This window comes from Lolium perenne, chromosome 7, assembly GCF_019359855.2.
Source record: "Lolium perenne isolate Kyuss_39 chromosome 7, Kyuss_2.0, whole genome shotgun sequence".
NCBI classification, from domain to species: domain Eukaryota; kingdom Viridiplantae; phylum Streptophyta; class Magnoliopsida; order Poales; family Poaceae; genus Lolium; species Lolium perenne.
The window spans coordinates 6,715,029-6,786,031 of record NC_067250.2 but is presented as its reverse complement, the minus strand read 5'-3'; the positions used below and the strand labels follow the sequence as shown (position 1 = coordinate 6,786,031).

The window sequence follows — 71,003 nt, the reverse complement described above, 5'->3', positions numbered from 1 at the left end:
CTCAAAGAGCCGATCGCCCCATGGTTCCATATTTGGATTTGCAATGACATGGGGATCCTGCTTGATCAAAACAAAGCTAAACCAATCTACGACAGTTTAGGGTTTTCACCGCATAACCGGAACATCCTACGCGTAGTTGGGCCTAGCAGATACGAAAGATGATGCAAACTACCCCTAGAAGAGGCCTAAAAACCAACATTACGTCAATTCCCGGAACATCCCTTATAGGAACGGTAAACAACATCTAACGCACTACCGGATCGTCCAACCCCAGCATAAGGCCTAATCATACAGATATTAAACTAATTCTTGAAGAATAAGGAACAACTATAACAGATCGGATCTACTAAGCCACGAACAAGCAAGATGCTGCCCTTACGCCCAGATAGGCGTAAGGGCAGCTAGGTGTCAAGGGACGGCATTGCTAAGCAGATATGCATAAGAAAAGCATCAATGCAAGCCCCAAAACACCTAAGATAGGTAGTGCTACTCGCCATCAACAACGCTTCAGCACGAGTAGCACAAGGTAGACGAATAAACGTGTACTGCCTAGATCGCAAGATGCGATCTAGGCAGCATGATGCTTACCCGGAAGGAAACCCTCGAAAGAAGGGGTGGCGATGCGCCTGGTTTGTGTTTGTTGTGAACGTGATTATTGTTTATTTCATAAACCCTAGATACATATTTATAGTCCGGGGGACTTTCTAATTCAGGCGTGCACACAACCGTGCACGGGCCAAACTCTACCTTTTAATTCTAAACACGATCTAATAAAATACAGATACACGGGCAATTTAGCCCAAACTCTCGTGCAAGGCCGCTTCAGAGATCCTCTACGCGTATATCCTTCAAGCCCATCTCACTTACGGCCTATCTCCTGATTTGGCCAAAATCTGGTGATAACACATGCCCCCTGGTTTTGGTAATGATAATTTCAAAACCACTCTGTCTTTCCTTCGAAGGGTCATGTCGTGGCAGAGCAGAACCGTCGTAGTATTCTTCATCATGACGCCTCGCCCCCTCAGCTTCTCCGCGTGCATTGACAGATTTGGCATCATGTCCTCGAGAACCGTCATGTCATTAAATCTCCACTACAACCCCTTTATTTATCTGTGCCGAACGGTTCGCCACTTCATCCCCTTGCTCTGTTATGTCCACCAGCACCCAAAAAACCCTCTTCCCCTGTAGCAATGTCTTCCTCTTCTTCTACCTCCTCAGGCCTCTCCCTCCAATCTTTGCCGAAGAGCAAAAGTGAAGACGACCTCCACTCCGGGGCGAACCCCATCTCCTCCGACAAGGAGGAGAACGAAGAAGAAGTAGAGAAGAAAGAGGCCCCCTCCTCCGCCAGGTGCCCGCCGACGAAGCGCTCCCGCATGTGGGCGGACAGCGAGGACGATGATGATGACGAGGAAGGAGAAGAAGAGGAGGAGGATGATTCCTCCTCTTCCGCTGGGTATCCGCCGACGAAGCGCTTCCGCACTTGGGCGGACAGCGAGGATGATGATGATGACGAGGAAGAAGAAGCTCCGGCCGAAGGCTGGGGCAGCAGCGACGAGGACTTCTCCGGAAGTAGCACCGACGGCAACTCCGATGCCGATGATGATGCTAGCGAGGATTAGCAATGTAGGATTAGTAGTCCCTGAGCAATCGGCTCTTCTTTTGTTCTTCCTTTCTTGAGCAATCGGCTTTTCATTGTAAAAATCCTCCCTTATTAATGAAGAAGACATTTCTCAGCCGATTCTGTCCCTTTTCACACTTTGCCGATTAAAGCGAGTCGACACATTAAGAGCCGATGGCAGAGCATCGACCCTTGCCATAAAACGCGAGCAAGGCCAACTCTATCGTCTCTCAAATGGTGACCTGCAACCTATCTGAAGGAGCAAAACTCCGATCCCCAAATCACCGTTTGAACAAATCCAGCCCACGGCCATATGATCCTCAGGTGTCGATCGTGCAGGTTTGCAACTGCAGCGGTCCCAAGGGCAATATCACCTAATGCCCATGCTATGGTCCCTTTCCAACAACTCTGGTGATCTTCTCCTGCAACAGCCCACCACTTCCGCAGAAACTTATGATGCAGGGTCAGCCGATGACACTCCGATCGGCTTCCCAAGACAGAGTGCCTACCAAATCAGCTGCCCCCCGAGCCTCAGCCAAGGCGAGAACGGCGGTGAGGACATACAATTCAGACCAATGGACCTGAACCTGAGCAAATCTGAGCAAACCTGCTACCCCCAATCACCTTTTCTTCCGTTGAAAGCCGATATTGAAGGTGAAACACCAATGGCACCTGAGCAAATCTGAGCAAACCTGCTACCCCCAATCACCTTTTCTTCCGTTGAAAGCCGATATTGAAGGTGAAACACCAATGGCTTAACTGACAAATGGTTGGGAGTCCCCGAAGAGAAGGTTCTGGTCACCAAATCGGCTCATTGTCGCTGAGGAAGCTCTCACTGTTTATTCCCTCCAGGAAACAGAAAGTCATAATTGTACTAGAGTCGATGCGCAAACATCGGCTGTGCTTAAAAAAATTCAATTTTTTACGGCCGATTTATGCATCGGCCCCCACACTTCAATACCCATCATCATCAAAGAATATATCTTGGGCTGCTGGGCATTGGACAGCCACTTCAAACTTCGTATCCTCGTGTCTTATCCATCTAAGTGCCCCCCGAGCCGATTCTTTCAAGTAATTGAGGGTATCGGCTCTTCAGGCATTCCTTGCTAGATCAATGCTGAACCCAGGCAAATACGTATGTCGAGGATAATTTTGGCCGATTGCTGGAATCGGCCTCCTTCTTCATTTGCAATGCTTAGTGAAGCTTTACCACGTCTTGATCTCTTACTGTAGCTACGTGACATGCTTGAGATGAAATTTTTGCTTTCCATTTTTTGGGGCCGATCGCTGGGATCGGCCTCGCCACGTACGTCCATTATCTTGGACCTTGCTACTCTGTCAGGCCGGTAGATAAGACCAGCCTCACCCCATTTTTAGAAGCTTCGATGCGCTCACAGCCTTCCAAACTGATTCCAGAGAGCGGCTCTTGGTCATCTGCCTCCCAAATATTCATGGCAGCTAGTGATATCTCGATCGAGTCATCTGCCTGAACGACCTCCACTTCATCTCCATCCCACTGTATGATGCATTGGTGCATTGTGGATGGAATGCAACAGTTAGCGTGAATCCAATCCCTTCCTAGTAGGACAGCGTAATTGCTTTTACTGTCGACGATGAAGAACGTGGTAGGTATGGTTTTCCGGCCTACAGTAAGATCTACATTCAGAACACCTTTTGCTTCTGATGCTTGGCCGTTGAAATCGCTTAATGTGACGTTGGTCTTGATCAGATCATCACTGGAGTGTCCCAAACGTCGTAGCATGGAATACGGCATTATGTTGACTGCCGCTCCGGTGTCAACCAACATCTTGCTGACAGGCTGCCCATTGATATAACCTCTCAGGTATAGGGCCTTCAGATGCCTGTAGCTTCTATCTCGTGGCTTCTCGAAGACAATTGGTCGTGGACCGCAGTCGAATTGAGCCACTGATACTTCCTCGTCGTTTGGAGCGCGAAACTCTGACGGGAGTATGAACACCATGTTTGTATCAGCCGATGCCTCTGCGTCGGCTTTTGTCTGTTTAGGGCGCCACACTTTCTTCAGTGGGCGCGCCTCCGTTTCCAATGTTTGCTGAATTTTCACGGCCAGATCGGGCCGTGCTTTCCTCAACGTGTACAGGTACTGTGCCTCGGCTTCCTCCAGGTTTCGTAGCCGTTGCACCCTACGCTTCTGAGAATGGCTGAGTCCGTCAGGGCACCACCTTGGCCGGTGACACCTATCTTCTTCACCTTCTGACTCCTCAAAGTCTTCCTCTTGAGATGACCCAGCTCGTTTGTCCTGAGGTGGGACAGGCCCTAGACGCTTGAACACTGAAACCTCTTTTGTCCTCTTCCTTTGCTGTCTGCATTCTGGGCAGTTCTCGATTGTTGGCAATCGGCTCATTCCTGAGTCCCAGCAATGTTTAAAGAAAGGACAGTCCCAATGCCTATCCATGTCATCTTGCTCCCTTGACCTCCCTCTAGCGTGACGCTCGTACCCGTTGTTGTTTTTATCACGTCGACGGTACCTCCTGTCCTCTACATCAGACCGACGATATCTCTCATCATCTACGTCGTAGCGCCGACGTCGGTCATACTGCTGTCCATATTTGTTAAGGAGATGCGCGGAGAGTGGACGTTGATACCGCACGCTTCTCACTTCCTCCTCGGTTAGGTACCGTCTATCATCATCATGGGGCCGGTCGCGTGGATCGGCCTCCTCTTTATCCTTGCCATGGGAGTGGCTGCTCTCTGCTTTCTCTTTGCCATGGCGATTCACAAGCCCTGCCATGTTGACATCAAAAGAAAACTCTGGCTCGCGCCCGATGGAGTGGCTAAGATCCACCATGTTGACGCCAGGAAACGGACGTGTGTCAACCTTCATGGCAAATTGTCCGAAAGTTAATCGGCCTGATTCTATCGCCATTTGAATCTGTGCGCGCAATACTTTGCAGTCGTTGGTGGCGTGAGTGAACGTGTGATGCCATTTGCAGTATGGCCTACCGTTCATCTCTTGTGACGTAGGGATTTTGTGGCCTTCGGGTAACTTCAACTGTTTCTCCTTCAGCAGCAAATCAAAAATCTGCTCAGCTTTGCTCAAATCAAAGTCAAACCCTCTTGGCGGCCCTGGTTGATTCACCCATTTGCAGGACACAGGTACTGCCGTCCGAGCCCATTCAGCCACCGCGACTTCCTGATCTTCCGAAGAATCTTCATCCTCATTAGCATCGACCAGGCCTATCGTGCGCTTGTACTTGTCTTGGTACAATTCTGGGTGGCGTTGTTCATACAAAGTTAGTCTCTGGACCATGTGCGCCAACGAATTGTACTCCACTTGGAACGTCAGATCCTTGAGTGGCGCTGCGAGGCCTGCCACGGCCAGCTCGACTGCTTCTTTCTCAGACAAATGAACCGAATAACATCGGTTCTTGACAGTTCTGAAACGCTGAATGTATTCAGACACTGTCTCTCCTCGCCTTTGCTGAACCTGGGTCAGATCGGCAATGCCAGCTTCAGTGGCTTCTGAATGATATTGCGTGTGAAACTGCTCTTCCAGCTGCTTCCATGATCGAACTGAATTTGGCTGCAACGAGGTGTACCACCCAAAAGCTGGACCGGTGAGAGATTGCGCGAAAAACCTCACCCGCAGCTGATCCGATGCTGAAACCATGCCTAGCTGGGCCAAGTATCGGCTCACGTGCTCGATGGAGCTAGATCCTTCTGATCCACTGAATTTTGTGAAGTCAGGGAGCCGATACTTAGGTGGCAGCGGGATCAGGTCAAACTCGTTGGGGTACGGCTTGGAATAGCCGATTATTTTCTTCTTCGGCAGAATGCCGAACTGGTCTCTCAAGACTGCACTGATCTGGTCCACGGTGGAAGCTGTAGCAGTTGAGCTTTCATGACTTGGTGCAGTGGCGTATTTAGCTAGCCACGCTTGTTTCTCAGCGTCTGCTCCCACAGTCCCTGCTGCTGCAGCCATCCCTCCTGCCGTAACAATTGCTCCTGCTCCGGCAATCCCTCCTGTTGGAGTCTGGATCGCTTGCGTCCAGTTATTGCAGTCCGGCACGTATGTGCACACGTATCCATGTGGGATCTCCTTGGGCGGCTCATATAAGAATTGATAGTCGCCAGGATCACCTCCAACCTTGTAGACAACGTATGCTGGTGAACCTTGTTGCTGTGGAGCTGCCATCGCGTACGGCAATGGTGGCCTGGTGTGGAGTTGCATCTCTCCCTGGTGAGTCCCTAGCACCGGCCCTGAGGGGGAGTACTGATGCTTCATGATTTCTTGGACCACATGAAGCGCGATGCGCTCCAAAGTGTTCACCAGGCTCTCGGAATGCCGATGCAGCGAATGAGCTACAACGTAGTTGATTTCCTGACGCAGGGCTCTGGTACGTTCCTCCGAAGGGAGAGACAGATCCAAACCATCAAGTATGCCTTGGGGAGTGAATCCTTTAAACCTGATGCCGTGCGACCGGGTCTTCTCAAAGGAGCCGATGAGTTCGGCTTCACAGATGGCCTTCAGCTCATCGTATTTCTTCTTGTGCTCCGCAGGGAGATCCTCGTACTTGATCGGTTCGTCCGCCATCTCGGACGCAGGTGTCGACGTGGATGTTGTCGAAGATTGTCCCACCGGGCGTGCCAGAATGTGTTGCCTGCCAAAACTCACCGGCGAGCAGTGGTTAAGCAACACGAAGAGCCGGGAGGCTCCCAAGGCCGCTTAGTGGACCCTGGCACCTCGCGTCGTCCCGCAAGTTTCCTGCACACGTCCTGGCGGTTGCAAGGGCGTGCCACCTGACCTAGACCCGATCAGGAAGGTGTTAGATTGCTTCGATTGTTCCTGCATGGTAGACACGTAAACATTAAATACGAGCCCTATCGGCTCTCAGGTTGCCCTGTGGATCGGCTCAAAGAGCCGATCGCCCCATGGTTCACGCTGGATTTGCAATGACATGGGGATCCTGCTTGATCAAAACAAAGCTAAACCAATCTACGACAGTTTAGGGTTTTCACCGCATAACCGGAACATCCTACGCGTAGTTGGGCCTAGCAGATACGAAAGATGATGCAAACTACCCCTAGAAGAGGCCTAAAAACCAACATTACGTCAATTCCCGGAACATCCCTTATAGGAACGGTAAACAACATCTAACGCACTACCGGATCGTCCAACCCCAGCATAAGGCCTAATCATACAGATATTAAACTAATCCTTGAAGAACAAGGAACAACTATAACAGATCGGATCTACTAAGCCACGAACAAGCAAGATGCTGCCCTTACGCCCAGATAGGCGTAAGGGCAGCTAGGTGTCAAGGGACGGCATTGCTAAGCAGATATGCATAAGAAAAGCATCAATGCAAGCCCCAAAACACCTAAGATAGGTAGTGCTACTCGCCATCAACAACGCTTCAGCACGAGTAGCACAAGGTAGACGAATAAACGTGTACTGCCTAGATCGCAAGATGCGATCTAGGCAGCATGATGCTTACCCGGAAGGAAACCCTCGAAAGAAGGGGTGGCGATGCGCCTGGTTTGTGTTTGTTGTGAACGTGATTGTTGTTTATTTCATAAACCCTAGATACATATTTATAGTCCGGGGGACTTTCTAATTCAGGCGTGCACACAACTGTGCACGGGCCAAACTCTACCTTTTAATTCTAAACACGATCTAATAAAATACAAATACACGGGCAATTTAGCCCAAACTCTCGTGCAAGGCCGCTTCAGAGATCCTCTACGCGTATATCCTTCAAGCCCATCTCACTTACGGCCTATCTCCTGATTTGGCCAAAATCTGGTGATAACAATAAGACATCCTATAAGTTGCAAGCCTCATGCATAGAATACCAATAGTGCCCGCACCTTGTCCTAAATAGCTTGGATTTACATGGATTATCATTGCATAACATATGTTTCAACCAAGTGTCACAAAGGGGTACCTCTATGCCGCCTGTACAGAGGTCTAAGGACAAAGTTCGCATTGGATTTCTCGCTTTTGATTACTCTCAACTTAGACATCCATACCGGGACAACATAGACAACAGATAATGGACTCCTCTTTAATGCATAAGCATTCAACAACAGATAATATTCTCATAAGAGATTGAGGTTTGATGTCCAAACTAAAACTTCCACCATGATACATGGCTTTAGTTAGCGGCCCAATGTTCTTCTCTAACAATATGCATACTCAAACCATTTGATCATGATAAATCGCCTTTGCTTCAGACAAGACGAACATGCATAGCAACTCACATGATATTCAACAAAGAAATAGTTGATGGCGTCCCCAGAAACATGGTTACCGCTCAACAAGCAACTTAATAAGAAATAAGACACATAGCAACATATTCAATACCACAATAGTTTTTAGGCTATCTTTTCCCATGAGCTATATATTGCAAAGACAAAGAATGAAATTTTAAAGGTAGCACTCAAGTAATTTACTTTGGAATGGCAGAGAAATACCATGTGGTAGGTAGTTATGGTGGACACAAATGACATAGTTTTTGGCTCAAGGTTTTGGATGCACGAGAAGCATTCCCTCTCAGTACAAGGCTTTGGCTAGCAAGGTTGTTTGAAGCAAACACAAGTATGAACCGGTACAGCAAAACTTACATAAAAACATATTGCAAGCATTATAAGACTCTACACTGTCCTCCTTGTTGTTCAAATACCTCACCAGAAAATATCTAGACTTAGAGAGACCAATCATGCAAACCAAATTTTAACAAGCTCTATGGTAGTTCTTCATTAATAGGTGCAAAGTACATGATACAAGAGCTTAAACATGATCTATATGAGCACAACAATTGCTAAGTATCAAATTATTCAAGACCATATACCAATTACCACATCTAGCATTTTCTGTTTCCAACCATATAACAATTAACGAAGCAGTTTCAACCTTCGCCATGAACATTAAGAGTAAAGCTAAGAACACATGTGTTCATATGCAACAGCGGAGCGTGTCTCTCTCCCAAACAAGTATGAATTTATTCAAACAAAAACAAAAACAAACAGACGCTCCAAGTAAAGCACACAAGTTTCCCTTAAATGGATCACCCAAGGTTTATCGAACTCAGGGAGGAAGAGGTCAAAGATATCCCTCTCAAGCAACCCTGCAATCACGATACAAGAAGTCTCTTGTGTCCCCAACACACCTAATACACTTGTCAGATGTATAGGTGCACTAGTTCGGCGAAGAGATAGTGAAATACAAGTGGTATGAATGAATATGAGCAGTAGTAAAGGCGCCAGAAAAGTGCTTGGTTGCGTGCAGTTGATGGTAGTAATATTGCGGGAAGTAAAGATGCAGTAAAACAGTAAATAAGCGATGATTGCAGTATTTGAAAACAAGGCCTAGGGATCATACTTTCACTAGTGGACACTCTCAAAATTGATCACATAATAAAACCACTCTACACTCTCTTGTTGGATTATGAACACCACTAATTGTGTAGGGCTACAAGAGCACCTCAATGCCGGAGTTAACAAGCTCCACAACATTCGATGTTCATATTTAAATAACATTAGAGTGCAAGATAAACCAATGCAATTATACCGAGTACTAACATAGCATGCACACTGTCACCATCATACTATGAAAGGGGGAATAGATCGCATCAATACTATCATAGTAATAGTTAACTTCATAATCTACAAGAGATCACAATCATAACCTATACCAAGTACTTCATGATGCACACACTGTCAACATTACATCATGGAGGAGGAATAGACTACTTTAATAACATCACCAGAGTAACACATAGATGATATTCAGATCACAAAGAGAGAGATGAACCACATAGCTACGGTAGAGCCCTCAGCCTCGGGGGAGAATTACTCCCTCCCCATCATAGGAGACAGCAGCGGTGATGGAGATGGCGGTGGTGTCGATGGAGATGCCTTCCGGGGGCAATTCCCCGTCCCGGCGGCGTGCCGGAACAGAGACTTCTGTCCCCCGAATCTTGGCTTCGCGATGGCGGCGGCTCTGGAACTTTTCTCATATCGTGGCTTTTCCGTGTAGGGTTTTCGCGACGGAGGCTTTAAGTAGGCGGAAGGGTAAGGTCGGTGGAGGCATTGATACGTCTCCGACGTATCGATAATTTCTTATGTTCCATGCCACATTATTGATGATATCTACATGTTTTATGCATACTTTATGTCATATTTATGCGTTTTCCGAAACTAACCTATTGACGAGATGCCGAAGTGCCAGTTCCTATTTTCTGCTGTTTTTGGTTCCAGAAATCCTAGTAAGGAAATATTCTCGGAATTGAACGAAATCAACGCCCAGGGTCCTATTTTTCCACGAAGCTTCCAGAAGTCCGAAGGGGAAACGAACTGGGGCCACGAGGTGGGGACACAGTAGGGCGGCGCGGCCCAAGCCCTGGCCGCGCCGGCCTAGTGTGTGGTCCCACCAGGACCCCTCCGAGGCTGCCCTTCCGCCTACTTAAGGTCTTCGTCGCGAAAACCCTATCAAGTTCAACGAAACCAGAGAAAACCTTCCAGAGCCGCCGCCATCGCGAAGCCAAGATCTGGGGGACAGGAGTCTCTGTTCCGGCACGCCACCGGGACGGGGAAGTGCCCCCGGAAGGCTCCTCCATCGACACCACCGCCATCTTCATCAATGCTGCTGTCTCCCATGAGGAGGGAGTAGTTCTCCATCGAGGCTAAGGGTTGTACCGGTAGCTATGTGGTTAATCTCTCTCCTATGTACTTCAATACAATGATCTCATGAGCTGCCTTACATGATTGAGATTCATATGAGCTTTGTATCACTATTAATCTATGCGCTACTCTAGTGATGTTATTAAAGTAGTCTATTCCTCCTTCATGATGTAATGTGGACAGTGTGTGCATCATGTAGTACTTGGCGTAGGTTATGATTGTAATCTCTTGTAGATTATGGAGTTAACTATTACTATGATAGTATTGATGTGATCTATTCCCCCTTTCATAGCTATTGTTGACAGTGTGTATGCTATGTTAGTACTCGGTCTAAATTGCAATGATCTATTATGCTCTAAAGGTTACTTAAATATGAATGCCGAATGTTGTGGAGCTTGTTAACTCCGGCATTGAGGTGCTCTTGTAGCCCTACACAACGAATGGTGTTCATTATCAAACAAGAGTATATGTAGCACAAAGGAAGAGAACTTATTTATTTATGTGATCAATGTTGAGAGTGTCCACTAGTGAAAGTATGATCCCTAGGCCTTGTTTCCAAATACTGCAATCATCGCTTGTTTCTTGTTTCTTGCATCTTTACTTCTGCAATATTACTACCATCAATCGCACGCCAGCAAGCACTTTTCTGGCGCCGTTACTACTGCTCATATTCATTCATACCACTTGTATTTCACTATCTCTTCGCCGAACTAGTGCACCTATACATCTGACAAGTGTATTAGGTGTGTTGGGGACACAAGAGACTTCTTGCTTTGTGGTTGCAGGGTTGCTTGAGAGGGATATCTTTGACCTCTTCCTCCCTGAGATCGATAAACCTTGGGTGATCCACTTAAGGGAAACTTGCTGCTGTTCTACAAACCTCTGCTCTTGGAGGCCCAACACTGTCTACAAGAATAGAAGCTCCCGTAGACATCAAGCACTTTTCTGGCGCCGTTGCCGGGGAGGAAAGGTAAAAGGCACTCATACTCCGGTCCCAGGTAAAAGTACTTTTCTGTTGCCGTTGTGTGTGTGCTCGAAGCTATTTCCTTTAGATCCTGCAATTGCATCTTTTTGTTTCTTGTTTACACTAGTTTGGCATAATGGACAACAATGAGCTTCTTATTCTATTTCCTGATTTAAGACATGGATGGTTTGATCCGAAAATTAAAAAACCCATGGAACATATTAGCATGAATACTTTGAATACCATTGTTGCTAATGATATGGAAAATTCTAAGCTTGGGGAAGCTGGTTTTGATGAGCATGATATTTTTAGTCCCCCAAGCATTGAGGAGAAAATTTACTTTGATGATACTATGCCTCCCATATATGATGATTATAATGATAGTAGTCTTTTAGTACCGCCTGTTATGGAGGATAAATTTGATTATTATTACAATATGCCTCCTATATTTGATGATGAAAATAAAAATGATAGCTACTTTGTTGAATTTGCTCCCACTACAACTAATAAAATTGATTATGCCTATGTGGAGAGTAATAATTTTATGCATGAGACTCATGATAAGAATGCTCTTGATAGTTATATTGTTGAGTTTGCTCATGATGCTACTGAAAGTTATTATGAGAGAGGAAAATATGGTTGTAGAAATTTTCATGTTACTAAAATGCCTCTCTATGTGCTGAAATTTTTGAAGCTACACTTGTTTTATCTTCCTATGCTTGTCATTTTGCTCTTCATGAACTTGTTTATTTACAAGATTCCTATGCATAGGAAGCATGTTAGACTTAAATGTGTTTTGAATTTGCCTCTTGATGCTCTCTTTTGCTTCAAATACTATTTCTTGCGAGTGCATCATTAAAACTGCTGAGCCCATCTTAATGGCTATAAAGAAAGAACTTCTTGGGAGATAACCCATGTGTTTATTTTGCTACAGTACTTTTATTTTGTATTTGTGTCTTGGAAGTTGTTACTACTGTAGCAACCTCTCTTTATCTTAGTTTTGTTGCATTGTTGTGCCAAGTAAAGTCTTTGATAGTAAGGTTCATACTAGATTTGGATTACTGCGCAGAAACAGATTTTTTTGCTGTCACGAATCTGGGCCTAATTCTCTGTAGGTAACTCAGAAAATTATGCCAATTTACGTGAGTGATCCTCAGATATGTACGCAACTTTCATTCAATTTGAGCATTTTCATTTGAGCAAGTCTGGTGCCTCAATAAAATTCGTCTTTACGGACTGTTCTGTTTTGACAGATTCTGCCTTTTATTTCGCATTGCCTCTTTCGCTGTGTTGGATGGATTTCTTTGTTCCATTACCTTCCAGTAGCTTTGTGCAATGTCCAGAAGTGTTAAGAATGATTGTGTCACCTCTGAACATGTGAATTTTTAATTATGCACTAACCCTCTAATGAGTTTGTTTCGAGTTTGGTGTGGAGGAAGTTTTGAAGGGTCAAGAGAGGAGGATAATACAATATGATCAAGAAGAGTGAAAAGTCTAAGCTTGGGGATGCCCCCGTGGTTCATCCCTGCATATTTCAAGAAGACTCAAGCATCTAAGCTTGGGGATGCCCAAGGCATCCCCTTCTTCATCGACAAATTATCAGGTTTCTTCTCTTGAAACTATATTTTTATTCGGTCACATCTTATGTACTTTACTTGGAGCGTCTGTTTGTTTTTGTTTTTGTTTTTGTTTGAATAAATGCTTGTGTGGGAGAGAGACACGCTCCGCTGGTTCATATGAACACATGTGTTCTTAGCTTTTAATGTTCATGGCGAAGGTTGAAACTGCTTCGTTAATTGTTATATGGTTGGAAACGGGAAATGCTACATGTGGTAATTGATAAAATGTCTTGGGTAATTTGATACTTGGCAATTGTTGTGCTCATGTTTAAGCTCTTGCATCATATACTTTGCACCTATTAATGAAGAAATACATAGAGCTTGCTAAAATTTGGTTTGCATAATTGGTCTCTCTAAAGTCTAGATAATTTCTAGTATTGAGTTTGAACAACAAGGAAGACGGTGTAGAGTCTTATAATGTTTACAATATGTCTTTTATGTGAGTTTTGCTGCACCGGTTCATCCTTGTGTTTGTTTCAAATAACCTTGCTAGCCTAAACCTTGTATCGAGAGGGAATACTTCTCATGCATCCAAAATCCTTGAGCCAACCACTATGCCATTTGTGTCCACCATACCTACCTACTACATGGTATTTCTCCGCCATTCCAAAGTAAATTGTTTGAGTGCTACCTTTAAAATTTCTATCCTTTACCTTTGCAATATATAGCTCATGGGACAAGTAGCTTAAAAACTATTGTGGTATTGAATATGTACTTATACACTTTATCTCTTATTAAGTTGTTTGTTGTGTGATAACCATGTTCCTGGGGACGCCATCAACTACTCTTTGTTGAATATCATGTGAGTTGCTATGCATGTCCGTCTTGTCTGAAGTAAGGGAGATTTACCACTCATTTAATGGTTAGAGCATGCATAATGTTAGAGAAGAACATTGGGCCGCTAACTAAAGCCATGATCCATGGTGGAAGTTTCAGTTTTGGACAAATATCCTCAATCTCATATGAGAAAATTAACTGTTGTTGAATGCTTATGCATAAAAAAGGAGTCCATTATCTGTTGTCTATGTTGTCCCGGTATGGATGTCTAAGTTGAGAATAATCAATAGCGAGAAATCCAATGCGAGCTTTCTCCTTAGACCTTTGTACAGGCGGCATAGAGGTACCCCTTTGTGACACTTGGTTAAAACATGTGTATTGCAATGATAATCCAGGTAATCCGAGCTAATTAGGACAAGGTGCGGGCACTATTAGTATACTATGCATGAGTCTTGCAACTTGTAAGATATAATTTACATAACACATATGCTTTATTACTACCGTTGACAAAATTGTTTCTTGTTTTCAAAACCAAATCTCTAGCACAAATATAGCAATCAATGCTTCCCTCTGCGAAGGGCTTTTCTTTTACTTTTATGTTGAGTCAGTTCACCTATCTCTCTCCACCTCAAGAAGCAAACACTTGTGTGAACTGTGCATTGATTCCTACATACTTGCATATTGCACTTGTTATATTACTTTACATTGACAATATCCATGAGATATACATGTTATAAGTTGAAAGCAACCGCTGAAACTTAATCTTCCTTTGTGTTGCTTCAATACCTTTACTTTGATTTATTGCTTTATGAGTTAACTCTTATGCAAGACTTATTGATGCTTGTCTTGAAAGTACTATTCATGAAAAGTCTTTGCTTTATGATTCATTTGTTTACTCATGGCATTACCATTGTTTTGATCGCTGCATTCATTACATATGCTTACAATAGTATGATCAAGGTTATGATGGCATGTCACTCCAGAAATTATCTTTGTTATCGTTTACCTGCTCGGGACGAGCAGGAACTAAGCTTGGGGATGCTGATACGTCTCCGACGTATCGATAATTTCTTATGTTCCATGCCACATTATTGATGATATCTACATGTTTTATGCATACTTTATGTCATATTTATGCGTTTTCCGGAACTAACCTATTGACGAGATGCCGAAGTGCCAGTTCCTGTTTTCTGCTGTTTTTGGTTCCAGAAATCCTAGTAAGGAAATATTCTCAGAATTGGACGAAATCAACGCCCATGGTCCTATTTTTCCACGAAGCTTCCAGAAGTCCGAAGGGGAAACGAAGTGGGGCCACGAGGTGGGGACACAGTAGGGTGGCGCGGCCCAAGCCCTGGCTGCGCCGGCCTAGTGTGTGGTCCCACCAGGACCCCTCCGAGGCTGCCCTTCCGCCTACTTAAGGTCTCCGTCGCGAAAACCCTATCAAGTTCGACGAAACCAGAGAAAACCTTCCAGAGCCACCGCCATCGCGAAGCCAAGATCTGGGGGACAGGAGTCTCTGTTCCGGCACGCCGCCGGGACGGGGAAGTGCCCCCGGAAGGCTCCTCCATCGACACCACCGCCATCTTCATCAACGCTGCTGTCTCCCATGAGGAGGGAGTAGTTCTCCATCGAGGCTAAGGGCATGTCAGGTAGCTATGTGGTTAATCTCTCTCCTATGTACTTCAATACAATGATCTCATGAGCTGCCTTACATGATTGAGATTCATATGAGCTTTGTATCACTATTAATCTATGTGCTACTCTAGTGATGTTATTAAAGTAGTCTATTCCTCCTTCATGATGTAATGTGGACAGTGTGTGCATCATGTAGTACTTGGCGTAGGTTATGATTGTAATCTCTTGTAGATTATGGAGTTAACTATTACTATGATAGTATTGATGTGATCTATTCCCCCTTTCATAGCTATTGTTGACAGTGTGTATGTTATGTTAGTACTCGGTCTAAATTGCAATGATCTATTATGCTCTAAAGGTTACTTAAATATGAATGCCGAATGTTGTGGAGCTTGTTAACTCCGGCATTGAGGTGCTCTTGTAGCCCTACACAACGAATGGTGTTCATTATCAAACAAGAGTATATGTAGCACAAAGGAAGAGAACTTATTTATTTATGTGATCAATGTTGAGAGTGTCCACTAGTGAAAGTATGATCCCTAGGCCTTGTTTCCAAATACTGCAATCATCGCTTGTTTCTTGTTTCTGCATCTTTACTTCTGCAATATTACTACCATCAATCGCACGCCGGCAAGCACTTTTAAAGCGCGCAGTTACTCTTGCTCATATTCATTCATACCACTTGTATTTCACTATCTCTTCGCCGAACTAGTGCACCTATACATCTGACAAGTGTATTAGGTGTGTTGGGGACACAAGAGACTTCTTGCTTTGTGGTTGCAGGGTTGCTTGAGAGGGATATCTTTGACCTCTTCCTCCCTGAGATCGATAAACCTTGGGTGATCCACTTAAGGGAAACTTGCTGCTGTTCTACAAACCTCTGCTCTTGGAGGCCCAACACTGTCTACAAGAATAGAAGCTCCCGTAGACATCAGGCACGAGGGCCCCACACGCTAGGGCGGCGCGGGCCCAGCCCTGGCCGCGCGGCCCTGGTGTGGCGGCGCCTCGTCGCCCCACTTCGTTATCCTTTCGGTCTTCTGGAAGCTTCATGGAAAAATAAGACCATGGGCGTTGATTTCGTCCAATTCCGAGAATATTTCCTTACTAGGATTTCTGAAACCAAAAACAATAGAAAACAGGAACTGGCACTTCGGCATCTCGTCAATAGGTTAGTTCCGGAAAATGCATAATAATGACATAAAATGTATATAAAACATGTAGGTATTGTCATAAAACAAGCATGGAACATAAGAAATTATCGATACGTTGGAGACGTATCAAGCACCCAAGAAGGCTGCTCCCCGAACCACCAAGCGTCCCTGCACCAAGGTTTCCGGCTCCGAAGCCGGAGCCAGAGCTAGCGGTGAGGCCTCTGCCAAGAAAGCCATGATCAAGCCACCTCCGCTCGACTCAAAGAAGGCGGAGCGTGAACGCCTTAAGCTGCTAGCAAACGCAGGGAAAGGAATGTGCCCTATGATCCCCGGAGCCACGTAAGTATCCTAACACGCATCTCGCTTTTAACTGTGTAAATTTGTTACTTATGCTCTTCCTTTGCTTGTCGCAGGAGTCAAAAAGTTCCGGCTTCACGGGCTAGCACCCAGAAGCCGATCACCAAGTATATGAGGGCGTCTCCGGTTGTTCCTCCGATTACACCAACACCCCCCAGTACTTCGCATCCCACTCCTCACTCACCTCCGCATGAAGACCCGCACTCCCCATATCGAGCTGCCCAAGCTACACCGGAAATTATTCCTGTGAGCAGCGAGAGGGGAGGCGGAAGCTCATCCACTGCGAGACGAGCAACTCCGAAGGGACACAAGGACAAGATCCCGGAAGAGGCCGAGGTGAACTCCCAAGATAAGTCTGAAGCTCCGGCTAATCATGCCGTAACTTTTCCGGCCAACTTCGGGGATCCAACCAACCTGTACTCCACTCCGAAGTCTTACGCTTATAAGTTCTTCCACAAGCTGACGGAGGTGGAGAAGTGGGAACTGGAGCAGGACCTGCTGAACGCTATGATGAGCAACGCCTGGGGTAAGGCTGATGTTGAGTCTTCCGAGATTCAACTCCACAAAAAGGAGATCGGGGATTTCTTCGACCAGCTTCTCGTCAAATGCAAGGTAATCCGATATTCCTAGTAGCCCCCAAGTATCTAAGCGGAAACTAGCAGTAGTTAGCGCATTGATACTTAGAGTAATACTAACAGAGAAATTTTTAAAGTGTCGTGGTAGCCCCCAAGGGTCATGGCGGAAATTTTCCGTCAATGATGCTTCGAAAGAGTCTACACACAAAATATGAATGCCTCCGGAAACTAATCCGAACACTGACTATTTCAGGAGCAACAGGCGCTGCACTATGAACTGCACAAGAACATTTCCCTGCAGCGTCGCGTCACCTTGAGCCAGGCGGAGGATATCAAGGCCGGCGAAACAGAATTGCAGAGTTGGAACAACAACTGGCGGAAGCCCAAGGTATGCCTCCGACCAAGTCTATCTCTATTCCAAATTCCGACTTTGAATTTATATGTTTTTATCTTTTAATAGGTGCATCTTCCTCCCTCGCTACTGCATCCTCCGAACATGAGAACCTGCATTCCGCCTACCAAGATCTGGAGACCAAATTGGCGGAAGCGGAAACAAAGCGTGAGCGAGCAGAGAAGCAGTTTGTAGAGAAGAAATCCAAGCTTCTTCAGAAAGAGGCGGATTTTGTAATGAAGCGTAAGGTTGACAGCGACACACTTCAAGAGCTTCAGAAGGAAATCCAAGGGCTCCGGAATTACATGACTACTGCGGAGCAATGCTGGGACCTTCTGAACGCCGATGTCATGGGTAAGAATCTCGATCTCAAGAATCAAATTAATCCGCTAGACTCAAACTGATTTTTGGCTCCGATCATTTTTGTACAGAGCCTTTGGTTATGGAGAAGAAAAGCGCAACAATTTCCCTCGTGAAGATCTGATCCGACTTGCCGGAGAGGATTGTAACGATCTGATCTCGGCCAGCCAGAAAATATGCCACAATCTAAACATTAAGGATAGCAGAACCTGCGACATCCGTGGCCTGATCAAGAGGATGGGCCTTCTCCCGGAGCTGGTTACGGACCTTCAAGCTTCATCTGCCAGGGGTGTCGCCCATATGTCTCTGACCATGTGCTTGGCGCATTCTCCGGATCTGGTTATCAACCTTGCCACCACCGGAGTTCCTCCGAACACGGATGTGGATGCACTTCTAGATGCATGCAGTGGTTATGATACCCGGATAGCGCGCCGCATCCGTCACGACCAATTCTTCGACAAGGTGGTGCTTCTGGATGACGAGGCTCTCGAGGCAGAAACGCCAAGGAGCGAGCATTGGAGGCACAACCCGCCGGATCTGGCGATGAAGGCCAAGTGACCTGGACCAGCTCCAATGATAAGTCCAAGGATGGCGCCACTTCTCCAGTTGAGGAGCTGCGGATGACGATGAAGGTGTTGTTTCTTCTCCGGCCAAGGAGGCAGAAGATGAAGCAGCGCATACTGAAGATGGAGCATGCTCTTCTCCGGCTAAGGATAAGTAGAAAACGTTTATCCTACGGAAAAACAATGCATCATTTTGGCCCCATCGAGGGTTTGTAATATATAACTTAAATTCTTAAGTAGCTAGGAACGAAACAATCTGCATGGGCGAAAAAACTTATCCTGCTATCCGTTATATATATTTGCATGTTTCGTTTGTTTGAAAAGCAAGTGCTAGCTTCTAAGTTTTCTGGCTTGCTCACTTGACTTTCCACGAGCCGGAAGACCTTTAGCCAGAAACGCTCGCCTGCGGCGACGAATCCCAATGGCAGTCCGTCAATAACCGCGGAAACAAGCCCCAGCCAAGTTGCCGGAAGTCGCTACCAGGAATCCATGAGTTCGCAACGAAAAAATCATCCACTAGAAAACTTAAGCTTACGTCCTAAGGGACGATTTTGAAAATCACAACTTTCATACACTACTAGGCGAAAATATCCAGCTCTGCAGTTTTAGTCGGAAAACATATACGATCCAAAAATGAAAAAAACTAAAGGAGGTAAAAGACTCTAAGAGTGAACCATATGCTTTATTTCATTGATCATGTATCATAGATATTACAAGGTATGTAATGCGGAATTTGCTAAGTGTGGAAATGACGTAGTTGTGCTATATTCCAGGGATGATCTGTTTCATCATATATGTCATCCAGATCCTCTTGCTTGCATTTCCGATGCCTAGCAGGTCTATCCTTTAATTCTCGAAAATCAATGAGGTAGTAAGATCCGTTGTGAAGCACTTTGCTGATGACGAAAGGTCCTTCCCATGGAGATTGCAACTTATGGTCTTTCACCTGACGAAGGCGGAGGACCAAGTCTCCTGTCATGAACGAGCGGTTCCGAACTCGACGACTATGGTAGCGTCAGAGTTTCTGCTGGTAAATGGCAGAACGTTGGTCAGCTAAATTCCGAGCTTCTTCAATCAGGTCCACAGATAGTTGTCGAGCCTTGTCAGCAGTTTCTTCATTGTAGGCGGAAATTCGCGGTGAATCGTGGATGATGTCGAAGAGGAGCACTACTTCGGATCCGTATACCAGGAAGAAAGGAGTAAATCCGGTTGATCTGTTAGGTGTAGTTCTTAAACTCCACAAAATAGAGTCTGACTCCTCAGCCCAAGCTCCGGCTGCACGTCGCAGCGGTTCTTCAAGGCGAGGTTTGATTCCGGCTAGTATAAGGCCGTTGGCTCGTTCAACCTGACCATTAGATTGCGGATGAGCCACAGATGCAAGGTCAAGCTGGATCCCTACGTCATTGCAGTAATCCTTCAATTCTCCGTGTGCAAAGTTCGTGCCATTATATGTGATTATGTTGTGTGGGACACCGAATCTCGTCACGAGGCTACAAACAAATTTTAGTGCCATAGCACCATCGGCTTTTCTCACTGGGTTTGCCTCGATCCACTTACTGAACTTGTCAATAGCGACCAAAAGGTATTCAAAACCGCCAGGAGATGATTTTTTAAATTTTCCGACCATATCTAGCTCCCAGACCGCAAATGGCCAAGTGATGGGGATGGTCTTCAACTCCTGAGCCGGAGCATTTGGTTGAGTAGCATAGTACTGGCAACCTCGACAGGTTTTCACGATTTTATCAGCATCTTCTTTAGCTGCTAACCAGTAAAATCCTAGCCTGAAAGCTTTTGCAGCGAGTGATCTGTGGGCGGCATGGTGCCCGCAATCCCGTGCATTGATCTCTTGGAGGATTTCAATGCCATCTTAATTTGAGACGCATTTGAGAAATACCCCGTTTGCACTTCTTTTGTAGAGCTGTCCATCAACAATTGTGTAGGATCTTGCTCGTCTAATGATCTGTCGCGCGAGGACTTCGGCCTCCGGCAACTTCTTTTGATCCATGAGGTAATCCAGGAAAGGCTGTGTCCAGGTCGGAATGATAGCCATTACCTCCTTAGCCGGAGACACTGCCACATCTGGGTTTTCCGGGTTAGCACCCTTGACTGAGGGTGTCCGTAGGTGCTCCAAAAAAATTCCAAGTGGAATTGGTTTCCGACCGGATCCGAGCTTGGACAACATATCTGCCGCTGTGTTATCATCTCTCCTGACGTACTTGACTTCATATCCGAGGAAGCTCTTGGCGATCTCGTCAACTTCGTCTCTGTAAGCCGCCATAACGGAGTTTCTGGTGTTCCAGGTTCCGGCTACTTGTTGTGCCACCAGGTCGGAATCTCCGCAGCATATTATGTGCTTGATCCCAAATTCCTTACCGATGCGCAAACCGTGTAGTAGAGCCTCGTATTCTGCCATGTTGTTTGTAGCTTCGAAGTGAATCTGCAAGACGTACTGCAGTTCTTCTCCAGTTGGTGACTTCAGGTTAACTCCAGCCCCCGAGCCGTGATGCTGCTTGGATCCGTCAAAGTGCATGATCCAAGGTTCAGGTTCCAGCATAGGTTCGCCCTCCGGCGTTTCAGTCCAATCGGCGATAAAATCTGCCAAAGCTTGGGATTTGATCGCGGTTCTGGCTTGGTAGTTGATATCGAAGGCAGATAATTTGATGCCCCATTTTGCTACGCGTCCTATTGTGTCGGAAATATTGATGATGGTTGACAAGGGAGCCTTGCTCTCCGCTGTCATCGGATGATCCTGGAAGTAGTGCCTCAGCTTCCGGCTACCTAGGAAAACTCCATAGACTAGCTTCTGAAAGTGAGGGTATCTTTGCTTGGATTCCGTTAGGACCTCGCTTATGTAGTAAACTGGCCGCTGGACTCCGTGTTCATAGCCTTCTTCCATTCGCTCCACCACGATAACTAAACTGACGACCTTGTTGGAGGCTGCCAGGTAGAGGAACATAGGTTCTGACTCAGCTGGTGCCGCCAAGATAGGTGGGGAAGAGAGTATTTCTTTCAACCCTTGAAGTGCTGCATCTGCTGCATAGTCCCAGACAAACTTGTCTGATTTCTTCAGTTGTTGGGGGGATGACCCCCGGTATGCCAAAGGCATGCCGAACTTGCCTAGTTTAGGCTGGTTGAGGTACCGGTTTAAAAGTTATTCCGGATAAGGAAGTTGAGTTCGTGCTAAGGAGAAACTATGCCGGTATCCCAGAAGGGGTATACCAGAATAGGTTAAGAAGGTGCCGGAGTACCGGCACGGGCTACACTGTAGTGTAGGATAACGTTGCATAGAAAACAAAAATTTTCCTACCGCGAACACGCAATCCAAGCCAAGATGCAATCTAGAAGACGGTAGCAACGAGGGGGTATCGAGTCTCACCCTTGAAGAGATTCCAAAGCCTACAAGATGAGGCTCTTGTTGCTGCGGTAGACGATCACTTGCCGCTTGCAAAAGCGCGTAGAAGATCTTGATCACGATCGGTTCCGGCGCCACGAACGGGCAGCACCTCCGTACTCGGTCACACGTTCGGTTGTTGATGAAGACGACGTCCACCTCCCCGTTCCAGCGGGCAGCGGAAGTAGTAGCTCCTCTTGAATCCGACAGCACGACGGCGTGGTGTCGGTGGCGGTGAAGAAGTCCGGCGGAGCTTCGCTAAGCTACGCGGGCAATATGGAGGAGAGGGGGGCGGCTAGGGTTTGGGAGGGGTGGCCGGCCACTCTATGGGGGGCGGCCAGCTTGTGGTCTTGGGGTGGCCGGCCCCCTCCCTTGGCCCCTCATTATATAGGTGGATCCCAAGTGTTGGTGTCCAAGTCTTCGAATAAGACCCGAAACCAAAACCTTCCATAAGAGGGGGAAACCTAGCCCAACTAGGACTCCCACCCAAAGGTGGGATTTCCACCTCCCATGTGGGGGGTGGCCGGGCCCCTATGGTGGAGTCCACTTGGGACTCCACCCCATCTAGGGCTGGCCGGCCATGGAGGTGGAGTCCCATGTGGACTCCACCTTCCTTGGTGGTTTCTTCCGGACTTTTCTAGAACCTTCTAGAACCTTCCATAGAACCTTCCGCGACATTTTATTTCACATAAAATGACATCCTATATATGAATCTTATTCTCAGGACCATTCCGGAACTCCTCGTGATGTCCGGGATCTCATCCGGGACTCCGAACAAATATTCGAACTCCATTCCATATTCAAGTACTACCATTTCAACATCCAACTTTAAGTGTGTCACCCTACGGTTCGTGAACTATGCGGACATGGTTGAGTACTCACTCCGACCAATAACCAATAGCGGGATCTGGAGATCCATAATGGCTCCCACATATTCAACGATGACTTTAGTGATCGAATGAACCATTCACATATATTACCAATTCCCTTTGTCTCGCGATATTTTACTTGTCCGAGGTTTGATCTTTGGTATCACTCTATACCTTGTTCAACCTCGTCTCCTGACAAGTACTCTTTACTCGTACCGTGGTATGTTGTCTCTTATGAACTCATTCATATGCTTGCAAGACATTTAGACGACATTCCACCGAGAGGGCCCAGAGTATATCTATCCGTCATCGGGATGGACAAATCCCACTGTTGATCCATATGCCTCAACTCATACTTTCCGGATACTTAATCCCACCTTTATAGCCACCCATTTACGCAGTGGTGTTTGGTGTAATCAAAGTACCTTTCCGGTATAAGTGATTTACATGATCTCATGGTCATAAGGACTAGGTAACTATGTATCAAAAGCTTATAGCAAATAACTTAATGACGAGATCTTATGCTACGCTTAATTGGGTGTGTCCATTACATCATTCACACAATGACATAACCTTGTTATTAATAACATCCAATGTTCATGATTATGAAACTAATCATCCATTAATCAACAAGCTAGTTTAAGAGGCATACTAGGGACTTCTTGTTTGTCTACATATCACACATGTACTAATGTTTCGGTTAATACAATTCTAGCATGATATATAAACATTTATCATAAACATTAAGATATAAATAATAACCACTTTATTATTGCCTCTAGGGCATATCTCCTTCATGTAGCACGTCGGCAAGCTGGTCAAAGATTCTCTCAAGAGCAAGAAGACAAGGATGAGCGAAGCACTTCAGCTTTAATCGAAGCTCTGAGGCCAAAGCAGAATATCACGTAAAAGGTACTGGAGGATGTCACCGTTCCTGATTAAAGGTCTACCGGCGTCACCTGCTGCCAAAGAGGCTTTGTAAAGTAGTTTGTCCAGTCAAAGATGCCATTAGGGTTTCTTCCCCTGTAAGCCACCCTCTCCCCTATATAAGGAGAGGGAGCACACCCTTGCGCAGGGTACCCAGTTAGGCGATAGAGAGATCCCTAGTTAGAGGTAGAGCTTGTACTGTGCATCTTCTACCTCTGGCCAAGGCCAAGTTCATCAATAGAGATACCGGTAATCCATCCGGAATTCATCCCTGTGTTACCAAAACCCTCCCTCGAATCCTCTAGCGCACATTCAACCCCAACTCAAGTCATCCCATGGCATCTGTCTGTTCACCACGACGACAGTTGGCGCCCACCATGGGGCCAGCAGCTGCGCTTGCTGGAGTTCATATTCGGGCGGGCCTCCTCATCATCTCCGGCGAGCGCATGGTCAGCGGCCTCGTCTACCGCCTCGGCTCGCTGGACTTCATCGACGACAACGATGGCTGCTTCTCCAACGGCGGTAAGTTCCCCAAGAACGGTCGCATCATCAAGTTCGGCAGCCACCGCGTCTACCTCGGCACCGTCCCTGTGCGCCAGTACCTCTCTCCGGTGTTGGTAGCGCCGGACCCGCCAAGATCTGCTCGTGGGCTGCGCAACGGCTGCGCCGCCGGTAGCGTGGAGGTGCTGGTGGTTGGCGTAGCTGACGCCGACAAGGAGGCAGCGGCAGAAGGCGCTGGACAGACGAAGTCCGCGCGCACGGCCAAGCCGCCGACCGAGCGTGACCAAGTGGTTGCGGGTACATTTGTAGCGCCACCGGAGACTCCTCTCTAAGCGGCCATGAGCGTGCTGGCAACGTCCATCGCGCAAAATATCGATCCGGCCGCAGCTCAGGCGGAGCTGGAGGCGCAACGGTAGAAGCTGCTCTCCGGAGGCGCGGACATCATCCGAGCGCAACGCGAGTTGAACCTACCCTACGTGAGTACAACGCTGCCCATGGCTTTGCTTCTGTTGGCGCTCGGCCTGCTAGAGTACCGGAAAACCGGCTTAGAGCTCGCAACCTAGATCAGGATCTGCGCCGGGAAGTTCTTGCCGGAAAAAGCACTTCGGCATCTTTGAGCATCGTAGAGAAACCTAAGTACAGCAGCCCAGATAAAACAATAAAAGCTGCTAAGGCTGTGGTAGAGATGTGTGATTTGCTTACCGGCGATGCTCTAGCAAAACAACAAGATCGAGTTAGAGAATTGTTAGAAATGATACAGGAGCAAAATGCTGAGCTTGCTAGGGCGAACCAAGCAGCTGCGGCATCGAAATCGGTACGATCGGCAAGAAATGCCGGAAGCAAGTCCCATGGGCAGGCATCGTCCCCTCATCCGGACAGAAGAAAAGAAAAGGAAGCGAATGCGCAGCAAATGACTGTGTATGATCCGGTACTTGCCGGAAAACAACAGGCCGGCCAACACGATGCCGGTAGAAAAAGCCAAGGGGCAGGTCGTGGCTATGCCGGAAAAGCCTATGCCGGAAACGCTTATGCCGGTAGAGGTGAAACCGGGCAAAATTATCGAGCTGCAAGGGCAGCATACGCTGAAGAGGAAATGCCACCACCAAGGTACTGGCAGGCAAGAGCCGTGATGCGTGTAGTTACACACGTCCGTTGGGAACCCCAAGAGGAAGGTGTGATGCGTACAGCAGCGAGTTTTCCCTCAGTAAGAAACCAAGGTTTATCGAACCAGTAGGAGTCAAGAAGCACGTTGAAGGTTGATGGCGGCGGAGTGTAGTGCGGCGCAACACCAGGGATTCCGGCGCCAACGTGGAACCTGCACAACACAATCACAGAACTTTGCCCCAACGTAACAGTGAGGTTGTCAATCTCACCGGCTTGCTGTAAACAAAGGATTAGATGTATTGTGTGGAAGATGATGTTTGTTTGCGAAGAACAGTAAGAACAAGTATTGCAGTAGATTGTATTTCAGATGTAAAGAATAGGACCAGGGTCCACAATTCACTAGTGGTGTCTCTCCCATAAGATAAATAGCATGTTGGGTGAACAAATTACAGTTGGGCAATTGACAAATAAAGAAGGCATAACAATGCACTTACATATATCATGATGAGTACTATGAGATTTAATCAGGGCATTACGACAAAGTACATAGACCGCTATCCAGCATGCATCTATGCCTAAATAGTCCACCTTCAGGTTATCATCCGAACCCCTTCCCGTATTAAGTTGTAAACAACAGACAATTGCATTAAGTATGGTGCGTAATGTAATCAACACAAATATCCTTAGATAAAGCATCAATGTTTTATCCCTAGTAGCAACAGCACATCCACAACCTTAGAACTTTCTGTCACTGTCCCAGATTTAATGGAGGCATGAACCCACTATCGAGCATAAATACTCCCTCTTGGAGTTACAAGTACAAACTTGGCCAGAGCCTCTACTAGTAACGGAGAGCATGCAAGAACATAAATAACATATATGATAGATTGATAATCAACTTGACATAGTATTCAATATTCATCGGATCCCAACAAACACAACATGAAGGATTACAGATAGATGATCTTGATCATGATAGGCAGCTCACAAGATCTAACATGATAGCACAATGAGGAGAAGACAACCATCTAGCTACTGCTATGGACCCATAGTCCAGGGGTGAACTACTCACTCATCGATCCGGAGGTGATCATGGCGATGAAGAGACCTCCGGGAGATGATTCCCCTCTCCGGCAGGGTGTCGGAGGCGATCTCCTGAATCCCCCGAGATGGGATTGGCGGCGGCGGCGTCTCTGTAAGGTTTTCCGTATCGTGGCTCTCGGTACTGGGGGTTTCGCGACGAAGGCTTTAAGTAGGCGGAAGGGCAGGCCAGGAGGCGTCACGGGGGCCCCACACGCTAGGGCCGCGCGAGCCCCCTCTAGGCCGCGCCGCCCTAGTGTGGCGGCGCCCCGTGGCCCCACTTCGTGACTCCTTCGGTCTTCTGGAAGCTTCGTGTAAAAATAGGCCCCTGGGCGTTGATTTCGTCCAATTCCGAGAATATTTCCTTACTAGGATTTCTGAAACCAAAAACAGCAGAAAACATCAACTGGCTCTTCGGCATCTCGTCAATAGGTTAGTGCCGGAAAATGCATAATAATGACATATAATGTGTATAAAACATGTGAGTATCATCATAAAAGTAGCTTGGAACATAAGAAATTATAGATACGTTTGGGACGTATCAAGCATCCCCAAGCTTAGTTCCTACTCGCCCTCGAGTAGGTAAACGATAACAAATATAATTTCTGAAGTGACATGCTATCATAATCTTGATCATACTATTGTAAAGCATATGAGATGAATGCAGCGATTCGAAGCAATGATGAAGATAATGAGTAAACAAATGAATCATATAGCAAAGACTTTTCATGAATAATACTTTCAAGACAAGCATCAATAAGACTTGCATAAGAGTTACTCATAAAGCAATAAATTCTTAGTAAAGGTATTGAAGCAACACAAAGGAAGATATAAGTTTCAGCGGTTGCTTTCAACTTCAACATATATATCTCATGGATAATTGTCAACACAAAGTAATATAACAAGTGCAATAAGTAAACATGTAAGGATCAATGCACACAGTTGATACAAGTGTTTGCTTCTGGGATAGAAAGAATAGGCAAACTGACTCAACAATAAAGTAAAAGATAGGCCCTTCGCAGATGGAAGCATTGATTACTGTATTTGTGCTAGAGCTTTTCATTTTGAAAACAAGAAACAGTTTTGTCAACGGTAGTAATAAAGCATATGTGTTATGTATAAGATATCCAATAAGTTGCAAGCCTCATGCATAGTATACCAATAGTGCCCGCACCTTGTCCTTATCAGTTTGGATTAACACGGATTATCATTGCATAGCATATGTTTCAACCAAGTGTCACAAAGGGGTACCTCTATGCCGCCTGTACAAAGGTCTAAGGAGAAAGCTCGCATTGGATTTCTCGCTTTTGATTATTCTCAACTTAGACATCCATACCGGGACAACATAGACAACATATAATGGACTCCTCTTTAATGCATAAGCATTCAACAACAATTAAAATTCTCATAAGAGATTGAGGATTAGTTGTCCACACTGAAACTTCCACCATGAATCATGGCTTTAGTTAGCGGCCCGATGGTCTTCTCTAACAGTATGCATACTCAAACCATTTGATCATGAAAATCGCCCTTACTTCAGACAAGACGAACATGCATAGCAACTCACATGATATTCAACAAAGGTAAAAGTTGATGGCGTCCCCAGAAAACATGGTTACCGCTCAACAAGCAACTTATTAAGAAATAAGACACATAAGTACATATTCTTCACCACAATAGTTTTTAGGCTATCTTTTCCCATGAGCTATATATTGCAAAGACAAAGGAATAGAATTTTAAAGGTAGCACTCAAATAATTTACTTTGGAATGGCGAAGAAATACCATGTGGTAGGTAGATATGGTGGACACAAATGGCATGGTTATTGGCTCAAGGATTTGGATGCACGAGAAGAATTCCTCTCAATACAAGGCTAGGCTAGCAAGGTTGTTTGAAGCAAACTCAAGTATAAAAGGTGCAACAAAGCTTACATATGAACATATTGTAACTATTATAAGACTTTACATTGTCTCCTTGTTGTTCAAACACCTCAACCAGAAAATATCTAGACTCTAGAAAAATCAATCATGCAAACCAAATTTTAACAAACTCTATGTAATTCTTCATTAATGGGTACAAGGCACATGATGCAAGAGCTTAAACATGATCTATATGAGCAAAACAATTGCCAAGTATCACATTATTCAAGACATTTTACCATTTACCACATGCGGCATTTTCCGTTTCCAACCATATAACAATGAATGAAATAGTTCAACTTTCGCAATGAACATTAAAGATAAAGCTAAGAACACATGTGTTCATATGAAACAGCGGAGCGTGTCTCTCTCCCAAACAAAGAATGCTAGGATCCGATTTATTCAAACAAAAACAAAAAATAAAAATAAACAGACGCTCCAAGTAAAGCACATAAGATGTGACGGAATAAAAATATAGTTTCACTAGAGGAACCTGATAAGTTGTCGATGAAGAAGGGGATGCCTTGGGCATCCCCAAGCTTAGACGCTTGGGTCTTCTTAAAATATGCAGGGATGAACCACGGGGGCATCCCCAAGCTTTGACTTTTCACTCTTCTTGATCATATTATATCATCCTCCTCTCTTGACCCTTGAAAACTTCCTCCACACCAAACTCGAAATAAACTCATTAGAGGGTCAGTGCATAATCAAAAATTCACATGTTCAGAGGTAACACAATCATTCTTTATACTTCTGGACATTGCACAAAGCTACTGAAAGTTAATGGAACAAATAAATCCATCATATATAGCAAAAGAGGCAATGCGAAATAAAAGGCAGAATCTGTCAAAACAGAACAGTACGTAAAGACGTATTTAAATGAGGCACCATACTTGCTCAGATGCAAATTCCCAAATTGAATGAAAGTTGCGTACATATCTGAGAATCACGCACGTAAATTTTCAGATTTTTCGGAGTTACCTACAGAGACTACTGCTCAAATTCGTGACAGCAAGAAATCTGTTCCTGCGCAGTAATCCAAATCTAGTATTGGCTTTACTATCAAAGAATTTACTTGGCACAACAATGCAATAAAATAAAGATAAGGAGAGGTTGATACAATAATAACAACTTCCAAAACTCAAATATAAAATAAAGGTACTGTAGTAAAATGATGGGTTGTCTCCCATAAGCGCTTTTCTTTAACGCCTTTCAGCTAGGCGCAGAAAGTGTGTATCAAGTGTTATCGAGAGATGAAGCATCAACGTAGGGGCTGGGAGTTTTCTCAACTATGCATTTTATCTTATCTATGTGAGTTTCAGAGGCTCCTTTTTCATTATTCTTAGGCTTGCTATCCTCGTCAAACAAATTTTCAGGAACAAGCCAACCGTAGTTATTTTCTAGAGCATCATTCATTCCTAGGAGCTTACAAGGTATTGTTGTCTTAATCTCCCCACCATCATTAATATTATTAGTGTACCTTATTCTCTCCATATCCATCTTTTCAAGGGTACTAGCAAAGTTGGTATAAGAGCCAAGCATCTTATATTTAATAAAGATCTTTCTAGCCTCTCTTGCTACACCACCAAATTCTTTAAGAAGGGTTTCTAAAACAAAATCTTTCTTTTCCCCTTCCTCCATATCACAGAGTGTGAGAAACATGTGTTGGATTATAGGATTGAGATTAACAAATTTAGTTTCCAACATGTGTACTAAAGAAGCAACAGCAATTTCATAAGTAGGAGCAAGTTCTACCAAGTGTCTATCTTCAAAATCTTCAGCGGTACTAACATGAGTGAAAAAATCTTCTATATTAACTCTTCCAATTATAGACCCTCGTCCTACCGGTATGTCTTTTAGGGTGAACTTAGGAGGAAACATGATGAAATAAACTAAAATTAAATAAAGCAAATGCAAGTAACTATTTTTTTTTGTGTTTTTGATATAGAGAACAAGACAGTAAATAAAGTAAAACTAGCAACTATTTTTTTTGTGTTTTTGATATAAGAGCAAACAAAGCAGTAAATAAAATAAAGCAAGACAAAAACAAAGTAAAGAGATTGGATGTGGGAGACTCCCCTTGCAGCGTGTCTTGATCTCCCCGGCAACGGCGCCAGAAAACAGTCGCTATATTCCCTGACATTGTAGCATTTCGAAAAGCAATAAGGCAACATGCAGTGTTAGCAGACTTTGAATTTGCAAATGTGAAGACTGACAAAACTAGATTCATTGCTAAGTGCGCTTATGAGAAGTGTCCATGGTGCATTCATGCATCTAGGTTGCATGGTGAACCTGTTATCATGGTATGCTTACTATTATTCTGCCACTTTTGATCTATTATTTTGCCACTTTGTTTGCTGATACTAGCATTGCATCTTCTTACAGATAAAAAAGATGTCTTTTGAGCATGACTGTCCAACAACAAAGCTCCAAGATAGCAAAATGGCATCGCAAGATTGGATTGCAGAGAAGCTAGGAGACTGGGTGAAGAAAAATCCTGGAGCAGGTGCAAAACGGGCTATGGATAAGTTGGAGGGTCCCACCAGCAGGTCCAAGATGCCTTTTGTACTATGTTTGAACTATATTTGAACTATGTTTTTTTTCCTCTAATTATATTCTGCCACTATTTTATCGCATTAATTCTTGAAATTCTACGTCTGATTCTGGTGGGCCCCACCAACTATATGTATATCCGGTGTAAATACATGTGTATATTGGCCAGTATGTGAGGGAAAGTGGTCATAATGGCATATCTCAAACGTACAGAAAGTTGCAGTGACATATTTCTAAAGTCAAGAGTTGCAGTGGCATTTCTCAAATACGCGGATTTGGCAGTGGCATCTATCCAATTAACACTAACATTTAACAACCGCCTCGTGGTCACACTGCCGACTATTATGTCTAGGCGCCGTAGCCAGCCACCTCATTGATGTCTCAATGATGATAACTCGTGCCATCTCGGAGGGCACACTATGAGAAGGTAGCGGCGTCGCTGGGACTTTGGAGGGTGACACACCATCGTGTCACCACCTTGTCGTATATGCCTCACCATCGGGGAGTAACTACTTCACCCTATGGCCACACCATTGGAGGACTAGGAGGTTACATGGCGTCATTTTTGGGGGCAAGTAGTAGTCGCGCCCATTTGGAATTCGCCATAGTTAGGGCATCTCCAACGGGGCGACCCAAACCGCGCCCGCGCGTCCGTTTGGGTCGATCCGGACAAAAACGCGGCCCAGCGCGGGGACGCACCGCAAAAGCGGACGGCCACGGAGTCCGGAACGACGCAAACCCGGCCCAAATCTGGGCCGGGTTTGCGTGGCCGCGGATGGCACGCGGCGTCCTCGCGTGTCCGCCTCGTCCGCGTGGGCCCACCCGCTGTCGGTGCCCAGGTCCTATTAAATGCGGATCGGGGAAGGGACTGTCCCTATCCGATCCCCCACTTCCCACTCCGGCCGCACGCGCGCGAGCTCGAAGCTTCCGCGCCGCCATGGCCCCGGCGCGAGTTCTCGCCATCCGGCAACGACCACGAGGCCGACGGCCGGCCGATCGCGCGGCGCCGTTCGCCATGGGGCGCCGGCGACGCCCAGACGCGATCGGATCTACGTCACCGTAGCGGTGGCGCGGATGTTCGGGACGCCGGCGTCCCAATGCCGTGGGGGACGTGCACCTCCCCACTACCGGCACCCGAGCCCAGATCGGGTTCGGTGCCGCCCATCCCGGCGTCCGGCCGCGCCCGCGTCGCCGAGATCCGGAGGCGCCGCGCTCAACCGGCGGACCTCAGAAGGACCTCGCGTACGCGGCGACGCAAGTCCCAAGCGGGACTTGTGGTTCGAGTGGAGCACGATGCGCGCCGGCGCACGTGCTTCACATCCGCGACGGCGCGGCCTCGCGCGCAGCCGCGCATACCTGCTAGGCGGGCAAATGCGCTGCGTCCGCGCGTTGGGCGCAGCGCGCGACCCAAACGGACACGCGGATGCGGGCCGCTGTCCGGGTGTCCGCTTGGCCACCCAAACGGCCCAAAACGAACGGCCGTTTGGAGATGCCCTTAGGGCTCTCCCTCGCCTAGTCACGTGCTCCCACTGCTGCTCAGTGTACTAGACTACTACTCTCCCAGTCCCAGCTCGCCCTCCAAAATCTTTTTTTTTTTACTCCTCCCCTCCCAGGTCGCCCTGTATCTTCCGCCCCCCACATCCAGATCTCGCCGCCGCCACCCGCCGCCGTCGAGGTACGGACTCCTCCGCTCTCCATTCCCCCATTCTTCTCCCCCTCGCACCGCCCGCCGCGTCGTCACAGCTCCAGCTCCAGCTCCAGGCGCACGCGCTGAGACGGGCGCTTCCTAAGCCCTTCTCCCCTATCGCCCCGCAGCTCCCACGTTCGTTCGAGCTACCTCGGTGCCCGCCCGGCCCGACCACTCTGCCGGCAGGCCCTACTTGCTCCGTCTGACGCCAGCGTGTACGCCCAGCTGCTAACCTCACGGCACGGCACGCCACGATTCAGCGCTCTTGTGTCGTGCGGCGTGGCACAGGCCGCGGTTTTCTCGCTCGGTTCACCAGGTGCTTCTGCCCTAGCGTGGTTTATCCCTAGCGTGGTCGATCCTAGTTTACAGAGCCGCTGCTGCCTGCCTGTGCTGGATGCTGTTCCCGGCTCTCGAGCGAGCAGCGGCCCACCGCGCGTGCAGCTTGGTCGAACGCTGTCTGCCTGGGTCGTGTGGATGGAACTGCAGCACGAGGTTGTGCCTCTAGGGCTCCTCCGGGCCGAGCCTGACGGGGGGCAGTCTACTTTTGTCACAAGTCTGGAAAATGTATCTTCTCATACCGCATGCCCGTATGTTTTGATCAAGCCTGTTGGTGGTGGCAGCGTGTCGATCCGTTTCTGGGAGCGCTACATGTCCTAGGAATGTAACAGGATCTTTTGGAAGATTATGCGTTGGTAGGGGTGGTGTTCGGTGTCAAGTGCTACTGTGTACGCAAATGCTGCCTGCTTCATCTTGTGTGTGCGAAAAACACGTATGTACATCTGGCTTGCTATCTCTGTGTTACTGTACGGAAACGGATCGGTTCTTCTTGGGATCGGGATGCGATTTCTCATTCAGTCTTTCTCGCTAGGTTCTCGCTTGATTGTAGTAATACTCTTTTCTTTCTGCTTGAATTTATACCCCCCTTGGATGCAATTTCTCGTTCAGTCTTGGTACCTCGCGCTTTTGTAGTCTTACATTTTGGCGTCTTCTTGTCTTGGCAGTGCCCATCATGGTTCGGAAGAAGAAAACCGGTACCGGCAGTGCTGGAGAGAGTTCCGGGGAGGCTTCGGGAGCTACCGGACAGGGTTCCTCACAGCGACCTGAGAGAGCTCCTCAACAGCCTCCTCAGCAACAAGGCGGTGGCCGTGGTTGGGTGCCTCAACAGGGTGGCCGCGGTGGTGGGCAACACCTAGGCCGTGGTGGTCACTATCAGGGTCACGGAGGGCCAGCGGCACACCGTCCAGGTGGTCCGCCTGAATATCAACATCGTGACTATCAGGGACGTGGGCAACAAGGTGGCGGTCCACCTGAATATCAACAGCGTGACTATCAGGGACGTGGACAGCAAGGTGGTGGTCCACCTCAATATCAGCAACGTGATTATCAGGGGCGTGGACATCCAGGTGGTGGTCAACCTGAATATCAACCGCGTGACTATCAGGGTCAGGGACGTGGTGGTCCACGCCCCAGAGGGCGTGGTATGCCGGAGCCATACTATGGCGGGCATACGGGAGGGAGTGGTGGAGTCAGTGTTCCACCAGGTCCGTCAAGAACAGTTCCCGAGCTGCACCAAGCCCCGCATGTCCAATATCAAGCCCCGGTGGTTTCACCATCTGCATCGGGTGCTGGCTCATCCTCTCAGCCTGTGGCTGAGGTGAGCAGTGGACAACTCCAGCAACAGTTTCAAAGCCTTGCCATCCTCGATCAAAGTTCGACCAGCCAAGCCGTTCGGCCACCACCTGCATCAAGCAAATCAGTTAGATTCCCGTTGCGCCCCGGAAAGGGTACATATGGGGATAGGTGTGTGGTGAAAGCCAATCATTTCTTTGCTGAGCTCCCTGATAAAGACCTCCACCAATATGATGTATGTACTCAGATGATATTTTATTTCCACACCGGAGTTCTTATTTTACAGCTTCTGATCATCAATCTTTTGTTCATCAGGTGACCATATCGCCAGAAGTTACATCACGTGGTGTCAATCGTGCTGTGATTGCAGAGCTTGTAAAGATGTATAGACAATCTCATTTGGATGGACGTCTACCTGCCTATGATGGAAGTAAGAGCCTTTATACAGCTGGGCCATTACCGTTTACTTCAAAGACATTTGAAATTACTCTGCAAGACGAAGAAGAGACCTTGGGTGGTGGGCAAGTCGCGCCAAGGTGCGCTGTTGCTGTGATACTTGTACTTAATTGTATACATAATTTTGTGCTGACATCCCTTTGTTTTCAGGCGTGATAGACTATTCAGGGTGGTGATCAAATTTGCCGCTCGTGCTGATCTCCACCATTTGGCTATGTTTCTAGCAGGGAGGCAACCAGATGCACCTCAAGAAGCTCTTCAGGTGCTTGACATTGTGCTGCGTGAATTGCCTACTGCCAGGTACCTTTTAGCTAACCTTGTCTCGTTTTGTTTTTTTCCTGTTACATGGGTTAAATTTTGCTTGTGGTTTTCTTCTGTAGGTATTCTCCAGTTAGTCGATCATTTTATTCTCCTAACTTAGGGAAACGTCAAAGACTTGGTGACGGTTTGGAAAGTTGGCGTGGATTTTACCAAAGTATAAGGCCAACACAGATGGGGCTTTCACTAAATATCGGTTAGATGCGACCCCTCCCAACTTGAGTTCTCCTTGTGTGTAACTGTTCATTTGTTTTCTTCGGAGTTGTGATGAATGCAGGCGGTGGGCTGCCTGGATGCTCAATCATTCATAGGATTCTAGTTCTAGTTCACAGAGCATCTGAGTGTAGCTTGCAGAATGTCCTTGGTTCTTGCTGACATAATGATTTTATACGGTGCTTCTTGTTGCAGATATGTCTTCTACTGCATTTATCGAGCCTCTCCCTGTGATTGAGTTTGTTGCTCAGCTTCTGTGCAGAGACATCTCAGTTAGACCGTTATCTGATTCAGATCGTGTGAAGGTTCGATTCACTACTTGTCTCACTGTTGTTCTTCAGAGACTTCTGTTTATGCTGAGTTCTCATTGTTAACATTCTTCTGCAGATTAAAAAAGCTCTACGAGGTATAAAGGTTGAGGTTACACATCGGGGAAACATGCGTAGGAAGTACCGTATATCTGGCCTCACTTCACAAGCAACAAGAGAGCTATCGTATGGTCTTTTTCCCTTGCTTTATACACATAAATATCTTATGTTCTTGCATATCTGTGGGTGACTCCCTGTTGGATTTTCCTGCGGTAGATTCCCTGTTGATGAGCACGGTACTGTGAAGACTGTGGTGCAATACTTCGTGGAGACTTATGGTTTTAATATTCAGCACACCACTTTACCTTGCTTGCAAGTGGGCAATCAGCAAAGACCAAATTATCTCCCGATGGAGGTTAGTATCTTTAACAACCTTCCTTTCTTTAACATAATATAAGCGTTTTCATCTATGCACGTGTTTTCTACATAACTATATCCAGCTCAGTATGTTGTTACATGTTGTTCATCGGTTTCTCACTCTGAAATATCAGGTTTGTAAGATTGTTGAAGGACAACGCTACTCAAAACGTTTGAATGAGAAACAAATAACTGCTCTACTGAAAGTCACTTGCCAGCGCCCTCAAGAGCGTGAGAAAGACATCATGCAGGTGATAGTTAATTGTATCTTTTTGGTGCAAATTGATGGCATAGTGTTCCTGCAAAATTGCCTTCTGACATTGCTATGCCTATCACTTATGTGTATAATGTTTATGTAGCTGCTAGTGTTTTCCCCCGTCTTTCATGTTGACAAAGTTCTTCCAGATTGATGTTCTTAGTTGATGCTATTGCAGTTAAAGCATTTATATGTTTTGTAGTTTTTTTTTTTTGGAATTCCTGCACAGATATATTGGCCATCACTAGGTGGTATAAGGACCTATTTGTAGTTTTCGTTACTTTTTGGGTTCTGTGTACTAATATGGATGATTATCAATAGATTGGTGAACTTCTTTGCAATTTTTTTTACAAGATGGTAGTTGCTCAATGAGGATAGTTGCTGATGAGGCATTTGTTACAGTCAAAACCACGTTATTGGGCAACGAACATTATATCTGTCTTGTGCGATTGTACTATCGCTGTTATCTGCACCAGGATTATCCATTTAAACGGAAATGTCTAAATCTTTGTTTTTCCTCTTTTAATCAGACTGTGCATCAAAATGCATACTACAAGGATCCATATGCACAGGAATTTGGCATAAAAATTGATGAGCAACTTGCATCAGTTGAAGCTCGTGTTCTGCCTCCACCACGGGTAAGTCAAATTTCTGTTGCGATTAGACAGCAGTTGATTTTCCATGTTGGTTATTTGTGTTATTTGTGTCTAGCAACTGACTGCACTTTCTTCTTTAATAGCTTAAGTACCATGATAGTGGCAGAGAGAAGGATGTCTTGCCCAGGGTCGGCCAATGGAATATGATGAACAAGGTAGGGCTTGACAACTTGCCCTGAAAAATCAAGATTATGTATCATTCCTGGGAACATAAATAAATAAAAAAATAAAAAAAGTGCCTACTAATTTACTAACCACAGAAACAGTTAGCCACTTGAGGTGGAAATAATTTGTCCAATTGTTTGCCCACTGAATTAGCATACACTAGCAATATTATCTGCTTCTTTGCAACATGCAGCTTTCGTAAATACCAACTGCCTTGTAAGTTTTGTTTCTCTCACGTTTTAAGAAGACTGCTAGTTTCACATGAACCTAGACAGATTTAGGCCCCCCGATTCAAATTAATTGTCGCAGATTTAGGAAAAATGTTGCCTATATCTGCTTAGGTTCATTGAATCCTGCGACACACATCACCCTCACCCTCCCCTCTGTGATGTTTAATTTTAGCTTGTTCTCATACTTGTCCATTTTGGTGGTAGAAAATGGTGAATGGTGGTAGAGTCAGCCACTGGACATGCATTAACTTCTCTCGGAGTGTGCAAGATAATGCTGCCAGGATTTTCTGTCATGAGTTGGCTATAATGTGCCAAATATCTGGAATGGTATGCTTCTCGTAGTTCTCTGTATCATTTTGGTATTTTGTATTCCGTGGTCATCAAATTCTTATTCTCTTTTTCGTAGAACTTTGCACCAGAACCTGTGCTTCCCCCACTTACTGCAAGGCCTGAACACGTGGAAAGAGCACTAAAGGCACGTTATCAAGATGCAATGAACATAATTCGACCCCAGGGCAGAGAACTTGACCTGCTAATTGTTATACTGCCTGACAATAATGGTTCTCTTTATGGTATGCTCTCTTCCAAAACATGTTTGAAGATTGCCCAGTGGATACTTTTACTTACGAGTTTTTGCTCTTCCAGGGGATCTTAAGAGGATTTGCGAGACTGATCTTGGATTGGTATCTCAGTGTTGTCTAACAAAACATGTTTTTAAGATGAGCAAGCAGTATCTTGCAAATGTAGCTCTTAAAATCAATGTTAAGGTATTTCACTGAACTCCGGCAGTTCCTTCTTTATTATGCACCTTGATTTTTATTGTTTTCCTACTGGCAGGTGGGGGGAAGGAATACTGTACTTGTGGATGCTTTGTCAAGGAGGATTCCCCTTGTTAGTGACAGACCAACCATAATATTTGGTGCTGATGTTACACATCCTCACCCTGGAGAAGATTCCAGCCCTTCCATTGCAGCTGTAAGTGACATGTTACTACAAAGATATGTCTATGGTAGCTCTGCAGTTTTGCTTGGTGTGGGAAGTTCTGCAGTTCTGTTAATGGTTTGATAATATGCATTCCTCTAGGTGGTTGCTTCTCAAGACTGGCCTGAGATCACTAAGTATGCAGGATTAGTGAGCGCCCAAGCCCATAGGCAAGAGTTGATACAGGATCTTTTTAAAGTATGGCAAGATCCCCAAAGAGGAACTGTGACTGGCGGCATGGTCAAGTAAAAATCTTGGTGACCTGACGAGGCATATTAAATCTATATTACGATGCTGCTAAAAGTCTAAATTATATGATTTGCAGGGAGCTGCTCATATCTTTCAAGAGGGCAACTGGACAGAAACCCCAGAGGATCATATTTTATAGGTTCTTATCCTTTCTTGGGCATCTTTGCTAAAGAGTGGTTGCCTATTACTATTAAAAAATCGTTTTTTCAGGGATGGTGTCAGTGAAGGACAGTTCTATCAAGTTCTGTTGTTTGAACTTGATGCCATTCGAAAGGTACAATTACTTTGAGTACAGTTTATCCAGAGCAACTCCTAACCTTTCTGCTAAAAGAAGTAACTCTAACCACACTTGTTTGGCAATATTTCATTTATTTTTTTCTGACTACCATTTTTGAACTACGTATGTAGGCATGTGCTTCCCTGGAGCCCAATTATCAGCCTCCAGTTACTTTTGTTGTTGTCCAGAAGCGCCATCACACTAGGCTCTTTGCTAATAACCACAACGATTCACGGACTGTTGATAGAAGCGGGAACATACTGCCTGGTTAGTTGTTTGTGCAAACAACTTTGTTGTCCTTACCTCAATTGTCAACCTGACCATTTTTATGTTTCTATTTCTAGGGACTGTTGTTGATTCGAAGATTTGCCATCCGACAGAATTTGATTTCTACTTGTGTAGCCATGCCGGCATTCAGGTTGGCTCTCCTACATTTGCAATTTGTTTGCTTAATGACATGGGCTGGTTGCTCATTCAAGTGTACTTTCTTTTCAGGGAACAAGCCGGCCTGCTCATTATCATGTTCTGTGGGACGAGAACAAATTTACTGCTGACGAGCTGCAAACTCTCACAAACAACTTGTGCTACACGTAATTTACTGTTATATCGACTCTTTTAATAATTACAACTTCCTTCTGTTTAGCTGGCCAATTAAACATAAAACGTTCTGCCTTTTCAGGTATGCTAGGTGCACCCGCTCCGTATCAATTGGTAATACACCAAACACAAGCCACCTTTCCTATCAGTCTAAGATTCAATGATGTAAAATTCAACGCTGACCATGATTGTTCGCTTTTTTGCAGTTCCTCCGGCATATTATGCTCATTTGGCAGCCTTCCGAGCTCGATTCTACATGGAGCCGGATACCTCTGACAGTGGGTCCGTGGCGAGCGGTGCCCGTGGCCCTCCACAGGGCCCTGCGCGCAGCACCAGGGCGTTCGGAAATGTTCCTGTCCGGCCTCTCCCTGCCCTCAAGGAAAACGTGAAGCGCGTCATGTTCTACTGTTAAGGCCGTGTGCCATCTAAAGTGCTCTGCGCTGTATTTGTGATACTGTTTCGCAACCCTTGTGCAAACCCAAAGCTATTGGACTTTGTTGTACTGCTTCAGTCGTGCCATTAGGACATCGCAGCGCAAGCTCTCGGAGCTCTTGCACTGTGTGAAGCGTCTGTGTAACCTTGTAACATTGCATTGCTGTTGTTCTAATACATTGAGGAACCTATGTTGTGGAATCACTTGTTACCTCTCCCTGTGATTTTTCTTGTCTTGCATGGTTTAGTATTGAAGGTACGGAGTATGATATGCCTGCAAGCAGCTCACAAGATGGAGGAGGAACCTTGCCCTTACTGCTTTGACATGAGTCAGGCTATGACCGTGCATTGCAGCAGGCTGTGGTTAGCATTTCTGCTCCCACTAGAGATCACTGGCCTATCGGAACAGAACATGCTTGTGTACAACCAGAGGGACTCCAACCGGCGGATGCAGTTTCTGTTCTGCTTCATGAGATGGGGGACCAATATCATCAGCCAATGTCACCTAGATGGAGAACAGTCAAGGCTGAGAGTTGGGTGCGTAGTACAAGCATCTGCTCCTCACTCCATCGTTCAGGGCTCATGCAAAAATATATACGGGGCTCCTTGCATCATCGTTCAGGCCCTGTTGTCCAGGTTTCCTTCTACCCATTCGGCGGGCTTCCTTGACACATCAAGGCTATAGGCATTGCAAAGCGTGATCATGCGAAGCATGTTGCCCGCACATGGCTGCCCATGGCACGGATGGAGTCAGTTTGTCCTGCTGCTCGATTGTTAGGCCAAGCTTGGGGGTTAGCTGCAGACTGTAGACCCTCGAATAACAACCCATGGCGATGAACTGACCATTGCATTGCACAATCTGCTGTACTTCTGCAGAAAGCCATAGTTCAGACCACGAGTCACTTCCAACCAGCCAATCAAAGAGGAGTGGGTGCTGATGAGCAATCAAAGGGGAGCTGCTAAAATGCCACCGTAGTAGGATTCATAAAGGCCATTGCTTAATGGGAGTCGTGGAAGTGAAGCCTTGGCGCCTGTGAACACATCAATAAGGCAATTCCAGCGGAGATGAAAGATGAGATGGCCATAGGAAGATTCAACGAAATGCATCGCCTGAAGAGTGTCTTGAGGAATCTGGCAGCGAAGGGCGGTGTTTCGGTTGGCTGGATCCATGAGCTTATTTGCGCCTAGGCGTAGCTTGCGGTGACCATTGTTAGAAGAGCGATGAGGATCTTGGGCACTGAGTCGGAGGAGGAGAGGTGGACATTTGGAGCAGAATGTAGAATTGGATCGGTATGAGGAGAATGCAGCAAGTAAGGAACCGGCAAGGGCGCTAAGTAGGACCGTAGCGCTAAGAGGAGGCTCGCTTTCATCGCCTCTTCCAAAAGAACATGGAGTGGGTCAATTGTGATGATGAATATAGAAGGGAGACAAGGGGTCTCCCTATCTGAGCCCCCGCCCCGTGTTCCGTTGAGGAGGAATGCCTCATGTTTTGAGGTACGCTGATTGTGCTTTGCAAGCCTGTTCGCTAGAACTTTTGAGATTGTGTGATTTGTGTTGTGACAAACTGCATATTCGGTGCTACATTTCTTGTTAACAATATTTGTAGCTACATCACTTGTTCATTTGGTACTGCCATCCATGTCGACAATTTCGACAGGGCGAAATATCCATCCATGTGTGTGCGAGAATATCTTTAGCATATTTTTTATTCAGTAGCTTGGGCCTTTTCTTTTTAGATTACACAATTATCGTTGTGTTGCTGTCCAAGCACAATTATGGCAAATAATTAGGATTAAGACGTGTGTGGTCCACTATACTATCACACTGATCCATCTGACTTTTTAATGGTGTCAGGTACAGTGGGTTTATTTATAAATGGGTTGCATGTGGTACGATAGATTCCCAGAAATTTTATAGGAATATATACATTGTCAGTTTGTTTGAATACTGTGAGTCCAGACAAAAAGAAAGAAACCCATCGATGCGATCGATTACATGCATGTTACCATAACATGTACTAGGTTATAAACTAATATAAATATAGTGGCAAAAGCTTTTACCTAGTTTTCTTTCTGTTCTGCTCTGCTTGCTTTCTTTTGGCTTCAGTTTTCGGTTTTGTTTGGCTTGTAAAATGATCTCGCGCCATCTCGGTGCTTTATTTTAATACAAATGGCACACATTTAGGGGTGTGTTTGAGAAAAATAAAATAAACTATTATAAATTGTTGGGTTTGTTAGTTGGTCTGCTTAGTAAAGCAAGCATAAGCTCAGCATTGCAGATGGAGCTAGGATAGCAAGTCTCTGACCACACCATGGCAACCGAGCAGCTCCTCCCGCAGTGTCAGCGTCGACCGGACAGCGAGGCGCTTCTACTGCTTCTCATGGCCTCCATGATGTGCCCTTCTGCTACCTCTTCAGCGGCGCCGACGACGACAACCCTGGCTCAGCCGCCGGAGCTTACCCTGCTCGCTAGCGCAGCCAAGGAGGGCGCAGGTACCCTCTACGATTTTGATGTACTTATCTATATTTTTTTTGCTTCCCCAAAATCCACTACAAAATTTGTAGGATTTTATAAGAAAAGCAATAGTGGTGTAGAGTAACAGAAGTGCCTACATACGTAGTGAGGTTGCGTAATTCTTGCGTTTCAGTGTGTTTGGATGGAAGCCCACCAGCATACCAACTTCAGAGAGGCTCCGACTCCGGTTCCCACAACTGGATCGTGTATCTAGAGGTAATCATTCATAGTTTTTTATGACTGTCAGTTACTAAACCACATGACCACACTAAAATTTGTGAAACCAAACTTAGTATATCACTGATCTCTAATTGATACAAAATTATTTGGGTACAAAATGTGCCATGATGCGCAGTTTACTTACATATTCATGCAAATATTAACACGGCCAAAAATTGCTCGTTGGGGACCCTGTTATAGGGCATCATGTATTTTGAAACTAAGAGAGTCATTGCTACATATTTCAGGGTGGAGGTTGGTGCAGCACTATAGAGGATTGTTCCAAGCGCAAAAAGACTGGGCTTGGTTCATCTAACTTGATGAAACCGGTGCAGCTGGCTGGGATTTTCAGCAATGATCAGAGACAAAATTCTGGTAATGATAGACATGTTCTTTACCATAATGCCATCTTATGTATGTTTTGGGGATGAAGCTATCGGTTGATGATTTAATTAGCTTCTACCTGCCAGCTATGCTCGATATGTCCGGTCGTCACTAATTCTGATGAGCGCATGATTACTGATTAGATTTCTTTTTCTGACGAATTATTGATCAGATTTCTACAACTGGAACATAGTTTTTGTACGGTATTGTGATGGGGCGTCATTTTCTGGGGATGCGGAGGGCAATGATCAGGTATCTTTTTTCTTGCTTCACATGTAGTTGCTTAATTAGACTGGTTGTATATAGTTACTTTTTTTGTTTGTGTATATTGGTAATAATAATGGTATGCTAGGATGGAAGCAAGCTTTTCTTCAGAGGGTTGCGCATCTTTGAAGCGGTTATCGACGATCTTATGAAGAAAGGACTTGCTAATGCTAAGCAGGTCATACTTTACAGAGAATTTATCAATCTCATATTTTGAGCTAGCAAGAAGCATAAATGTGTTGATAACAAGAATAAACCATGTGAAACCTATCATGGACCAGGCACTCCTTTCAGGCTGTTCTTCTGGAGGTCTAGCAACACTACTACACTGTGATGACTTTAGTGCACGGTTTCCCCGAACAGTTTCAGTTAAATGCTTTTCTGATGCTGGTTTTTTTCTTGATAAGTAAGACTACTCTCATAAGTAAATATACATATATAGCCGTCACTTTATTCTTATTATGAGTTTATTGTAATATTTTTCTTGCAGAAAGGATATATATGGTGAGAAGTTTATCTGGTCCATCTACAATCGAGTTGTTCACCTTCAGGTGAGCCACATGGGGGATACATTTTTTTGAAATGAGGCAAAGATTTGGCATTTTCATTAATATAGAAAAAGGTTTAGACCAAAAAATGCCTAGGATGATCCTAGGAATTTTAAAGAAAGCCTACTCTCCCGGAATTACATTGCCCAAAAATTTAGCATCGGGTAAGCTCCAAGCTCTTGCCTCGTCTTTGATCTTGCTGATGATGGCCACGAGAGATGAGTGGTGTCAGAATACTCTAGAGTTTTTTTTTGCGAGAAAGAATACTCTAGAGTTGTGCTCCGTCCAAATGATACAAGCATATTTCTTTTCCTCTTTGAAGAGCAACCATCGTTCACCACCCATCAACACAAGATTCATTTTCCCAAAACACCACCGGCACATTGTGGACTCCATACGAAGCAAGTATTTCCTTCCAAATCCGGGTGGTGAATCTACATTTTTAAAAAGGTGCGCAGCCGACACTTGAACTTGGTTAAGTGGGGGAAATTTACACAACCTGGCCATCGTTTTTTTTGTAGTCTATCGGCCATCCAAATCTTATTTTGCATCACCATGCAAGAGAACAATTTGCAGTTCAGGGGAGACCACATTTTCCAAACCGAGGCATTAATGGTTGTTGGAATAAGTCCTTCAAATTGCATATTGTAGGCCGAGAAAGAAGAGTTGTGCCGTGTTGTGAATTTCCAAAGGATGGAGTCAGAGACTTGATGACCAAGGTGGACATCGGCGAGCAACTCCCAAAGGATTACAGATTTTTAATCTCGACCACATCAAGGCCTTGATGAAGATTTATTTGGTTGGCCCAAAAAATGTTGTCGCGAGCCTTCCTAACCGTGCAATTATTCCACTTTGATGTTCTAAAGAGTTGAGGCGCAATGTCCATCGGCCAATCCCTCCTAACCAAGATGATGACCAAAATTTTGCCTTTTATCCATTTCCATCCGTGACCCTTAGGGCGGTGGCGATTTTTTCAAGGTGCAAAATGCTAAGTCCGCAAAGCTTGGTTGGGCGGCACCCTTTATCCCAATTAACCTTGCACTTTCCACCGGTAACTTTGTCGCAACTCACCCACAAGTAAGCTCGAAGCAGCGTGATGATTCTCTTGATGACCTCTTTTGCTAAGTCAATGGATGTAATATGGTAGATGGCCTGGGATACATATTTGGAACCTGAGGAAAAAAACATTTTAGTTTATAATAAATCTAGCCTTATAACTAGTCATCTTCAATATATTATCTCTGGACTTAATTTGTGTACCCCTTCCAACAATGATTGGAAAAAAGTCTGTAACTTTTATTACGACTTTTCATATTTGCTTCACTGTTATGCCGACACCCATACATTTTCACTGAATCTTTTCCCTGCTGATAAATTTATTCCAGAATGTTAGCAAAGTTCTTCCCAGGGACTGCCTCGCGAAGCAGGAACCAACTGATGTACGTTGTTAACAAGTCCCTAGCCATTATCTACCTAATTTTGTTTCCTACACATTGCAGTAATTTTCTATCACCTTGCTAATTACATTGACAACTGAGGAGACATATCCGCTGACATAATGTATACATGCTCCAGTGTTTCTTTCCTTCTGAGGTTATTAAGAGCATCAACACCCCCACTTTTATTCTCAATTCTGGATATGATTCTTGGCAAGTAAGTAAGTGTGTCAACTATTATGTTTATTTCGGAATTCCCTGTAGAATTTCTTTTTCTTGTACACTTGTAATTGTATGTTAACTTGAAAGATTAATTAACTATCATGGATTTATATGTTCCTTGTTTCAATCCACAGATAAAAAATATTCTTGTACCAGATGAATCATCTCCCTCAACTTCTTGGTTGAGTTGCAAGGCTGACATCCGAAAATGCGATTCCAGACAAATTAAAGAACTCCATGGTTGGTCAAACCTTTTTCTCTGCACCATGACATATCTTCTCTGTTCTCTAAACACTGATCTACATGCATCATATTGTATATATATAGGGTTGAGGAATACATTAGTTGATGACTTGAAGGTTGTCGAAGGTAAGGAAGACTGGGGATTTTTCATCGATTCGTGCTTCGCCCACTGCCAAACACCGTTCCGAATCTCATGGGATTCACCCATCTCTCCTAGGCTTGGAAACAAGGTATTCTATAGTTTCTCAGTGGATGCAACATGTTCAATTGGTGTACTTGGGTTGATATTCTGTTTATTTGTTCTGCCGAGTAGACGATCTCAGAGGCTTTTGGAGATTGGTACTTTGGCAGAAGCCAAGAAGTAAAACAGATCGACTGCGAGTATCCATGCAACCCTACATGCAGCCCCCTGCTGCCTTCATAATGTAGTTACTCCAGTTAAGGGACTCCACTAAGATTCTCATATCTTATGATCCTTATTTACCTCATATACTAGCTAAGTGCCAGCGGCTGCCATGCGAGATTCAGAATTAAACTTTGCACTTTTTTTTGTATGCTTACATCATCAGATCTGCAACTCACATATGAACATGTGCTTTTATTCTAGACAAGGATATTTATTTCGGATGGTAGGAAACTTTGTACCGCAACCATGCGCACTAGTACAAAATGGGCCATCACTGGCAGGACTTCGGTTGCTACCAGAGTTCTGTAAATTTACATAGATGTAATATGCATGTTATGCCGTTTGCGATGTTAATCGGTTTCACTCTGCCCAAAATCCTTTGTCTTATTATGGGAGTAGTAAAGTAATTTTCTATTTGTAATTTCTGATTTCAAAGTTGGTATGGCGAGCAACACAAACGATGCATCAAGATTTTGAGTTATCACATTCACGAAGAGAACATAGTGGGCAAAACCCACATAGGTGTCAGCGTAGTGAAACAGCATGTGAACATACAGATGCCTCATGACATAGTCGAGGTACAAAGTTGTTGCTGACAGGGCAAGGACAAGGAGGGCACCAAGGGATAGCAGGTTGGATGAGGAGAGGTGGCAAGAGTGTCGAGAATGTATGTTTGGAGGGGTACTAAGAAAAGGCAGCACACAAAGAGCAGGAGGTGGCAGCAAAGGCAAGAAGGTCAGGGAAGGAGCACAACGGAGCGACAATAGAGTGAAGCAGGCCATGGGGGAGATCTGCCCAACCTTGGAGCTCAGGTGAAGCAGGTTGGGCTGCAACAAAATTATAAATCAAAAGACAGGCAGTAGGAGAATGCACTAGATACCAAAAAGAAAAAAAAAGGCCGACATAAGGGAAAAATGGCTTGTGTATGTATGGTTTCTGACATACTAGCTTAGCTGTGAGCACAAAAACAAACTAAACTAGTAGAAAGTTAATACTGGTACAGTAAACCTGCAAGACATTGCTAAGATGGAAATCTCGTCAGACGGAACGGAAAAGTAATTCTCATATATACAGGCTACAGCTATCATTTCCTTCACATTGAATTGACATCCAATGATATATACCAGTTTGATATATTACGTGAGAAATGCCAAAAACATTGCAAAACCATACGGGTTAATCCGTTGGTTTCACATAACAAACAGCCACTGACCAAAGTAGGCTAGGTGACGAACTGAGATTCTCCATCAACCACTCAAAAGCGCCTCACGGCTGGGTTCCATGTTTCAGTTCATAGTTCTAGGTTTTTTTTTATGTCATTCAGCCAGTTACCATCAGTACAAGCATCCGCTACTGTTTTGCTGGCTCTAGTGTTTGGATGAATGATCTGGTAGATATCTGGGGCAGTTTCTTCGGGTGTTGTTCCATTTATCCATCCATAAAAAGCAACTCGCGCCATCGCCTACGACCACCCTCGTGTCAGCGTTAAACATGTGTCTGATTCTTTCCTCCACAGGCGAGGCCAAGGTGCTCCATGGTCTGTCCTCCGCAGTTCGAAGTCTCCATTCCCATCTTGTGCGCAAAGCTAAGCTCGTGATCTCGAGGTCCATAATGCCAAGCCCCACTTTCGTTTTTGGCCAACAAGCATGCTTTCAACTGACAAGGCACTGCCCTCCTTTGACAGATTCAGTACTCTTCCTGAGAAATGCTCTTAATCTTGTCTATGGTTTTGAAAACCCAAGGAGGCGGGTCCAGAGACATGATGTGAAAAATAGCAATGGACAATAGAACGGATTGGACGAAGATCAATCTTCCACCCTGGGTGAACATATAAGTCTTTCCAAGCCGCAATCCAGCTCCTGATCCTATCAATTAATCCTTGAAAATCCTCTTTACGTAATTTCTTGAAATTCAGGGGTAATACAAGATAAATACCAGGCATATCTGCCACTCGACTATTTAGAATAGAGCTAATATCCACGATCAACTCATCATTGCAGCATATGGGAGATATTGATCTCTTGGCCATGTTGCAATGTAGACCCAAAGCACCCCCAAAAAATATCCAGAAGGAACTTTGTTGTAGAGGCATCTGTGGTTGAAGCTTTGAGGAATAAACATGAACACCATTTGCATGCATGCTGAATGAAAATGAAGAGCCTGCAAATCGGGCACAATAAAAAGTACATCTTTCAGTAAATATTGGTAGTGCCGAGTTGCAGACATGATCCCACATAAGTTTACTTAAAGTTTCAAAAGTTGCTAGTTCACACCCTACAGGGTGTCGAAACATCTTACAAATTCTTGCAGCAAAAAATGCTACAGACAACACCAATGACCATGGATCAAGACCATCAACTGTTACAGAACATACTGGGCACAACCCACATAGGCTGCATCATAGTGCCACAGCATATGAAAATAAAGACGCTTGGATTGGACGTATCTTCCTCTAGCGGTTTGCCCAGCTCAAATGTGATGCAATCTTTAGAATCATGGAAATAGAAATATATGCAGTTGCTCCTCCCTCCCCATCTCTCTGGGTTCATGCAACACAATGGCTGACTTCTCTCATCGGTGCTGATGAAGATTGCCCAATTCTCTAGCTTTTCCACCTTCACCCACTTTGCTGGTTGACTTGATAGGTCAAGGCGGAATGCATCCAAGGTATCTCCTGTAGATGGAAAACATCCCTGGCAACCGACCAAGAGAACCATATCACCGCAGACCACTAGCCACTTCTGGGAAAGATGCCATTTGCTGGTCATGTCTCCTCCCCAATCAACTGCTATTTTCTGCATGCGAATCCTGGGTACCAAGTCCACAGTGAAAAGTCTGCGATCCTCATCCATGCCCAAGACCTGACCTTTTAAGACCACTATCTGCTTGATTGTTCCATTGCGAGGAGAACGTTTCAAGCAGGAGTGACTACCAACAGGCCAAAAGAAATTGTGTCCTGCAGCATTGACTAGGAGGTGTGAGTTGGGCGATGCAATAGGAGCCGTGAGGGCAGCATAGTAGAGATGATTGTATACATCGGCCGGGACCGGTAGTTGTGGAGGCGAGACAGTAACACCTGTGAAGACATCAACAACAAGACATGATTGATGGTTGTCTGATAATATGATATGGCCATAGGAAGCACCTCCAAAATAAAAATTATCCAGAGGACTCAGCGGGGCTTTCCTGTCACCGAAAGCAGCAAACAGAGGAATCTGACAGCACGTGTAGGTGTCCTGGTTGGCTAGATCAGTAACATAGCATGAACGTTCAGGTGCGAGGCTGTTGCTAAATGGGCGAGGACGAGGGGAGCACACAGGGACATCAGGTTGGAGGAGGAGAGGTGGCAAGAGCGTCGACTTGCATGGGTAGGAGGAGAAGGCAGCACGCCAAGAGGGGCAGGTGGCAGCGAAGGCAAGAAGGTCAAAGAAGGATCCCAAGAGAGCAACAATGGAGTGAAGCAAGCCTTCTGGGAGGTCAGACCAACCTTGGATCCCAGACATAGCAGGGAATGTGAACACGGCGGCCTTGGTGTTATAGGAAATCACAGCTTATCTGAAACATTATGAACCAAGAGACAAACATTAGAAGAATGAACTGAATACTGCGAAATTAGAAACAGAGCACCGATACAGAGTGCGAGAGTGGTTCCGGAGATGCTAGTGACAGGTAACAGGCATGTGCTCGGTTAAAATATAAAAAAGCACTAGCCACACGGTAATACAGCCAGAGATTGGGATTGTACGAGTATCATCCTATGGACTACTCGGTTTGCTAATAATGATTTCGATAATCAAATGCAGTTACTGAATGTTCCTACATAGCCCCTAGCCACTGCCTGCAGTCTATACTAGTACTACAGCCACTGTCCTGCCCTAAAATTACTTTATTGTTAGATAACTCATAACCGAAAATGGCAGGGAACTGACTAATCTTCAACCTACGGATTTGAGATTGGAACAACACGACTCCAGGCCTAGGGTTCTGACACCGACGGGTTTGGGAGTAAACGAAGGATTTGGGCATTTGGCCGAGTCAAAGAGGGCGCGTGCAATCGTACCAAAGGCCAAGCGTGGAGTAGACGCGGCTGTAGAAGAAGGGGCGGCGGCGCGGTCGTAGAAGAAGGGGCGTTGGCGGTCTGCTCCGGCAGCGCCCGATGACTCCGCACTGTGTCGCCGGCGATGACCAAGATAGGGAGGCTTTACATGGGCTTAGCCTGGGCCGGTCTAGTGCAAGGCCTGTCTTCTCCAAATTAAATGGCCTCTATGTTATTATTGTCTCAAAGAGATGTTTATATCTTGTCAAAAAAATTCTAAAAAAAAATCTTGTCAAAAATATGTGAAATCCTTAAAAAGAGGTCTACCTTTTCACAGACCTGTTCTGTTCTTGTTTTGTGAAAAGTGGCGTGTGACATGCTTGCTAAGTGGAATTTCTCTTCCTGAAGTGTGGGCGTACAACTTTTATTTTTTTCACCTTCAGAAACTCCAAATAGACTTTTTTAAGAAACAGTTTGTCCGAATTACAAATTATTTTTCGCAGTTGTGTTTCTCGATGTGTTATTCGAAGCTAGTAGATATCACGTGGATAGCTTTCTATGAGCTTTGGCTTTTAGTGTACCTAGACATTTCACTCCAAATAGCTAGTAGATATCACTGGTAGAAAAATGGCCTTTAGTCGCGGTTCGCAACTGCCATTAGTCGCGGTTGCACAACCGCGACCAATTAAGCGCGACTAAAGGCCCCCCCTTTAGTCGCGGTTGCTTACGAACCGCGACTAAAGGCCTGTCCACGTGGGCAGCTAGCGTGCGCCTGGGCGAAGGACCTTTAGTCGCGGTTGGTGTCCCCAACCGCGACTAAAGGCTATTTCGTTAATTTTTTTTTAATTCATTTGGGTTTTTAATTTTTTTTCACTCCGTTTTTTTTTCTATTTTTTTTCAGAATTTCTATTATTTCAGTTATTTGCATAGCTTAGTCTCTATCTCTAACTACACTTATCTCTAGTCAAATTACTTACTCGTGGTCAAACTTCCCGCTCGGTCACCCATCCTCGCACTACTCCACCTCTAGCACGCTTAACTTCCGAGTTCCATTCCGTCCCGCATCCAAGTGCTACGCGCACATGTATATGATACTAGTATCATATCAATCCTACTAACATGTTGGTCGATGTCACATTTTTTTATTGTTTGAATTTCAAATAATCTTTTTCATAAACAAAAATAATGATGTAATAATAATCGTGAATAAATAAATAAACATTAACTTTTCAATTTTTTTTTAAATTTTTTAATTATTTTTTTTGCCAAAACCTAAAAATTTGAAAATCTAAAATTTGGGTAAAAGTAATAGTAATCTTTATGCTAGATGCAATTATTAATTTTATTTTTTTGAAAAATTTAAAAAATATAAAATCCATAATTTATAGCAAAAACTAAAATCTTCCTGCTTTCGTATTTTCATTTGGAATTTTGAGAATCTAAAAATTAGCTAACCGGGTAAACCCGGATGAATTCGGATGTAACTTTTTCCCAGGATTTTTTTGATATATTATACGTTTTTTTTCCGACGTCGTATGCAAAAGTTATTGCGGTTTTACCATTTTTTAAACTTTTTTTGCAAAAAAAGTGAAAATTCGAATTTCTTAATTTCTCCGAATAGTAGGTTGTATAACATACAAGAATCTGAAAACAATTTTTTTTTTGAATTTTCTATCATTTTCACCAACCGGGACTAAAGGGGTACCCTTTAGTCGCGGTTGGTGTCCTCAACCGGGACTAAAGGTTTTTCTGTCGGCCGCATCCCTCCATAGCCCTTTAGTCCCGGTTGGTGTTACCAACCGCGACTAAAGGGGTACCCTTTCGTCGCGGATGGAACATTAGTCGCGGGTCGCTTCCCGAACCGCGACTAAAGCCCCCTTTAGTCGCGGTTCGAATATTTCCGGGACTAATGGGGGTGGACGAAAGCCTCTTTTTCTTCCAGTGTATTTCGAAACTCCAAATAGACATTTCAAGAAAACAGTTTGTCCGAATTACATATTATTTTTCGCAGCTGTGTTTCTCGATGTTATTTTTCGCAGTTGTGTTTCATACTTCAATTTTCTTCATATTGTCGAGTACTCTGGCTTTTAGTGTACCTATCTTTCGTCTTTGCTAATGTATGCATATATATTGCATAGTGAAGTACACGCGCGGTGCATCACGGAATACACTTACCCTGCGCTGCGAAGTACTCGCAACTCGCCCTATTTCAGTTTGTGTACTCCATGTTTTTTTTCGACCGAGCCGTGCACTTTATGCTGTGTAGTCCGTGTACTCGGTGTAATGTACTTCATGTATCCCATGCTACTTCCTATCATGTACTTTGTATGGTGCATTTCCTGCATTCCTCCCACTTTGCGAATTGTACTTCGTGGTATAAGTATTTTTTGTACTTTGTGATGTGTACTTATAGTAAAACTGGAAAACAATAGAAAACAGCAAAATTGTACCACGCGCGTGGGGATTCTCAAACCACGCTGACACGTAACCACGTATTTCAGCTGGCACCTCATAATATGTCTTCATATTTTTCTGCTTGGCACTGAATCTAGTGTAATATTACAGACGTGTGCACAGCCAAAGGACTAAGAGCAAGTACAATAAGGTACAGTCAGCTGGCTATAAGAGATAAAATATTATAAACTTGCTTAGTTGGAGGAGAGAGATTAGGAGAGAGAAGAGGAGTGGGCTCTTATCTTATAGCCAGCTCTAGCACGTGCTCCTAGGCACTATGTGAGACTAAAAGGTGGGCCATGTATTGTAAAAGTACTACACTTTTATAGCTCACTATTGTATATGTTGGCTCTAAGTTAGCTATAGATGACATGGCACTTGGCTTATAGCCAACAACTGGCTACACTATTGGAATTGCTCTAAGAATACCCTTTTCCCGTTTTTTCGATACGTTTCAAAATCTAAGCACTTATCAGACACCCTTTTTTTGGCATCACATTCTAGCGGAGTCTAGTATTTTTGTAGATCAAAATGTAGACACAAACATCCCTTAGCTCAAAGCGAAGACCAAGCACAGAAACCAATGAAAACAATCATACATTTTCGGTGTTATTAACTTATTACCTGCCTACATGTTGAGGAAGCATGATATCATTTTGGCATGATATAAAAGAGTGAAACGAAAACTCACCCTTGGAAGAAGGGAGAGAAACGAAAGATGAGTTCCATTCATCTAACCTGAAAAGAAGACATCATAAAATAACACAGCAGCCCAGGTTAGCAAAGCATCTGTGGTACTAGCAAATTCTCTCTTTTTTGATCAAACTCTAGATACCCCGCAGATCAAGAGCGGGCATAATAAACAAACCAACACAGTTATACATTTCAACGTTATTTACATGCCATCATGTTGAGGTGGCAACAACAAACATGCAACCGAGGAAGAATGCCTTATCCACACACACGCACCTGGTAAATTTAAAAGGACACACTCCTGGTGAATTTGACTTGTCAAATTGAAAAAGATTTATAAGATTTTAATAAGAGCACAAGTCATGCAGAAACAGGGGAGACACTTAAGTTGTCAACTCCAGCATAGAAGAGCAACAACTAGTTAAGTACATATCCATCCAGTGAAAAGATTAAATAGCAAACTGAAAGACAAAGTAACTGCAAAAGCTTCAGCTCGACTACCACCACGAACATCATTTTACAAAGCCAAAAAAAAAATTCACCCAAGAAGCCAGTAGAGCAGCAAGCAGTAGCTGCTCAATGACGGTCACTGACCATCGGAGTAGAACATGCTTGGGTACACCCAGAAGGCCTGCAGCTGGCCGTACCAGTTTCTCTTGTACACAAGATCAGGGTCCGTGGAAGGATCCCAAACAGCATCCGCGTCTTCACCCAAGCCATGTACACTCCAAGGCTGAGAATAATGGGCGTAGTACAAGCGGTTGCTGCTCCCTCCCCACTGTTCAGGGCTCAAGCAAGAAAACGACGGGCTCCTCACATCACCACCTACAAAGAGTGCCCAGTTGTCCAGCTTCTTCACCTCCACCCATTTTGCAGGTTTGGCTGACATGTCAAGGCGGTAGGGTTTATAGAGGACTGGTGCTCCAAATGACAAGCTTACGTAATGGTCAACGATGAGAAGCATGTCACCACAGACTGCCAGCCACGGCCTTAAATATGGACATTCAGTCATGTCATCCCACCACTCGGTTGTTATCTCCTGTAGGCCAAGCTGGGGGGCTAACTGTAGAGTGTAGATCCTCTGAAAATAATCCATGGCGATGAATTGACCATTAAATTCCACAATCTGATCAATGCGCGCATCAGAAAACTTGAGTTCAAACCAAGAGTCGCTTCCGACTGGCCAATCAAACAGGGAGGATTGGGTACTGATAAGGAGATGGCAGTTGGGTGATGCAAGGGCAGCTGTCAGGGTGCCACCAAAGTAGAACTCCTCCTCAGGGTCACCACTGAACGGGAGAACTGGAGGTGAAACCTCGGCACCAGTGAACACATCAACAATAAGACATTTTCCTTCTCGGCAGCAGATGAGATGCCCATATGAAGAGCCAGCAAAATGCATTTTCTGAAAAGTGACTTGAGGAATCTGGCAGCGAAGGGATTTGTTCTGGTTGGCCATATCAATGACCTTGCATGTGCGTAGCTTGTGATGACCATTGCTAGAAGGGAGATGGGGAGCTTGGACACGGATATTGGGCCGGACGAGGAGAGGCGGGAGTACCGTGCAAAAGGTTGATTTGGACGGGTATGATGAGAAGGCAGCACGCCAAGAAGGGCATGTGCTAGCAAACGCAGTGAGGTCAATAAAGGATCCCAACAGAGGAATAATGGAGTGGAGCAGGTGATCTGGGAGCTCAGCCCAACCCTGGAGCCCCGCCACACCAGGGGGGTTAGACAAAGAGGGGTCAGAAATTTTGCTCGGGCTTTGCATGATGGCAAACTATCTGCAGAACACAATATATTAAGGCACACAGTATTAGAAAGATGAATTAAATAAGAGATGGAAAACGCATATAGCATGCTAGGGCCATGGATTAGCACATGTTATTCTCCATATCGTGTATATGACTTCCATGTTAAGAAATTTGTTTAACAGTTGTACAAATAAGGAACTCGACTCAATTGATTTCAGCAGATTGTTATACTAGGACAAGATAATAACATGCACAGAAAAGATAGTACTTCTAATTGGCAAATGCCTAGTTAGAAAAAAAAAACGTGGCAGTGAAACCCATCTGTATCTTCAGAGCATGGTAGAGAAATGGTGACGGATGCTACTGCATTTTGCCAGGTAATACACACAAAATAAAACATCCGTAGTTGTAGGTCTGTTAACAACAATGCCCAACCAATAAAATACAGGTAGCAGTAGGGATACACTAATATTCAAGGATTTTTCAGCTCAGTAGTCATCTCCATCTGTCAAACATATTGTGAGGTACGAGGAACACACAAACTAATTCCTGCCCAAATCCACAAAGCCAGTTCGAGCCACACAGCCGAGCCGTACGCACATGACACATCCCACCTAGGGTTCTGAGGCATAGCAGTATACATAAATCTCTTACAGCGGTGATTCATTTCGGTCTTCACGAGAAGCTTGCATGTCAAGAAATTCGTCACTTTTACAAACAAGCATTTCGTTGATTTCAGCAGAAAGTTATCTCAGGACAAGAAAGAAACATACACAGAAGAGGAACTTATACTGGCAAATGCCTCCTATTTAGGAGAACTTTTGCCCAAAACCACCCAAGCCAAATCGAGCCACACAGCTGAGCCGCATGCGTACATCCCACCTAGGGTTCAAAAGCATACTAGTATATCTAGATCTCTTACAGAAAAAATCGAGCGCAAAATCTAAACCTACCGACCGACTCGCTACTCACAACAGATGAGGAGAAACAAATGCAGCGGAGGGAACAGGAGGGTTCCGACGAGGAGGAGGAAAATGGGGAGATCACAGGCCTTGAGGAATGATGAGGATGCAGGCGCTTGAGAAGATGACGACGGCGGCGATGGTGCGGATGCCGGCCGGCGGCTTCTCCTGCTGTGTCGCCGCACCGCCCGAGTACTTCTCTGTCGCCAAACGGCCGTGAGATCGTGGGTCGAAGGCCTTTTTAATCGGCTTAGGGTTTGTTCGTGAGATCGGATGCCTGGCATGGGCCTAACATGGGCTTTGAGTGCTTTGTTGTGCTTTAGAAAACATTTTGGCTTGCATTTTTCTCTAAAAGGTGCTCCTCCATTTCATATTAATAATTGACACACGCTTATTTGGAAAAAGTTCCCTTAGGGTTTTCTTCTCGCGACGGGTGATCCCGGCGGCGAGCGCTTGTTTCCTGGCGGCCAGTGAGGATTCCCACCGTTTTGTTTGGGCTGATCAAGGGGCGGGCTAGTTCCGCTACCCGGCCTCGGCATACGGCGGGGTTTTTCGATCTGGAAGTCTAGGGTTTTGTCGCACGTCGTTGCGAGGAAGCTTTTTAGGGTTTTGGGAGATGGCGGATAAGGCGTCGAGCTCTGGAGAGAAGGACAAGGAGAAGGAACTTGCAGCCCTGATGGAGGAATTAGGGATTGGTGAGGAGGATCTGGATGATGTGATCTATGAGGAGGAAGGACCTCCAGTTGAGGAGGCGCCGCGGTGGCTAGCGGTGGCTAGGGTGCATACTGACGCACCTTACAGTCAAGGCTGGTTCTTTTCTAATATGAGATCAGCGTGGAGCCTGGCTCAGGATGTCAAATTCAGAGCTATTGAAGCAAATCTTTACATCTTGCAGTTTTTTTGCTTGGGTGATTGGGAGAAGGTGATGCAAGGAGGGCCCTGGAACTTTCGAAACTCGCCGGTATGCATAGAACCATATGATGGATTCACTAAACCAAGTACCATTGACCTCGTAAAGATTGCTGTGTGGGCTCAGATTCATGATCTACCTGAGGGATATAGACCTTTGGCTGAGAATTTGGCCAGAAGGGTGGGAACTTTTGAAGCTTCAGAACCTGATTCCATGGATTACTATGGGAACTACTGTAGAGTACGAGTTAGAGTTGATGTTCGTGAACCTCTGAAACGAGCAGTCTCAATTTCTCGGGGGGGGGGGGGGGGGTAGAAGGGATATTTTCCGAGTTCGATATGAGAGGATCCCTGATTGGTGTGAGGTGTGTGGCTTACTGGGGCATGTGTATAAGGAACATGGGAATGGCATCCATGATCCTAGTACTCGTAAGTGGGGACAATGGCTCCTTGCTGAACCAGCTGGGAGAGGTCGGGGACGCGGTCGTGGCTCTGTCCCGAGGGCTGCTGGACGTTCTGGGAGAGGACGAGGACGAGGAGGTTTCTCTGATGATTTTGGTAATTATACCCAGGAGGAAGGGATTGAGCCTGGCAAGGAATTGGCCGTTACTGGAAACGGCGAAGCGGATGAGTTAATGGACGATGCTGAGCTTAATAGGAAGAGGGGGCATGGTACCCCGGTAAAGGGACCTGTAGGCGTTGGTAAAGAAGGTCAGTTGGTGGGAACCCTTGTAAATCAGTTTGAGGTGCCATTAGCTGATAAACCTCCGTTGGCTAGCCCACCGCCGAAGCGTGATCAGAAGAGGATGAAGAAGGATGGTATAGTGGATGTTGATAATCATAACTCTGGATCGGCGGCCTCCCAGGTGGAGGACCGCCGGGATCAATGAGTCTTTTAGGCTGGAATTGTCGCGGGGCTGGCAACGACGCGACAGTTCGAGAGCTACGCGATTTCGCGAGACAGTTTGCCCCATCCATTTTCTTTATTGTTGAAACACAGGTTCATAAGGCCAGGGTGGAGAAATTAGCCAGGACACTAGGCTATGATAATTCGTTTGGAGTAAGTAGCACAGGGAGAAGCGGTGGCCTCTGTTTGTACTGGAATAATGACACTAAGGTGGAGGTTTTCCGATTTTCCAAATACCATATTGATGCTAAGGTGTTGGGTATTGGATCTGTTCCATGGAGGTTCACTTGCGTGTATGGGGAGGCGCAAACGAGTTTGAGGTACAAGACATGGGACACACTCAAGGGGATCAAAGCTGAAAACGATCTCCCATGGGTATGTATGGGCGATTTTAATGAAGTTCTGCTCCAGGAGGAACATGTTGGACCAGGGACCCGGACCCAGGTGCAGATGGATGGATTTCGTGATGCCATAGATGTTTGCGGGTTTAGTGATCTGGGTTTCGTTGGAAGGAATTGGACGTTTGAGAAGAAAGTATCTGGTGGGAGTTTTTGCCGCGTTCGGCTGGACAGAGCTCTTGCATCGTCCGCTTGGGTGAACCTTTACCCGAGTGCGACGTTATATCATATGACGTCGGCCTCGTCGGATCATGGCCCAATACGGCTGGAGCTGGAAGATGTGGCACGCACAGATAGAAGGCAAGCGGCGCAGTTTCGGTACGAGCTCATGTGGGAGACCCACAACAAACTGAGGGAGGTAGTGGGAGAAGCATGGAACGATGCTGGAACATGCAATCTAGCCGCTGATGTGCATGGGAAGCTCTCCTCTCTAGCGATCAAGCTTGACAGGTGGAGTAAAGCCACTTTCGGGAGTGTGAGGAAAGAGATAAAATCACTCAAGGAGGATCTGGTGAGATTGCGAGATGTGCCTGGCCGTGTCTCACCATCACATGCCGAGATAAAGATCAATGATCGCCTAGTTGAATTATATAACAGAGAGGAGGTTATGTGGAGGCAGCGATCAAGAATTGAGTGGCTTTCCGCTGGAGATAAAAACACTAGATATTTCCACCAAAGGGCGAGTATGAGAAAAAAGAAGAATCGTATTAAGCATTTGGTGAAAGAAAATGGAGAACTGACCACGGATAGTGATGAGATGCAAGGCCTAGCTACCGAGTTCTACAGGAAGCTATATACTTCGGAAGCTACGGTTGATATGCAGGAGGTTCTGGATACTGTTCCGTGTAAGGTCACTGCTGAGATGAATGGAATGCTGAATGCGCCATATTCCATGCTAGAAATCAAGAATGCATTGTTCCAAATGTTTCCGACTAAAGCACCGGGGCCAGATGGCTTCCCGGCGCATTTCTTTCAGCGGAATTGGGATCTGTGTGGGGAGGAGGTAACAAAAGCGGTGATGAGAATTATCAAGGGAGAAGAGGATGCGGACGTTATTAACAAAACGGTGCTAGTGCTGATTCCAAAGGTCGAGAATCCTACACTTCTGTCTCAGTTTAGGCCTATCAGTTTATGCAATGTTCTTTATAAAATTGCGTCCAAAACTGTAGCTAACCGCTTGAAGAGTATACTTCCTGACATTATTTCAGAGGAGCAATCGGCTTTCGTCCCGGGCCGTCTTATTACTGATAATATTATTGCTGCTTATGAATGCTTACATTTTATGAAGAGGAACAAATCCAAAAAGCACAGGTCGTGTGCCCTGAAACTTGACATGATGAAGGCTTATGATCGAGTAGAATGGAGCTATTTGAAGGCCATCATGCTCAAATTGGGTTTTGATTCATCTTGGACCAATATTATTATGGGGATGATATCATCAGTATCATTCTCAGTTCTTTTTAATGGAGTTCAGTTGGAGGACTTTAAGCCAACAAGGGGAATAAGACAAGGGGATCCAATATCACCGTACCTTTTCTTGATTGCAGCAGAGGGCCTTTCGTGCCTCCTAAACCATAGAAGTCAGTCATCTGAGCAGAGTGGAATACAAGTGGCATCATCGGCGCCGGCGGTGAACCACCTTCTTTTTGCAGATGATAGCCTGCTGTTTTTTAAAGCAAATGGTGCTGGTGCTAATGAGATCTCTCAGTCTTTAGACCTATATTGCAGGGCTTCTGGCCAGAAGATAAACTTGAGCAAGTCATCAATCTTTTTCAGTAAGGGCTGTCCTCATGCAGTCCGTGATGAAGTTAAGGGAATTCTGAATGTTCCCAATGAGAGCCTACAAGATAAATATTTGGGGATGCCGTCTGATGTTGGGAGATCAAAAAACGGCGCCTTCAAATACTTGAAGGATCGTGTATGGAGCAAAGTGCAAGGGTGGATGGAAATGATTTTATCTGCGGGAGGTAAAGAGGTGCTAATCAAATCAGTGGCCCAAGCTGTACCCATTTATTCTATGGCGTGTTTTAAACTACCTCGGGGTTTATGTAAGCACATAGACTCCCTTATTCGGAAATTCTGGTGGGGAAGCAAAGCGGGGGAGCGCAAGACTGCCTGGGTTGCTTGGGAAGAGATGACCAAACCGAAATATATGGGTGGTTTGGGGTTCCGGGACACAGAGTTATTCAATCTAGCTCTCCTTGCTCGTCAGGCGTGGAGGATTTTGCAGAACCCTAATACCCTAAGTGCTAGAATCCTTAAAGCGGTTTACTTCCCTGAAACGGATTTTCTTGATTCAGAGTTGGGGTCTCACCCGTCCCAGGTGTGGCGTGCCATAGTAGAAGGTAAGCAAGCACTATCTCTTGGTCTGATTCGTCGTATTGGTGATGGAAAGACAACCAGGATTTGGACTCATAATTGGTTACCAAGAAGCGAGATGATGAGGCCGATTGCTTCGCTATCGGATGATCCTCCGCAACTAGTCAGTGACTTGATCAATGTCACTTCGGCGTCATGGAAGCAAGAAAAGGTCCAGGAGTGCTTTGTTAAAGTTGATTGTGATGTGATCTTGGGGATACCCCTGTGCACAAGGAATATTCCTGACTTCTGGTCATGGAATTTTGATAAAAGGGGATGTTCTTGTGAGATCGGCGTATAGGATGCTGGTGGACATAAAGACTCGGAGGGAAGCGTGGCTTGAAGGAAGGGCTTCGAGCTCTGATAATTCTGCAGACTCTAAGAGCTGGACAAAACTTTGGAAGGTTAGTGTTCCATCAAAGATACGAGTCTTTCTCTGGAGGCTAGCTAAGCAGTCTCTACCCACGGGAGATGTGCTCCAACATCATCATATATCCACTTCTAGTTCGTGCTTGTTATGCGGAAGGACAGACTCTTGGCGCCATTCACTTCTGGAGTGTCCAATGGCGCGGAGTGTGTGGGCCTTAGCAGATGAGGAAGTGGTTGAACATATGTTTGAGACGACAGAACCGAATGCAAGGAGCTGGTTGTTTAATATGATGGAATCCTTAACCTTGGAGCACTTCATCATGGTAGGTGTTTCACTGTGGGCAATTTGGACGGCGCAGAGAAAGGCAATTCATGAAGGAGAGTTCCAGAGTCCATTATCAACCCACTATTTTGTGAAGCGTTTCATTCAGGAGCTCTCCTTGATACCTAAGCCATCATCAGGTGTATCGGTGACCCCTGGCCGTGAAAGGGGTAGAGGATGGATACCCCCAGGAGAAGGGCTAATCAAGGCAAATATTGATGCGGCAGTGTCTAGGGACAAATCTACTGGGTCGGTGGCAGTGGTCCTTAGGAGGGGTGATGGTTTGTATATGGGATCATCGGCTGTGGTGTTCAAGGGAGTTTTTGATCCTCCAACATTGGAAGCATTAGCCTGCCGTGAAGCTCTTGCCTTGGCTACTGATGTTGCTGGGAGGCGCCTGGTCATTGCAAGTGATTGTAAACAGGTGGTCTTAGATATTGCCGAAGGAACGGGAGGTCAATATGCTGCTATTATCCAGGAAATAAACATCCAGAGGTTAGACTTCCAGGAGGTGTCTTATACTTTCGAGGGTAGAAACTCAAATAAAGAGGCTCATAGTTTAGCTCGTTTTGCTTTAGCTTTGGATCAGGGGCGCCACCTGTGGCTACTTCAACCCCATGATGTTATGATGATTCCTGTAATTCTGAACGTTGATCAATAAAGTCAGAGTTACTCTCAAAAAAAAAAAAATTTGACACACGCTTTTCATTCGTAGAAATATATGAATAAAAAGAATTCAGCAGTTAATATGAAACAGAGAAAGTAAATGGAACTTTGGTTTCTACATTACCTTGAAGAATCGCCCGTTTCTAATTTTTTGTCTTTTTATTTGGATGAAAGATGTTTTCCTGTGAAATAGCATTTGTTTACCTCTTCTTCACGGCTTGGAGTAGAATTTAGGACAGAGGGGTTACCAATACAGCACCATATAGACGTAAAATATTGCAATGTTAGTTTTATTGGCTCATTTTCAAGGTGGATCATTGTTGTCCCAAGAACACTCGGGCTCCGTGGCCCAGAGAACATAAACAATTATAAAAATAACTACCAGGGTTTAAAATGCCATCATTCTATGTAAGGGTTTCAAAAACCAACACTTCATCACTAACACGTGACAAAATACATTGATTATGATGAATTAATCATGAAACTGACATGCGGGTCCTCCTGTCAGGCTTGCGTGGCATGTATATTTTGCAAAAAAAGACCTTCGTGCATTATAAATTCTAATTTTGTGGGATTCACATCTTTCTTCGTCTTTTTTTAGCTTTGAGGAGGGTGCCTGCAGGGGAAGGCTGGAGATGCTCTTGCCTCCTACGAACTTTGCCCATGTGAATGGCAGCTGTTCCATGTGCCCATAACAATTGGTCGCCGAAGATTACTTATCGTGCATTCATTCTGTTGTTTTAGCCTTTTAGAGAAGCGGACGAATTACACCTGGGTGCATGTGCACCCTATATTGAAAATTCCAAAAAGTTCTATTTTATAGTTTTGGAAAATTTTGAAATAAGTTTTTTCATGTATACCCTATGTCGACACTTGTTTGTGTGGATTTTGGCATAGAAAACGGCCATGTGTAACCTACACATAAATGTGAAAATGAAATTTCATATTTTCGTAAACAATGCACAACCAATCTTTAGTGTCATTTGGACATTTTTGTCATTTTCTTGTAGGCCACATATAAATGATTTTTTTCATGAAAACTTACGCAAGTAAATATCAACATGATATGTAGATAAACAAATTATTTCAATTTTTTGAGATTTTCAAATAGCAAAATTTTCAGAATTGGTGAAACCGGGTAAATATGCATCCGGGTTCATCCTGGCATTTCCCTTTTTTTCTACCACTAATACCAAGTTAGGTAGTGTGATCAAGAAACCCAAGGTGTAGGAACTGGTCAGCTATGCCCGCACACCTAGTATTTGGACAATGTATTACTTAGTTCCTTCATAGACACTAGTAGAAAACGGGCCTGTAATCCCGGTTGGTAAGGACCTTTAGTTCTGGTTTTGGAATCGGGACCAACCATCCGGGACTAAAGGCCCCCCTTTATGTGGTGACCTTGCATACCACTGCATGTTGTAGTATGCTAGTCGTTGATATAACATTCATGAAGTACCAATTCGCAAATATTACATCCCTCAGAGTAGTACAACAGAACATAGCAGGTCCATAACTCATTCATTTATTATTACAAGCATAATATACATATCATCTCGGAGTTCCTCTTGGGTCCTAAGAGGGATACTCATGGGTTCGAGACGAACCCAACTTAACTTATAATACAGAAGTCTTACTAAGTTATACATTTATTTCCTCGAGCAATTAAGTACGAAGAGTTCGTAGTGCTCGGATACTACTACTACTTATCGATCTAAGCTTGCTCTCCTCCGGAACCCTCCCCGGTTCCGTAGACTATAAGGTAGTCTACTCCTTCGACACCTCCAGAGAGGTCTGGTTCTTCATAGCCGATGATGTTGGCTCCTTCAGGGTTGTCGTTGTCCTCCTCCAGATGGTTCAGACAATCTAAGCAGGGGATTTAAGAGTGGTATGAGTACGAGCGTACTCAACAAGTTCATTATAGAAAAGAGGTATTTAATGCACTAGCTACGATATTAGACCAGAAAGTCTAATACCAATGCAGGTTTTGATAAACATTTCTTCAAGAGGTTGCTTTTATTCAGAAGAACTATGTCCGTCAGCCTTCACCGGTTTACTAGAACTTCATGGAGTTCCTTTCCGGCCGCGTTCGTAGTTCCATATCCCGGAACAGGGAGTGACAGGTCACGGTTCTTTACACTCTGCAGAGGTGTGTTGCTTTACCCATAAGAGATCTTAACCTTGGTGCCAACCGGACAGTTTTCCCGTCCACACTTCCTTTGGTGTGAGGCCCGGTATAAGGTCTAGCCAATCATGTTCCTCCGCTACCTCGAACACCCACCCTTTGTTGCATGCCCCGACCCTGGGTCCTCGCCGGTCCTCTTACTCCAATTAAGGATGGACCCCGACCACGACGATAGTCTGGGATCGAACCAAACTCCTTCGCCGGTAGCTGCAACCCATCCTAGACCGCAATACCGTGGGGACTTAGGACTCCCCAGCCTCACCATCTTGCTCCTTCGAGCGACAAGTGTACTACGGATAATGCCGTGGGGACTTAGGACTCCCCAGCCTCACCAGCTTGCCCCCTTGGATTACAAGTGTACTACGGTAAAGCGCATCCGTTGATGAACGAGAGGTGGAAACACTTTTGACTACTCCGTCCCACTCCAGATCTTATGGTTAACACGGGTATTACGGCGCAAGAATCACTGGACGACATTTGTTGTTTAATCCTAGATGGATATAAACCCTTGCAATGGAACCTCCACCATATCAACACAATCCATGGTTCCATTGCCCACCACATAGTCATATTCATAGTTATGAAAATAGTGGTTTTGCTTTTTATGCAATAGTGATAAACATAGTACTTTGCAAGTAATTTGGTAAAAATACTCAAATGATATGAGCAAGTGATGAACTTGCCTGAACACTGCAAAGTGTTGCAGTTGGATGGTGTGGACTGACCCTTGTCCTCTGTTGCTGAAAAATAGCATCATTGTCCGGTAAGGGCAATGGTTAAAGAAGCATTGATGCATGATTCCAGTTTTAGGGTCCGTTCCCCCCTTCTGATGTCGTTATTATTTTATGTGAGAGGTTAATACTAAGAATAATTTAGGGATACTCTATTTAGGGTGAAATACAACCTTGAAATGTTGTCAAGGTGTTTTTAGAGTCCAAAATAATTTATGGACTTATTTTCATTATTGAAAATAAAATGTGTAATCACCAAATTTGAACTTATTCTTGTTTAACTTCAAAAATTCTATTTCATATTTTATTATGATAGAGTTTGTTATACTGAGTGGTTTTCATATTTTTAATTATTTTTTTAGAGCTAGGAAACATTTACTATTGATTTTTAAAGTTTCAGCATTTTTATTAATTTGTGAAATGGCATAAATGCCCCTGGGCCCACATGTCAGTGTGGCCCAGTGGTGTTAGGTCGACCGACCCACCTGGTCCGGCTCGACCAGCCTCACTCCTCTCTCTCTCTCTCTCGCGCGCGCGACCGAACCCTAACCCTAATCCCCTCTCTGGCGATCCGCGTCGCCTCCGCCGTCGCCGCTCGATTCCGGCGAGCTCCGCCGGTCTTGGCCCCCGCCATGGTGCGCAATCGACGCGTCCCACGACGGCGGTCATCCTCATCCGCGTCGATCTGGAGCAGGGGCTGCTCCCGTTCGTCCTCGACCTCCTTCACGGCGGCTAGGGTTACGGGATCGTGGCGATCCCGCTGCTCCCTGGGCTCCAGGCGCGATGGCGCCGCCGTGGCCTTGCCGCGGTGGTGTGGGGCGCTGCGGTGCTTGCCGGAGCATGGCCTGGCCTGGCCAGGTGCTACCGAGCACTCGACGCGCGCCGCCGTGGCCGCCATGGCCGCATCTGCGTGCCTGCTCGCCCCAGGTACGTGCGCCACCCTTTTCTCTCACTCTCCTGTGCCTGTTATTCTTCCTTCTCCTCTAATTCTGGTCACGGCTGCTCCACCTCGTGGAGAAGCTTGCCGTGCCCATGCTCTACTGCTGCGCTATGCTTGCCTGTGCAAGAGTTGCGGTGTTCTGCTGCAGCGCCATGCTTGCCTGCTCCTGCTGTGCTATGCTGCTGTGCCCTGCGGGTGCTACTGCTATGCGCAGCCCTGCCATGCTTCTGTGCAAGAATTTCTAGTCTAATCGTATCTCTGTGCCTCTGTTCTTGTTAATAAGCTTGCCAGATGCTCAAGTGTATTCATTTAAATTGCCATGGCTTGGTTACAGTGTGTAGTTCTTGCCAATTTGCAAGTGCCTGAGCCATTGTGGCTAATTCTTGTGCTCAATTTATGATTATGCTCAATTGAGCATTACTGTGGCCTTAGCAGGGTTATTCAGTGATGAATTGATATATGCTTGGCTTGTGTATTATGATCCAGTGGTTCATCAAGCATTTGATGTGCTTCTGGATACAATCATAAATTATTTATGTGATTAGCTGTGCAGCAACTGTTGATGAATTGGTGTTGTTTTAGTCATATGATTCATGATTTGTTGCTAGGTTGGCTCTAGCATGTACTGGCATGCTCTAGCAAGCTTCTGATGATCTCGTGATCATCAGTTGCTTGTAAATGATGCTGTTTCATAACTGTGCCTCACTATTACTCACTCTGTGTTGTGTGTGCATCACACAGGCTTGGCCTGGTGTGTGCTGGTGCTTGCTTAAGCATCAGTTGATGCTTGCAATGATCCATTGGATCAATTGCAAGGCTCTGGTGCATCTATTGCTTGTGTATTTCATTTATCTGTGTTGACTTGCTTGGCTGAATGGATAAATGATGTGAACTGCTTGCAGTTATGATCATCTTTTTACTTGTGACAGGCTAGATGGATGCCAACCCTTGGTTGTGTACCCTAGTCCATTATTTGAACCCTTCTGGTGATGATAACTGTGCAAGGCTTGTGATTTGGGGCTGTTTCAGTGGTTGAGGTGGCCTCAACAGCAATTCTTGCTGTTCAGGAAGCTCCCACCCCTGTTGGCTGGCTGTGGCTTGATGAATGCATCACTGGACAATCTCTTGTTGGATTTCCAGTGAGCTTTACTGTTGACAAACCAAAATAGGCACATGTTGCCTACCTGTCTGATGGTATTACTAGTTGTAGGTGCTAGGTGATTTGGGCTAGGCTAGCTGTGAATCCATCCTTTGCTGGATTTCCTTAGTTGTGCCACTGATTTGACATAACTAGTGTTCCCTTGGATGATTTCCTATTGGCCTCTCCCCTCTTTGCTTGCACCAAATGGCTAGTAGCCAAGTGATGATACAAATAGGGTTTCTACCCTCTTTTGCTTCTGTGACATATGCACATGCTTAATTATGAGCAAAACCATGGTTTGCTCATGTTTATCTGGTATACCTCACTCCAGCTCCTAGAAATTTGGTGTTGGTGTAGAGGTTTGCTTCTGATTTGAGCTTATGCTTGCCCTGCTCCTCCTTGCAAGCCTGTGATGCTTGAGTTGGTCCTGTGGTGATTATATATAGGTTGAACAGCAGTGATGTTCTTCCTGTGCTTGTGTTCTTGCTATCTGGTGACTTACCAAGCTTGCTTGTCGATGGATGAGACTAGGGTTTACTGTGGAGGCTTTTATACCTCCCCTTCTTTGCTCTCCTGGTCGACAGCTTGGCCTGGCAAGCTTGTGGTGACTCACTGGCCTGTGTGTGCTGTTGGGCATGCACACCGCCTAGTGAGCTGTTTGGCTGTGTGTGTGTGTAGTCTGGCTTGGGACTTGGGTTGTGAGTAGATCAGCTCGGCAGAGTTGATCATATCTGCTCAACTTACCATTTTTTTTTCTAACCTGCCAAGTGGCAATGCCACTTGGCATAACTAGTGCTTTGTTGTGTTTGTGTGCAGGGTTCAGATTGATGATCAAATGAAGATGAAGATCATCAAGCTCAAGCTTAAATGAAGATTAGCTTGTAGTTTTAGGATAGAATATGACACTGTACTTTTCTTTTCTTTTCTTTTTCTATTTTGCCAATTCTTGTAATGTGTTGTAATATTACTTTGTTTCAATTATGAATATTGTAAAGACAATGTATATTGTGTGTTAATCAATAAAGCTCAAGGTTTTCTCTAATGAGCTTTACTTTATTTTAATTATTCATATTGTTTATTGAATTATCTCAAGTTTGAATTATAAGGTTTGAATTCAATCATGTAACTTAAATTTGAATTCAATCATGCAACTTAAGCTTGTGATGCAACATCTCTTCTCTCTTCTCAAAACTCTAACTTAGTTGAAGAAGAAACAAGTTTGTCGCACTCTCGAAACCCTAACCCTGTAAGATGTTGAGAGAGAAACTTGTCCCCCTTCGATGCAGTTTTGTTTTAAAAGCGCGAAATTTCTCTAGAATTTACGATGCAATGCACATCCCTTTCTAAAATCTACCCCTCGATCGTCTCTAAACCTGGGACATTACACTTTAGTTTCGGTTGTAAAACAAACCGGGACTAAAGGTTATTTTGTTATTTTTTTAATCCATTTGGTTATGGTCAATTATTTTTCGCACTTTTTTTCCTATTTTTTTCAGAATTTCTAGTATTTCAGTTATTTAACTAGTTTAGTTTCTAACTACACTTAATCTCTAGTCAAATTACTTACCCGTGGTCCAACTTCCCGCTCGGTCACCCATCCTCCCACTACTCCAGCACTAGCACGCTTAACTTCCAAGTTCCTTTCCCGTCCCACTTCCAAGAGCTTCGCGCGCATGTTGTGATACTAGTATCATATCAATCCTATTAACATGTTGTTCGATGTCACACTTATTTATTATTCGAATTCCAAATAATTATTTTAATAAACAAAACTAATAACGTAATAACATGTTGTGGTAATGGTATTATAATTATAATTTTTTTAATTTGTATTATAATTGTTTTTTAATTTATTATTTTTTAATATTTTTTTGCCAAACTTGAAAATTTGAAAATCTAAAAATTGGCTAACTTTATGGTTAAGTAATAGTAATCTTTATGCATGATGTAATTATAATTTTAAAAAATTTAAAAAATATAAAATTCTAAATTTTTGGCAAAAACTAAGATCTTCCTGCTTTCATATTTTCATTTGAAATTTTGAGAATCTAAAAATTCGGATGTAACTTTTTCCCACGATGATTTTGATATATTACACGTTTTTTTCGACATCATATGCAAAAGTTAATGCGGTTTTACCATTTTTCAAACCTTTTTTACAAAAAAAAGTGAAAATTCAAATTTGTTAATTTTCCCTAATAGTCGGTTGCATAACATACAAGAATATGAAAAGATTTTATTTTTTGAATTTTCTATCATTTTATTTTATATTTTACGGTGTTAAAAAAGGCGATCCACCGGGGGGGGGGGGGGGTGGGGTGGGGTGCATGGGGAGGCAAAAAAACCCCAAAACCCTTTAGTCCAACCGGGACCAATGCCCCCAGGGGACATTTGCTCCCAGGGGTTTGGGATGAAAGGCCTCTTTTCCACTAGTGAGACACTCTACAAATTCGCATTGATGCCCTGCAATTATTCTGTATGTACGTCATTCCTCCTATCCATGACATGCTTTCTCTTCGAGTATTATTAGTTCTTTAGCTTACAAACCGCTTTGCTAATATTTTGTGTTCTCTCTTGTTGTATCTGTCTCTCTTGTAAGCTCCGCTGACTTGCACTAAGCTCCGCCAGTGATCATCGAGCTACGAGACAAGCTCATCGTCTTGACACCTGCTGCTATTCTCTTCGGGCTCTATGATATGCTGTCAAGTTAATGTGATGCCTTTGCTGCGGCACCTTCAAACTACCGTTGAACTATGTTCCTTACCATCGTATCAAGCTGATGTGGTAGCTAACTAGATGCACGTGTCACTGCAGTAATCTAGAAGCATGCCTTTGTACATATATCCTCTCCGTTGATAGGGGAGAACCTAGAATCATGTAAGACTTAAACTAGTCATGAGACAGACCTTATCTACTTCTATACATGGTGTGAAATATTCCCTTTATGTCATCCAGTAAGGTAAGAAAATTTCAGTATGCCGGGTTACAGATGGTTGCAACATGCCACGTTTTTAGTTTTGATCTATTTATCTTCGTTCTTTTAGTTAGATTTCTTCTCTATCATGAAGCCTTGAGTTTGTTTACTCTGTTGGACTATTTGCACCAAGTTACATTGTTTTGATTACCCGCGTGCATATACTTTTCCTTACACTTCACGCGGTCAAGCAAATCACAGAAAAACTACTCTCCTCCAGTCTCTATGAAATGAAAAAAAGATTTGGTTGCCTCTTATTGAACAAAAACAACTTTGTTTGTGTTGGTACAGTAGGTCATAAAAACACTTAAATAGGCGAAGGGGTGTTGGTCATCCGGGCAGGCTAGCTGACGAGAAAATAGATCGTGGGGGAGAGATTCGTAAGCTGTATGTAGCTACAGCCGGTTGAGGAATAGAGTTTTCTTTTTATTTAACGTAGTAGAAAACTTAATAATGACGTAAATTCCCACTGTTGAGTCCAAGTGCCAACTACAATTCTGCTTAAATTTTTTACACTGTATAATTCAAGAACTAGGAATCTAGGATTGACCAGCAGGTTCTAGAGATGCAGCGGCTAGCTGTCCGTCCCAATGATTGTTTGTGGGTGGGTGACAATTCGTTGGTGTCTAGTGAGGTGGAGCTATATTGGAGAAGCAAAGGACACCACCACGCGATCCATGTTGTCTTGTGTTGGAACAAAATATAGACGGCGCGGAAGAGCTTGGTTATCCATATGCTTCATGTCGACTCCCACCGGAGAGCACGCGAGGATGGCGCGGCCCAGCTTCTCGGCAGGAAGCAACGGCGCGGACGGAACCCACTCCCACCACTCCACACTGCCACCCTCTTGCAGTTCGTAGATCACAGCGTTGTTGGCCAGCGCCGCCGCGTTGTACACGTACCCTCCGACGGCATTGCCGCACACCCCGATCGACACAAGTGTTAGACTATATTATACATAGCTTCTGTATATGTTGTATATTGTATTGTACACATTTGTGTACCCCTATATATATATGAGATAGCCACACCCCATTGGGTGTTGAGCAGTTCCCCTCAATTACGTTTTACATGGCATCA

At 45.0% G+C, this 71,003-nt stretch overlaps 5 protein-coding genes across 5 annotated transcripts; 2 read left to right on the top strand and 3 right to left on the bottom strand.

The window, feature by feature from the left end:
- Positions 1–32,557: 32,557 nt before the first annotated feature.
- On the top strand, positions 32,558–40,092 carry LOC127311588 (protein argonaute 1B). Its single transcript, XM_051342030.1, has 23 exons — positions 32,558–32,692; positions 33,706–34,568; positions 34,649–34,869; positions 34,940–35,089; positions 35,170–35,303; positions 35,516–35,625; positions 35,708–35,814; positions 35,905–36,043; positions 36,180–36,296; positions 36,832–36,939; positions 37,041–37,112; positions 37,557–37,679; positions 37,759–37,924; positions 37,998–38,119; positions 38,190–38,327; positions 38,436–38,578; positions 38,659–38,721; positions 38,793–38,856; positions 38,991–39,126; positions 39,204–39,277; positions 39,355–39,449; positions 39,539–39,570; positions 39,663–40,092. The coding sequence occupies exons 2-23, from the start codon at positions 33,714–33,716 to the stop codon at positions 39,866–39,868; spliced, it is 3,375 nt and encodes a 1,124-aa protein (XP_051197990.1). The 5' UTR covers positions 32,558–32,692; positions 33,706–33,713; the 3' UTR covers positions 39,869–40,092.
- Positions 40,093–40,567: 475 nt separating this feature from the next.
- LOC127316281 (uncharacterized) lies at positions 40,568–41,563 on the bottom strand. The gene is given in 3 exon segments (XM_071823786.1): positions 40,568–40,818; positions 40,821–41,263; positions 41,499–41,563. Coding segments are annotated over 3 exon segments (759 nt in total).
- A 447-nt stretch (positions 41,564–42,010) lies between these two features.
- On the top strand, positions 42,011–46,499 carry LOC127311590 (pectin acetylesterase 5). The gene is made up of 12 exons (XM_051342031.2): positions 42,011–42,380; positions 42,536–42,618; positions 42,870–42,996; positions 43,178–43,257; positions 43,358–43,447; positions 43,551–43,675; positions 43,760–43,820; positions 45,203–45,256; positions 45,393–45,470; positions 45,610–45,715; positions 45,803–45,948; positions 46,032–46,499. Exons 1-12 carry the CDS (start codon positions 42,200–42,202, stop codon positions 46,140–46,142), a joined length of 1,242 nt encoding a protein of 413 aa, XP_051197991.1. The 5' UTR covers positions 42,011–42,199; the 3' UTR covers positions 46,143–46,499.
- A 1,754-nt stretch (positions 46,500–48,253) lies between these two features.
- Positions 48,254–50,351, bottom strand: LOC127311592 (uncharacterized). Its single transcript, XM_051342033.2, has 2 exons — positions 50,185–50,351; positions 48,254–49,679 (listed from the first exon to the last, which is right to left on the bottom strand). The coding sequence occupies exon 2, from the start codon at positions 49,625–49,627 to the stop codon at positions 48,479–48,481; it is 1,149 nt and encodes a 382-aa protein (XP_051197993.1). The 5' UTR covers positions 49,628–49,679; positions 50,185–50,351; the 3' UTR covers positions 48,254–48,478.
- A 3,271-nt stretch (positions 50,352–53,622) lies between these two features.
- On the bottom strand, positions 53,623–56,257 carry LOC127311591 (uncharacterized). The gene is made up of 2 exons (XM_051342032.2): positions 56,113–56,257; positions 53,623–55,091 (listed from the first exon to the last, which is right to left on the bottom strand). The coding sequence occupies exon 2, from the start codon at positions 55,076–55,078 to the stop codon at positions 53,894–53,896; it is 1,185 nt and encodes a 394-aa protein (XP_051197992.1). The 5' UTR covers positions 55,079–55,091; positions 56,113–56,257; the 3' UTR covers positions 53,623–53,893.
- Between the last annotated feature and the right edge of the window lie 14,746 nt (positions 56,258–71,003).

Bases quoted from the DNA above. Each gene is read 5' to 3' on its own strand.
- LOC127311588 (XM_051342030.1), top strand. From the start codon at position 33,714: ATGGTTCGGAAGAAGAAAACCGGTACCGGCAGTGCTGGAGAGAGTTCC. The intron at 37,113-37,556 runs GTAGGGCTTGAC...TTTTGGTGGTAG, and splicing joins AATGGAATATGATGAACAAG to AAAATGGTGAATGGTGGTAG. The intron at 38,328-38,435 runs GTAAGTGACATG...GCATTCCTCTAG, and splicing joins CCAGCCCTTCCATTGCAGCT to GTGGTTGCTTCTCAAGACTG.
- LOC127311590 (XM_051342031.2), top strand. From the start codon at position 42,200: ATGGCAACCGAGCAGCTCCTCCCGCAGTGTCAGCGTCGACCGGACAGC. The intron at 43,258-43,357 runs GTATCTTTTTTC...ATGGTATGCTAG, and splicing joins ATGCGGAGGGCAATGATCAG to GATGGAAGCAAGCTTTTCTT. The intron at 43,448-43,550 runs GTCATACTTTAC...ATCATGGACCAG, and splicing joins GACTTGCTAATGCTAAGCAG to GCACTCCTTTCAGGCTGTTC.
- LOC127311592 (XM_051342033.2), bottom strand. From the start codon at position 49,627: ATGTCTGGGATCCAAGGTTGGTCTGACCTCCCAGAAGGCTTGCTTCAC.
- LOC127311591 (XM_051342032.2), bottom strand. From the start codon at position 55,078: ATGCAAAGCCCGAGCAAAATTTCTGACCCCTCTTTGTCTAACCCCCCT.